This window comes from Panthera uncia, chromosome A2, assembly GCF_023721935.1.
Source record: "Panthera uncia isolate 11264 chromosome A2, Puncia_PCG_1.0, whole genome shotgun sequence".
In the NCBI taxonomy this organism is placed as follows: domain Eukaryota; kingdom Metazoa; phylum Chordata; class Mammalia; order Carnivora; family Felidae; genus Panthera; species Panthera uncia.
The window spans coordinates 151,028,200-151,078,810 of NC_064816.1; the positions used below are offsets into that span (position 1 = coordinate 151,028,200).

Sequence of the window (50,611 nt, forward strand, 5' to 3'; positions counted from 1 at the left end):
AAAGAAGAAAGAAAGAGAAAGAAAGAAAGAAAGAAAGAAAGAAAGAAAGAAAGAAGGAAGGAAGGAAAGAGAAAGAAAAAGGGTGTTTGGAAGGAGAATTGCTTCGTAAATATGCTGACAGAACAACATTTTGTCAACATTCTTCTGGGTGTTCAGAATCTAAGGCATTCACCGAGGAAGCTATCCTAAAATCTTAAACTTTCTAGTCAAACAAGAAATGAAAAAAAAGTAAAATAGGAGAAAGACTTACTCTTTTTTTGTTGTTCATCCCTTGAACTATCAGCAATTGTGTCAAAAGCTATTGTAGATCATTAGATATAAAAGTCTGTAATACTTCCTACTCTGCTAGTGTATTTGAAATCCATCCCAAGACACATCGACTCTCAGAGGAAACTTCCTTGGCCATGGTTATTCGTCTGCAGAATGAATTACCGAAAATCAGAATGTGTTGCTATGCCTTTTGCTGGACAGCTACCTCCCTCAATTCCTACCAGATTCAAATGAAAGAAAATGATGGCTCTTGGAAGCCATTAGGAATAATTATCCCTTCTACAATCTATAATTTAATCATGGGTAATTATGTGATGTAACAATAGAATAATTAGACTGTTTCTCTATCTGTGTTTGAGTGTGGCCTCATCATGCCATGTTTGCTAAATTATATTTTTATATGACCTATTAAACTTAGTCAATTTCACAAATGTCATGGCTAAAAAAGATTTAAATATTTGCAATGTATGTAAAATACAAAAGATTGTATTTTAATGCCCTTCTTTAATACTAGAAAAATTGATCCAATAGCAGCTTTTATACCGAATTATTCCAATGGGCTAGACATTGTCGGGAGAAAAGCAACAGAGTCTGATGTGGAAATCATTATGGAGCACACAGTCCTGGGGGAGAGAAAGAGCTTCTCAAAAACTGCACAAGTAAATACATATTTACAAACCAGAGTAAATGTGATGAGAGTAAAGCATAGACTCCATGAGTGACTTTAGTAGGATTTCAGGTTTTCCTGAAACAGCAATCTGTGAGCTGAGGTGGGTTTTTTTATTGTAGTAAAATATATACAACTTAATATTTATCATTTGAAGCACAGTTTGGTGTCATTAAATACATTCCCAATGCTGTGTGATTATCACCACTATCTATATCCAAATTTTTTTCATCTCTCCCAACACAAACTCTGTACCTATTAAATAATAACCGTTCCTTGCTTTCTCCCAGCCCCTGGTAGTCTCTATTCTATTTTTCTGCATCCATGAATTTGTCTGTTCTAGATACCTTATAAAACTAGAATTATACATGGGGCACCTGGGTGGTTCAGTGGGTTAAGCGTCCGACTTCAGCTCACAGGTCATGATCTCACAGCTTGTGGGCTTGAGCCCTGTGTCGAGCTCTGTGCTGACAACTCAGAGCCTGGAGCCTGCTTCAGATTCTGTGTCTCCCTCTCTCTCTGCCCCTCCCCCAATTGCGCTCACGCTCTCTCTCTCTCTCTCTCTCTCTCTCTCTCAAAAATGAATAAAAATTTTTAAAAAGCTAGAATCATAAGCTGTTTGTCTTTTTGTATCTGGCTTATTTCAACAAGTCATATCTTAAAACTTTCAAGGTCAGCCTTGTAGCATATATCGAAATGTGGCTCCTTTTTCTGGTTGAATAATGTTCCATTATGTGTATATACCAATTTTTGGTATCTATCATCTATCTATCTATCTATCTATCATCGATAGATGCTTGGATTGCTCCCATCTTCTGACTATTGTGAATAGTGCTGCTATGAACATGATGTACAAATATCTGTTCTAGTCCCTGCTTTCAATTATTTTGGGTATATACGTAGGAATGAACTTGCTGGGTTAGGTGGTAGTTCTTTGTTTAACTTTTTAGAAAACCATCAAAATGTTTTCCATCGTTGCTGCACTATTTGACATTTTCATCAGTGATCCACGAGTTCCAATTTTTCCACATCCTCACCAACACTTGTTGTTGTCCATTTTGTTAATTATAGCCATCCTAGCACGTGTGAAATGGTATCTCATTGCGGTTTTGATTCGCATTTCCCTAATTGACAAATGATGTTGAGTGTCTTTTCATGTGCTTATTCGTCATCTGTATTGGCCATATCTCTTCTTTGGGGAACAAATGTTCTTACTTTTGATGAAGTTCAATGTATCTGTTTTTTCTTTTGATTCCTATGGTTTTGGTGTCATGTCTATGAAATCATTGCCAAATCCAATGTCATGGATTTTCCCTTTTGTTTTCTTGAGATTTTTATGGTTTTAGCTCCTACGTTTAGGTCTTTGACCCATTTTGAATTAATTTTTGTATCTAATGTAAGGTAAGGGTCCAACTTCAGTCTTTGGCAAGTAGATATCCAGTTTTTCCAGTACTGTATTTATTGAAAAGATTGTCCTTTCCTCATCCAATGGTCTTGACACACTTGTTGAAAATCAGTTGACCATATTTGTGAGGATTTATTTCTGGGCTCTGAGATGAGATTTTAAGAATCAACAGGAGAGAACTAGATGACAAAGAGAGAAAATCCCTCTAGGTAGAAAGATTAGTTTGAGCAAAAGTATGATTTTCTTCTCAAGAAATGTAAACATTAATATCTCATTTTTCCATTCCTCTTACACATATTACATTAAGTTAATCTGGTGTTTAAAATTTCTTTTGGGGGAAATCCTGAGTTATTTACTCTCGGGTCCCTGAGAGAATAATACAGGGTGGCACTAAATCCGTTCTCCTTCCTCATCTTACAACCAACATGAGTCATTAACATGCCATTTTTTTCTTCTAGTATCCAACAGGTTGGAGTGATTCAGAAAAGCACAGCTCACAAGGCCAAACATTAATTCCCATAGATAGTACAGAACAAAATTACAAAGAGGAAAAATCTAATTACCTAACAATTAGGGAAGCCCACCTTGCCCGTAATAAAATTAGTAATTACTCTGTTATGGAGGACAGTGTTAGCAAAGCTGCTTTGAGGCAATAAAAAGATTTGTGGGAGGGAAGAAGGGGGCAGTTAGTATTGTCAGTAGAGATTTAATAAGAGTTAATATGGGAAATTTCTGTAATTTACACTAGTTTTTTTTTAAGGATGATTTTTTTAATGTTTGTTTAAAAAATTTTTTTTGATGTTTACTTATTTTTGAGAGAGCAAGAAACAGAATGCAAGCAGGGGAGGGGCACAGAGAGAGAAAGAGACACAGAATCCCAAGCAGGCTCCAGGCCCTGAGCTGTCAAGGACAGAGCCTGACACAGGGCTTGAACCCACAGACCACAAGATCATGACCTGAGCTGAAGTCGGACGCTTAACCAACTGAGCCACCCAGGCGCCCCTACACTAGTTTTGTTTAACATTTTATGTATCAAATATCTCTGTGTCATTAATCTACTTTGAATGGAATGAATGAATATAATCCGGTTAAGAAATTTACTCTATCTTCCAATATGGAAATAAACAATTTCATATTTTAATTTCAAGTGATTAAAGTCTTTAAACTATATTTTGTTTGAATCTGAATGTTAATATACCATGATTTAAAAAAAAATCATCTCCCATCTCACACTGTATCCTCTTGGGTTTATAATAAATAAAAAGAGATCTCATCTCTAAGTTTTATCTCCTTACGTGATTGCTACTTTAGCTACACAAAGACTCAGATGAAGCCTGTAAGTTACTGCTTATAAGAGCCTAATCAATTTTATAGACAAGTCAACATCATCTTCCTATCATTCCTTGGGTTAGGAGGGTGCGGGATAAGAGAGGAGAAAGGCAGAAGGGAGGTGGGGAACAGGGAAAGGATGGCAATTTTCTTCTTCCAATTGTGTGTATGTGTATGTGTATTTTAATTCCATGGTTTAAATATTTCAAAATTATATATTCAATGCTAACACTATTATTTTGTACCACCACTGATAATTCCATTTTCATTTGAGAAATTAAAGGGTCAAGTTCCCCCAAATACTGTCTCACTTATATAAATATTTCCAGACATGGAAAAGACAATAGCTCATTTAATTATATTATAAAATTGGAAGAGATTTTCTGTTGCTTACTACATGAAGAAAATTCATAATGTACTTATTCCACTGACTTACCATAGAAATAGTTCTAGAATATTATGCTTATTAGGCTATTGTACTAGGTTTGACATCTGTCACTTTAATTATCCTTTCTGTATTTCAATGCTTCCTTGTTATCTTTTATCTATATTTTCTTAGATGAATGAAATATGTCCATTTGCTTTTAGCTTTTATCTACGGTGTGCAGCCTTAACACTCTATTTTAAAGATAATCTTACATGATTATCTTAAAACATTAAAGTTATTTTTGCCTAATTATGCCAACAATAGCTCTTGACTTCCTTTGATGGGCATGAATGAAATTAACACCAATGACATCTCTACCTTTGTCATTTCTCTTTCATATTTTGCGTGCTGCTAATCGGGAGTTTAAAATCTCCTTAAAAAAAAAGAAAGACTTTCTTTTTATGTTTACATTGAGCATTTTACTTTTGTTGCCATAATTACCCTCAATTACTTAATTTTCCTGTTATTAGTGTTTTGCAGGTTTATATTTTGTTTTGTATTTTACTTATCCTACAATTTTAGATAGTTTCACTGATTACAACCACTTTTTCTCAATCACAACCTCCCTAATAAAGAATGCAATTCCTTATTCATTTCTTGATTATTCAGAGTACATTTGTTGTGTGCCTTACTAGAAAACAGTCTTGAGTGGTAAGTGTTCCAAGAATTTGCAGATCTGAGAATGACCCCAGCTTGATGTTTAAAAAGAATAAACCTTTGGCTGGGGATATAATGTGTGAGTCCTTACCCAGTAGAGAGGTATGAAGCTACAGGTAACAAAAACCACAATTGCAGATTTTTTTTTTTCTTCTCATGTAACAACCAAAAAAAAGAGTACATAGTTTCTGGCTTTGGCCCCGTTGCTAATAGGGATGTTGAAGCTCCAGCCATCATGTCTGTGGTAGGCAGAATAATGGGAGGTCCCCTAAAAATCCACATCCGAATCCTTGGAATTAGGACGTTATGTTAGTTTACAAAGCAAAGGGGAATTAAGTTTGCAGATAGAATTAAGGTTGCTTATCGCCTGACTTTGAGATACAGAGATGATCCTGGATTATCTGGGTGGACCCACTATAATCATAAGTGGAAGAGGGAGAGGGAAGAGAGTCAGCAAAAGAATTCAGCCGATATTACTGGCTTTGAGGATAAAGACCATGAGTTAAGGAATGCAGTGGCCCCAGAAGTTGCTCTATAAAAGGCAAGGAAAGATTCTCCCTAGAGCCTAGACCAGGAACACAGCCCTCCTATACTTTGAGGGGTTTTTTTGTTTTGTTTTGTTTTGTTTGTTTGTTTGTTTTCCTTAACCCAGTTCAGACCCATTTTGGACTTCTGACCCAAATTTAGAACTGTAAGATAATACATTTGTGTGGTTTTCAGCCACTAAGTTTTTTTTTATGGCATTGATAGGAGACCAATACAACGTCCAACAGAAGATTTCAAGACGCGACAAAGGAGAAAGCCACATCAGCCAAATCTGTGTCTTTTCATAGAAAGCCAAAAGCGTTCTCACAAGTGCTGCCAGCAGAAGTCTGTTTTCTTCTCGAGAACCAGAGTCAGGCCTGGAATCTACCCCTAATTGAAAGAAAGACCAGGAGGGCAGTTATTTAGGCCCTCACCTCAACATTGAGGGGAGCTAAGGAGAAGGGCTGAGAACGGCTTTTGAGAAACTCATCAAGTGTTTTACACTTTTCTTCTGAAAGCTCTGAAGGTGTTATTCTACTACCTTCTCATTAATCAATGCCCCAGAGAAAAAATATGAAAGGATCTTGATTTTAACTATTGTTAAATACAAACTCTGTGTGTGTGTGTGTGTGTGTGTGTGTGTGTGTGTAAACTTAAAAGGCATTAACTGGAAAACTTTCTCCAGAATGTATATTGGCATTGATTTTGCTTATCAGCTGTGCTTAGAAAATAGCAAAATCTCCGAATTTTCAGTCTCATGATTTTTTTAATTCAACTATGTTTAATTTTTTAACGTTTATTTATTTTTGAGAGAGAGAGAGAGACAAAGACAGAGACAGAGTGTGAGCAGGAGAGCGGCAGAGAGAAAGGGAGACACAGAATCTGAAGCAGGCTCCAGAGTCTGAGTTGTCAGCACAGAGCCCAATGTGGGGCTCGAACCCACAAACCATGAGAACATGACCTGAGTCGAAGTCGGATGCTTAATGGACTGAGCCACCCAGGAGCCCCTTAATTCAACTATTTGATAAATATTTGTTAAGTACTTAATATGTGCCAGATGTTAAAATAAATTGTGTTAATTTTGTACTTTCTTTCTGTCTTGTGTATTTGATCTTTCCCATTCCAGAATTATTGTTATTTTTAAAGTTTATTTATTTATTTTTGAGGGGGGAGGAGAGAGAGAGAATGAGCAAGGCAGGGGAAGAGAGAGGGAGAGAGAATCCCAAGCAGGCTCCATGCTGTCAGCATGGAGCCCAACATGCGGCTTGATCCCACAAACTGCGAGATCATGACCTGACCCAAAATCAAGAGTCAGACACTTAATTGACTGAGTCACCCAGGCGCGCCCAGAACTATCACTTTAAGGTTAGGGTTTCTTACTGTATTTTCCAAACCTTTTACCTTCTCTGTTATTTAAAAACTAATTGATTTAGGTCTCATATCTTGAGCCTTCCAGCTTCATAGGTTATATTTCACCGGTTTGTTTTCCCCAGAGTTTTGTCATTTCTTTCTTTCTGCATGACTAAGATTTTATTTTGGCTATTGTGCTTTCCTTTTTTTTTTTTTTTTTTTTTCCTCACTCCCTTTTTATTCCAACCTTTTAAAATAGTTTTCGGATCTGTTCTCAACTCGGTATGAATATAAGGGGAAGACTTGTTCTTTAAAACCTGACACTGCTCTTCCTTTTCAACTTTGCCTCATATGTTTGAAAGGGCTCAAGTCTTGTGGATGGTGCTGTTGACTCATTCTTGGTAGCGACTTGTTCCCTTTGTTGGTGCTTCAAGGTCTGATGTGAGAGATTCCAGAATCCCGGATAAACGTAGAGATAGAGAGCTGTCAGCTAAGCCCAGGAAACACCCAGCAGCCTGGGAAACAGAAGATGCTGTTTCTAGATGTCCGTCTAGAGCTGGAGGCAGATCTTGCAGGAACACAGGCCACTTTTCCTGTGTGGGGTCGTGAGGGTGTTTTCAGAGAATGCTATCTGGGACCGGAGCGAGAGGACAAGACTGCATTTGACTGGAAGAGCAGAGTAGGCATCATTTGCTCCATCTGGGGCATCATGTCTGCCTCACATCCTGTCTGGATCTGAAGAACGAAGACCAAGCTGACAAAGGGAAGACGCAGTGTGGTGAGAGGAGCCCGCATCAACCCTGTCCTGCCGGTGGGGGCTGCCCGAATTCTTATTAAAATGCGTAATGCTTGCAACTCTGATTGTTTCTATGAGTAACTGCGGAGGGTTTGTTATTTTTCTTTTGAGATGAGGTCATAATTATTTTAGTGATAGGAAGCTCTTAGCATTTCCATTCACTACAGTAACTTTCCTAGGAATCACCTTTGAGCACTTAAAATACGTATTGAGGATGAGGGACTGGAGGGAAAATACCAGCAAGGATGTCCTACAGAAAGCTTCTGTCTTTACAGATTGCAGGAAATCGTATGAAACTGTGATCATCTTTGCTCATTCGTAGCAGAGGCTGCTGGTCGCCTAAACTTCTCTCTCTTCTCCTCTCTCACAAACAGAACTTGAGTTTTATTTGGTGAAGCACACACTTCCCTGTCCCTTTCAGGTAGGGGTGGTCATGCAACACAACCCTGGCCAATAACATACAAGGGCAGGTCAGCGGGTGGGCCTTCCGGAAAGGTTCTTTAAAGGTGCTAACGCAGCCAAAGCTCTGCTCTTGGTTCTGGGTCCATCCTCTTCTTGACCAGAGCTAACAGGCATTATAGCTGGAGCAGTGCTGACATGCTGAGAACCCGGAGAACGAGGCATCACCTGAAAGATGGAAGGCAGGAGCCTAAGTCTTGCTGACCAGGAGCTGCCCCCGTATTCCTGAATCACTCCATTTGTTTAAACCACCGCCCTGCGACTTTGCACTTGTTCGGTGCAACACTGCTGCCGTGTCATGCAGCTGAAGTCAGTCTCTAAGTGAGAAAACATTCTGTTGTGAGACAAGAGCCCTCCTTTTTCTCTCTGCGCACTGATACTTCTGAATGTCTTTTGATTATTGCTTGGTTAAAGTAATGTCATAGTGTAAGGCTCTCATGGGGAAACTTTGAAGATCACTCACTTTCAGTGAGCATCCAGGATATCAATCACCATTGGTCTAAAAGTCAGTTGCAAACTGGGTTTGTCCTTCAAACAAACCTGTACTGTAGGAAAACCCTAGAACACTCTAGAAGTTTCTGAACGGGGAGAAAAAGTATGAGTTGTATAAATGGGCACTTGGCATTTTTATGGGGCACAATATTTAGAGACCAGACACCAGCTTTTGGCAAATAAGACTGTATTTAGAAGCCACAGGACCTTGGGGCACCTGCCTGGGTGGCTCAGTCAGTTAAGCATCTGACTTCAGCTCAGGTCATGATCTAACAGTTCGTGGGTTCGAGCCCACATCGGGCTCTGTGCTGACAGCTCAGAGCCTAGAGTCTGCTTCAGATTCTGTGTCTTCCTCTCTCTCTGTCCCTCCCCTGCTCGCACTCTGTCTCTCTCTCTCTCTCTCTCTCTCTCTCCCCCAAAAATAAATGAACATTAAAAAATTTTTTTTTAAAAAGCCACAGGACCTCAGGACAGGTCAGGGAAGTGACTGGGCCCCTGTAGGGTTTTGTATCTGGAACCGTAACTAAATAACTAATGTCTTGGTATGAGAGATCTGGGGGCTCTGCAAATTCCTTTATTGATTTTTACTAGAATGCTTATCCCAGAAGTTACTTATAAAGCTGTCTGTAATAACATAGGCTGCATCCATCATCCTAAAGGGAAATAAGGAAGAAGGAAGAAATTGAGCATCCTTGGGTACTGAAAGCCTGAGAAGGAGGCAAAAACAGAAAAAGAAAAGAGGCAGAATCAAAGATCCATCCCAAGCCACCTGGAGTTTTGTAATCTGGCTCCAGATTTACATGATAGAGGGCTGTGTCCCAAGATAATGAATTCTGTGAGCCACAAACGTTATTAAGTCCTGCCCCCAGTGCAGAACAAGTTTAAATACTATTATGTTTGATTCACTTATTCTAAAACACTTCGGAGCACCCAATGTGTGCCAGGCACTGAACAAATTATGGCAAAGATTTATGTTCAACTTTAAAAAGAGATTCATTACGTTGCTTTTTAATAGCTGCAGATGGCAGCATAACTTAACAATGCATTCTGTGCTCTCCACCTACCTTTAAAACGTGGTTTAACACACAGATGATGATACAGGGCCAATCGGAATCACCTCTTTGCTTGCAGAGTACAAGGGTGCTTTCTCTGAAGATTGGACCCCTCGCAAATGTTATCAACAAGAGAAAAAATACTCATTACATAAGCCTCACACAACAAAAACTTAATTTCAGATCATAGGCACCTAATGGGCAGTGTTAACAATGGGATATATCAGGCAATAGAAAAGAACAGATATTTTTACTATGCTGTCAGCATATACCATGCATTGCAAATTACTACTGGAATTTCTGGGTTTTATAAAGTAACTTCTGTTTTTGTTTTGTTGCTGCTTTTAACATAATTTAATCCTGCGCTTTAAAGAAAAAAACAAAAGTTTCCACTGCACCCAGAGCTTTCTGGCAGTCATGTTGTTACTGTAACTAGGATAATGAGTTATATAATATCACATACAATGTAAATTCAGGTTTCTTCACAAAAGTGTTTCCAGGCCTCGGAGATGCCTGGTTTGGAAAGGAAATGAAAGCAGCTCTCTACCAACTGGATTTCAGAGCAAGGGGAAGAAACAAGATCTGGTGAGGCTCACCGGTGCAAGAGGACTTATCCAAGCTGCCCAAATGCAGAATCATTCAACATCATTAGGCTTATTAATTGACTGCAGATATCGAGAGGGAACAACCCCCTTGCCAAGTGGGGACTAGTTCAGTCGCCTTTCAGTTTCCATCACTCATTCAGCCAATTCATTAAAGCCGGTTTGTTTCTCCCAGGTGCCTTCTAATGAGTTGCATTGTTTCCTTTATTGTGCTTGTTGGCTCACAGATCTCTTTCACAATTTTCCTCAGTTTCTGAATGCTCCTTAAGTACCACTTTTGTGATCAGCCCGTTTGCAGCTAGCTAGCGCTTTCCCTCGTCTTGGATAAACGAAGTAAGTAAGTGGGAGAACTGAGATGCCACCCGGTGATACGGGAAGGAGGGGGGAAAGGCCAGAGGGACTTCCACCAGTCGCCTGTGTTCCTTGAAAGAACCAGCAGGTGGTAGCAGCACTTCGTGGGAAAGCCCCGGCTCAGCGCTGCAGGACCGGAACAATAGACCCCCCAAATCCTGTCCCCGGTCGGAGGAGAGGCTCGGGGTGGGCGGAAACATTTTTCCTCGCGGCGCCCCCTCGGTTCCTCCAACCTTCCAGGCACCTCCCAACGCCTCAGATCCCTGTGGGTAGGTTCTCCCTGGGGAGCGGGCAGAGGTGGAGCCACCCAGGGGTGCACGACTTGCCCGGGCAATGCAAAGCCAGGCACCTACATCTGGACTTCCCCTTTCAGACCCAGGCTTCCCAGCCCTTTGGGGAGGGTGGAGTCAGCAGCCCCAACGTTGACCAAGATCCAGGGTCACGAAGAGGCGGAAGAGTTTAAGGCTAGATCACAGACACTTTCATAACCCAGATGCGCCCCCCCCCCCGCCACCGCTCCACTGCTGCCTACCCATCCCCACCCCACCCCCGTACCCTCCGAGATTTCTCAGTTTGTCTTTCCCTCCACCCCCTTCTTTTCCTTCTTTCTCTTCTTCGCAGCTCACGCCCACCTTAGTTTAAACCTGAGTAGGAACTAAAACAGCGGGTTTAGTTCCTAGAGTTGAAGCCGAAAAGCAGGGGTGGGGAGAGGGCGCGGGCGTTCGGGCCGGCTGCCGCGCTGCCCTGCCCTGCCCCGCCGTGCCCCGCGGTGCCCCGGGCGTCGGCCGGCCGCCCGTGCGCTTCGCTCCCGGGGACCCGAGCCCGCGCCCGGCCCGAGGGTCTAAACACCTCGGCCCGCCGCCCGCGCCCTCCGGGCCCCTCGCGCGCGCCTCCCCCGGCGCCCCGGTCCCCCCGCCGCGCGCGGCCGGGAGGAGGAGGCGCCCCCGCCCCGGCGCACAGGCGGGCCCAGGGCGAGCCCCGCGCCTCCACCCCGCTCTCCCCCGCGCATCGCCGCCCAGGCCGGGAGGGCGGGCTCGGCTCCCCGGAAGAGGGGAGAAGGAGGGCGGCCGCAGGGGCCGGAGAGGGGCGGGCCGGGCTGGGAGGGACGCGGAGGGGGCGGGCCGGGCTGCGCTCGCCCCTGCCGCCGCTCCAGAGCCGAGCAGCGGGCGGCGGGACCCGCGACCGAGCGCGGCGACGGCCAGCGCGACGCGGGCCCCGCGCGATCCCCGGGCGCCCCGCCTCCAGAGCAGCCCCCGCCGCCGGCCACCGCCCCCCGGCCGCCCCGGAACCCCGGAGACGCGCGGCGGCGAGCGGACCCGGGCCGCGGGCAGCGGGGTCCCCGCACCCGAGCGGAGACGCGGGCGCCGCGGCTCCACCGCGGGGCCTCGGAGGGTGGGGGGCGCAGACCTGCGGAGCCTGCGGCCGGCAGAAGGTGAGCCCCGGGGTGCCAGGCGGCGTTGAGGGGGTGGGGGGGGGGCGGTGTGCCTGGGGACAGAGGCGTCCAGGTTTGCAAAAGTAGAGGGGCCCTCCAGACCGGGCCTCTGCAGATCCTGGGGGGCCCCCTGGGGGAGTGCTGAGTGTCCTTCCCCAAGGCGAAGGTGGGTTCGTGAGGGGTGCGAAACTGTCCACGCTGGCTGCCCGACCTCTGACCAGCCATCATTGACACCACTGTCACCCTCGCTGCTGCGATCCCCCACTGTGTCTCCCGAGGCGCTGCTCTGGCTCTGGCTTGGGGGTCCTGAAGTAGGGGTCCTCGCCAAGCCGGGCCCCCAGCGTTCCGAAGAGGATCGCCCACCCTTCTGACTCCCGTGGCATCTCTCCAATCCCCACGGAGCTGGGAGGGGCGAGGACGTTGATCCCACGCCTGCCCTCGGCTCCCCCACCCCCATTCCCACCCGTAAGCCGTGGAGCGGAGAGAAGGCTCCGTTCGTGCTCCCCGTAACCCCCAAGTTGCAACCAAAGTCTGCTGCTTGCTTCTGCCCCAGCTCCACCCCCTCGCTTTGCATCTGGGTGCTTGGCCCTACCTGCCCCCCACCCCCACCCTCCAATCTTGGCTGTCTGGCACCCTCGCTCCTCCCATCCCTGGGGGAGCTGGCCTGGGCCCAGCATAGCTGATGTTGTAATGTCCCTGGCGGTGCCGGTGGAGAGAAGCGGCTGGGCCTGTTCCCAATAAGTTAAACCGGGGCCAGGCCCTCCACCCGCCAGGAGAACTTGACTCAGGTTCTAGAAGGGGAGATGCTGGCTGGGTGGGAAGGTGCTGTGGAACTGTTGGCAGTGCGGGGAGATGTCCAGGTAATGGGCATTGCCTGATTGCGACTTGTCGTTTGTTGAGGGTGCTGTTCTGAGGGGCTGCTTGGTTCTTTCAGAGCAGTGGCCCTTTTTCCTTGCAGGAAGGCGAGGGTGGGGGCTTCTGTGTACCTACCTAGTGGCCTAGAGAGGGGACTCCTTGGGAGTCTGTTGGTTCATTCAGGGCTCAAGAAGATGGCTGGCAGTGACGATTATGTCACCAGAGTGCCTAGGAGCAACAGGCACCAGCGGTCTGAGCATGTGAAGGGCTGGAACATTCCTCTTCTCTGCCGGCCGCTTTTCCAGCTCCTCACCTTCTCCTGAGCTAGGCCCCAGGTCCCATGTCCCGCACTCCCTCCCACTAGGTGGAGGCAGGTTGGCGGGGTTGGGGAGTTGAGGCAGCCTTGGTTTCCCTTTCTCTTCTTTCCTGTTCAGCTGGCACTCTCCCAGCCCAGATGTTTTGGCAACAGCGACTCCTGGGGTAGAGAGCAGTTGACAGGCCCACTGGGGGTAGAGTGGGGACAGACCCAGGGTGAGGAGAAGGGCTCGTGGGCATCAGTATGAGGAGCACTCTGGATCTGCTCTGATGTGCATGCTCACACACACACATGCACACGCACTCCTCCCAGCACGCGTGCTGCCCTGCACCCATCTCGCCTCACACACATTGCCTCACACGCTCTCGCACTTGCTCCCACGGGCACTAGTCCTGGCTCTTGGGGACTTCTACACTCTTCCATGTACTCATCTCCCGCGGACACGTACTGACAGCACCAACATCCTCCCTTCCGCCCTTTTCCAAAGCCATGCGTGTGTCCATGGTCCCTGCACAGCCAGAGTGGCTCAGTCTAAGTGGCTGTCTGCCACTCCCAGACACTGCCTGCATCTTAAAAGCCTCCCCCAGCTCCACAGCCTGGGAGTGGGAGGCACATTCGTCTGCATCTGCGTGCTCTGGGGGACATTCTTGGAGGCTGGAGGCCTCAAGGGACACAGGACTCTCCTCTGCTAGGTAATCCACAAATTGGCTTCTCTCAGCAGGGCAGCAGGGGCCAGAAGCGCCAGAGGAGAGCCACGTCCTCACTGTGTGCTCTGGATGCCGCTGTAAGGGCTGAGGGGATCCTTTTCAAGGCCGGCAGCCAGAGCTCCAAGAGACAACGACTGAGACCATGTCCAAGGTGGAGATTAAAGGGTAGAGGCAGCAGCATTAAGCTGAGCAAGGATTATCCTGGAATTTCCTGGGCGTTTAACAGCTGCAGAACAGGACGAGGACAGGGACTGTGCTTCTGACCCCTCCCACGCTGACCCTGTGGCTAACAGGTGTGAGGACCTGTCACACCACACATTAACCATTGGCCCCTTTGCCCTTGGGACCTCCCTCGCCCTGCTGGGCCCCGCAGCCTGCTTTGCCTCTCCGAATGTTCCCGTCTGGGCTCACTTAGTGACGATGATGCCCTTGTCTTGTGCTTGAGTGTCCAGCCGCCTTGGTCCCCCCTTGAAAGTTGCAGTCCTTTGCCTAGGACCGAGTAAGAGAAGCATGGTACTATCAGTGGGGCAATTTGAACTTCTTCGGAGAGAAGCTTAAAGGAAATTCAGGGATAAAGTTATTTTGCTCATTTATTCCCAACTCCTACTGCCTCTTTCTCTCTGCTTTCTTCTTATAGATGAAAATCTCTAGATTATTTTGAAACCCAGAGAGAAAAAGGGGGTGGGGGGAGGATCAAATGTAAACATACGCTAGGTTAGTCTGGGTTTTGAAAATCTTTTCCTTTTTTTTTTTTGTTTCGATGGTCATGATGAGATTTTGTTTTAATTGTAAAAATGAGATATGCTCGTTGTAACAAGGAAACCCATTGGAATATACGTAAGACAAAGTTAATAACCCCCCACCTACCATCGTTCATTTCTCCCTCCTACAGGAACCAGTCTTAACGGCTCAGTGTATTTTCTGCCATACCTTCCTTCAAGCTTATTCATAAGGTTTATATCACTTAATGTTTTTAAGACTCATTTTGTGGATTGAGGTGCACAAACTATATTAAGCCATCTCAGTTTGTTCATAAAATTACCGTATTTAACATTTCAATTTGAGGACAGTTAATTTGTTAAATTCTTACAGATGTACTCATTTAATGTATTTTTAAGTCTCTCATTTTTAAAGATAACAGAACTCAGAAGCTATGATTTATAAGCTAAGAGTCTACACATCTTTCGTCTTTGCCAGTTTCTGGAAACAAAACACAATTCTGATGCCTACGAACTGTCCTATTTTTATAAACCAAAGAAATGTAGCAGGCTTGTGGATGCAGTGTGTCTGCTATAGCAAAACGATGTAAAGTGATATATGTAGAAAAGAAGCTGAGAAAAAAAATGTGAAGTCATAGAATGCAATTTTTGTCATATGAAATTTTGTCTAATCAGTCTTCTTTTCTGAGCTACCATTGTCCATCCACATTTCTGCTGCTTCTGGGGTTCTGTTTTTCAAACCATACACACATCTGAAATGTGAATGTTTCCCTGATTGAGAGAAGTTTTCTGCTCTTTCATGGCTTAAAGGGTTGCTCAACATGGACCAGTTCCCTTCACAAGCTCAAGAAGTTAGAGGGATCCAAAGCAGGCCCACCCTCACACCACCCCGCCCCCCTCCCGCCCACCCCCCTGACCCTCACACCACCCCACCCCCCTACCCCCCCCACCCCCCCACCCCCGCCTGTGTTGCGACAGGGATGCCCTTGACTGCTTCTAGGACACACTCCTAGACTAAATGCGGAAAGATGTCCTAGTCCTCAGCCACTGAAGGCACCTTTGAAAATCAAGTTCTAAGTCCTGCTTGTTTAGTATTCCAGGCAGGTGGATGGAGCGCGTGTTCTTGTCACTTACATTTCTGCCTTTGAAACTTCTTTCAAAAGAATCTGCGGTGGTAGGAATTAGCTGACAGCAGTTTCTTCCATATCTTAAAGTTTCCTCTTTCCTAATTTTTATTCTTGCCATAGAGATACACCCAAGTTCTTTTTATATATTAAAAAGGAAAAGACTTGAATTTATCTGTCTTTTTTTTTGATAAGCAAGAATTGACCTAACCTCCTAGTCTCACTCAACCAGTTTTTGTTTTCTGAAGGAACTCATTTATAACCTTCAGCCTTCTGGATCCACATCGAAAAGAGGTCCCTTCGGACAGCAAGGGACACTTCTGGGTACTTGAAGATCCTCAACCATTTTTTAATGAATATCTTTGTTCTTGGCAAAAAATCTGTACAAAATTTGGAAAGTGGCAATCCACACGCAATGTCTCCATTTAATTCTTTTCTTCCTGATGCCTCTTGAGGACAGAAGCTGAGTGGCTTTAACGTGTTCTCTAATTGCTTTTGCTTTTGCTCTTTTCTGGATCCTCTGGAGACAGGCCAGCTTCATGTTGTCATTAAGATGCACGCTGAGGCTGTGCATACACGCCCTATTGTAGCCACAAGCGACTGTGTTGCTTGTATTGTGGGTCATCAAAGCAAATACTTTGCCATCCCTCATCTTCTAGAATGTTCCATATTGCGCAGCTGATATGATCTGCAGTATATCTCTTCCCTCTTGTTGTCTCCCCCACCCCCCCCAAAAAATTCATTGAGATGCATCCAAAGTGTTTATTATTCCTTCTCCATGATTATTTGTCTAGTTATAAGTTGAAGAAGACACAGTGCTTACAGTTTTTTCTTTGTTACATATTCCAAAATCCATCCATCTTCTGCCTGAAAGAGGCTATTTTGGAGAATATCTGCTGGGCAAATGATATAATAGCTTTCCTTGTTTAAAGACATTTTGCTGGCATTTTCGGTTCTTGATAACAGCATTCCTAAAGACCCTATAGCGCTGGACAGAGTCTGGTCTGCCTTGGTGTGACAAGCATGTCTCCAAATTAAGCCCAGAGAGTTTGGGGGATGCAGCCACAACATGAGTTCCTTCAGGATATTTATTGAGCAGCCATTGGTGGTAGAGCCCTGCTTTTTTACTTCACGGTCTCCCTGTTCTTTGAAACATTTAGTCTGTGAATGATTCTAGCAGCATTGAGGACAGTATTTGCCAAGAACCTCTGTTTCTCAGGAATCATTTGCCGTATGGCAATGCTTCCCTTTTTTTCTGGGTTTACTGAGAGACCATTGACGTATACCGTCGTGTAAGTTTAAGGTGTACAACCAGGTGATTTGGAAATGCTTCTTACTTGCTATATGCTCTAAGTTAAACTCTATCTCACAAGTAGGGTTCTAGTGTCATGAAAGGGAAATTTCAGTGGCTGATGGGCAGATACCCATTATGCACCAGCCCACACAGCTGCAAAAGCTGTGCCCTTTCATGACAACCACATGGGGGTGACACTGAAGGCTTCATCTTGCAAGACAGCCAGCGTTGCCAGGAGAAATTAGATTAGCAGGAATCAAATTATGACTTTCTTATTTATCGAAGTTAAATAGTGCAGTAGTTTGATTTTGACCTCATTATGAAATGTACAGTTTTCAATGATGGTGTGGATCACCTGGCCACGACTGTCCTGGAGGAAATAGGTTCCAGTTTCCAATGGCTTTCTTTTTGCTCTCTCAGTTTGATGGCTTTGAACAACCTGCCTCTTATTTTCTTCTTCACAGAAATAAATGGAATGTACCGCTCTGGTCCATGCAACTTGCAGACTTTTGAGACTCAGTCACAAGGAGAGAAATGGGTCCCCACTAATCTCTAGACCAATGAGCAAAGGCAGGTCTGAGCCCACTGGTCTTCATCGTGACCCTGGAGGCAGCCATGCCCCCTCGTCATGTGTTTGTGAGCCATGGGGGTGTGCTTGTACAGAGATGGCCTTTTTAGGTTCCCAATTGGGAACACACTTTATACCATTCTGCATGGACTACTTACCCTTAGAAATTATTTTTGTAATCAGTGCATAAACTGTTTTCCTTATTCTTTTTTAAGGTTGCGCCATAATTTATTAACCATCTTTCTCTTGATGAACAGTTACTTTACAGGTTTTTCCCTTCCAAACAATTCTGCAATAAATATCCATGTTTGAACTTCTGTGCAACCAGATCCAAAGATAGAGTACCGGGGCGCCTGGGGGGCTCAGTCACTTGAGCATCCCACTTCAGCTCAGGTCACTATCTCACGGTTCACAAGTTTGAGCCCCACATCGGGCTCTGTGCTGACAGCTCAGAGCCTGGAGCCTGCTTCAGATTCTGTGTCTCCCTCTCTCTCTGTTCCTTCCCTGCTTGTACTCTGTCTCTCTCTCTCTCTCTCAAAAATAAATAAAGGTTGGAAAAAAAAAAAAAAAGGATACAGTACCTGAAGGACAAACTCTCAGAAGTGAAGCTGCTAGCTAGACATTGCCAAGTGTCCTTCCAAGAGAAAACACCAGTTTGAACTTACAAGCGCCGTGAATCTAGAGAGCCTGTTTCTCACATTTCCTTCAACCCAGGGCACTTTTCATCTCCTAGGACAAGATGGCATGCTACTGTTGTTTCCCCATTCTGTCCTCTCATTGTGAGCATGCTAGAAGCATTTTTTCCTATATGTGGCATACATTTATTTTTCCGCAAGCCATAGAAGCGTACCCCTTGTGGACAGGAGACCTCTGTTCACAAATGTAGGCATGCCAGTCCCCCAGAGCTCAACCCCTTCTCCACTCCTCAGACGGCATCTTTATGCCTATGTTCTTCTCATGTCTGTTCCCCCACCCTCCCTCCCATCATACCCCACAGCTCTTTCCTGTGTTCCCTCTTGCTTCACTGCCTCTTTGCAATGTCTAGAGTGTCCAGGTCTTATGTGGGTCAGGAGGTGCTGGCGAGGGGGAGTCGTGTGTCCTTAGGGAAGGAGCAGCTTTCTACTCTGCTTGTTTTAATGAGAAGAATCTTCTGACTTCCAACGCAGGGTGGCCGTAGGAGGAGGAGAGGAGAGGAAATGAAGAGAAAGAACTGAAATAGCTCCTTCCAGAAGAAAAGGGTAAGACTGGCCCAGAATTACCCTGTGCTCTAAGGGAGGGCCATAAGAGATGCTCAGAGACGGGTCACCTGTGGGAAGTAGGGAGGGAGTGACCCATCACAGGGCCCTCTAAGATGGCAGACTTAGCGCAAGTCAGGAGAAAGTCGGCTTCCTACAGGCCTTTACCCCTCGGTTGGTGCTGGGGTGGTTTGAGAGCTATCGGACAAGACACAGAGTCAGGTTTTGGGGTCTGGGCCATCTGTGTAGCAGTGGAGTTCCCTGCCACCTGCCTCTTCTGGTCCCATGTGTCTCCCTAGGAAACAAGTTCGGCAGCAGACCCCCAGTCTTACAAAGCAGCAGCCCCGCCTGGGAGCAGGGTGGTGGCCAGGGCAATGGTGGGAGCCCTGAAGATGCCCCATGGCTGCTGAGGGGGCCGCCCGGTCAGGGAGCGGAGTGGCGGGCATGGTGTGCAGTCTCTGGGTCCTGGGGCTGGCGTCCTCAGTTCTGGCTCTGGAAGGTAAGAGGGAGGGGAGACTGGAGAATTCCCTACCTGCCACCGTGGGTGGGAAATGGGAAAGATTCAGAAAAGGCAGAAAAGAGTGAAGACGTCAAGAAGGGGAAAAGGATGGGGAAGCTTTCTGAGAAAGGCTCCTGGCAGACAGCTGTGACCCTGCTGGTGGATTCAAAGGACTAGGGAGGGGAATTCTTGTTTTCCTCATGGGAATGTGGTGAGGGTTAGCAGCACCGGCTGGAGGCTTGGCCGTTGAGTGTCCCTTCTTATCTCTGGGCAGAGGTACTTCTGGACACCACTGGAGAGACATCCGAGATTGGCTGGCTCACCTACCCACCAGGCGGGGTGAGTGGCATTCCTGACCCCAGTGCACCTCCCCCACCCTGCTCCTAGAGTGTGGAACTTGGGAGGGAGGCCCTGGGTAGAGACTAATGGGGTAAGACTCATTCTCCCGAGAGGAACAGGACTTCCGCGTGTTCTTACCCTGCTCTGCATGCAGCTAACAGTGTCTCCCCGGCCGCCCTCCCTACAGTGGGATGAAGTGAGCGTTCTGGACGACCAGCGACGCCTGACTCGGACCTTCGAGGCATGCCATGTGGCAGGGGCCCCTCCGGGCACCGGGCAAGACAACTGGCTGCAGACACACTTTGTGGAGCGACGAGGAGCGCAGAGGGCACACATCAGACTCCACTTCTCCGTGCGGGCGTGTGCCAGCCTGGGCGTGGCCGGAGGCACCTGCCGGGAGACCTTCACGCTTTACTACCGCCAGGCGGAGGAGCCCGATGGCCCCGACAGCATTTCCTCCTGGCACCTCAAACGCTGGACCAAGGTGGACACGATCGCAGCGGACGAGAGCTTCCCTGCCTCCTCCGCCTGGGCCGTGGGCCCGCGCGGCGCTGGGCAGCGGGCCGGGCTGCAGCTGAATGTCAAAGAGAGGAGCTTCGGCCCCCTCACCCAGCGCGGCTTCTACGTGGCCTTCCAGGACACGGGGGCCTGCCTGGCCCTAGTGGCAGTCAAGCTCTTCTCCTACACCTGCCCCTCCGTTCTCCGCGCCTTCGCCTCCTTCCCTGAGACGCAGGCCAGTGGTGCCGGAGGCGCCTCCCTGGTGGCCGCTGTGGGCACCTGTGTGGCTCACGCAGAGCCAGAGGAGGATGGAGGTGGGGGACAGGCCGGGGGGAGCCCCCCCAGGCTGCACTGCAATGGGGAGGGCAAGTGGATGGTAGCTGTTGGGGGCTGCCGCTGCCAGCCAGGGCACCAGCCCGCCCGCGGAGACAAGGCCTGCCAAGGTGAGATTCTGCCGCTGTGCACGTGCCCAAGATCTCCCCATCCGTCTCCCGACCTTTGGGCGCCTCTGCTGAATACCCCAAACTTTACTTTGTCCTCCAAAAGTTCAGGAATAAGCTATTTTAGGAAAGGACTCTTGTTTTCTCCAGACTTATTTTCTAAAGCACACAAATGTGGTGTCATAGGCTCATCTCAAATTTCTAGAACCTTCTGGAGACTTCCACATTGCTGAGCCTCCTGGGGCTGCAGGCCTGGGAAGTGATGGAGATCACACTCCTAGGTTATCTTGGGGTGGGTCCTTTGTCCCTATATGCCATGTAATTCGGAAGTGATCCTCACAGGGCCAGGTGACCAGGATGCAGGTAGGAGAAGGCAGTGGATACCAGCCAAGGGGGATGCTTCTGTTGCAGGGTAGAGGCTGCGGAAGGCCTCTGCAGAGGGAGGTTACACGGTCGAGCCAGACACCTATATCAGGGGCTTGTCCTGCCCATAGTCCCCCACTGCACCTCACTTTTTCCACCCAAGGAAATGCAGTTCCCACCCCAGTCACCTGGTGGAAGTAATCTGCCTGAGTGAGGGAAAGAGGGAACAGGGGGTGGGGGGTAGGTCTCAGGAGGAAAGGAGAGACCTCCCTGGGGAGTAGAAGGCTGGGAGGATGCCTGTGTGACGCACGTGGGGCTCCGGAGGCGGTGAGTGGAGTGAGCCTGAAGTCCTCACCCGGTTCTGCCCCTCAGCCTGCCCCGAGGGCTCCTACAAGGCTATGGCTGGGAACGCCCCCTGCTTGCCCTGCCCAGCCCGCAGCCACGCCCCCGACCCTGCGTCGCCTGTTTGCCCCTGCCTTGAGGGCTTCTACAGGGCCGGTTCCGACCCCCCAGAGGCCCCCTGCACTGGTGAGTCTCCCACCAGCCCAGGGGGTGGAAATGGACTGGGGGCGGCAGAGAAGGGGAGCCTGAGGGCTACACATGGGGCTGGTGTGCATTTGCAGTGACTTTTCTCCTGTTCCCTCATTTTCTCCCTCCCTGCTACACACCTCCTTCTCACCTTGACTCCATCTGCACTGGCCCACCTCCTACCCCTCCTCCCACCCACCTCCGCTTTCTGGTCCCCACCCCATGCTCTTGGTCTCCTCCCCTCTGGGCCACCTGCTGTCCCCTGCTTCCTAACTTCCTCCATCATGCCCACCCCTCCTCCCCCACCTCTACCCCAACCCCAACAACTCCTTTCCCTGGCCCTCCTCGCTGCCCCCACCCCCGCCGGCCTCCCCAGGCCCGCCTTCGGCTCCCCGGGAGCTTTGGTTCGAGGTGCAAGGCTCAGTGCTCATGCTGCACTGGCGCCTGCCTCAGGAGCTGGGGGGACGCGGGGACCTGCTCTTCAATGTCGTGTGCAAGGAATGCGGAGGCCACCAGGAGCCTGGCACGGGCACCCCGGGCGCCTGTCGCCGCTGCAGGGATGAGGTGCACTTCGACCCCCGCCAGAGGGGCCTGACTGAGAGCCGAGTGTTAGTTGGGGGGCTCCGGGCACATGTGCCCTACATCCTGGAGGTGCAGGCTGTGAACGGGGTGTCAGAGCTTAGCCCTGACCCTCCCCAGGCTGCCGCCATCAATGTCAGCACCAGCCACGCAGGTGAGCCTTTTACTCTGCCTGACACCTGGCCTGGCCTCCTTACAGCCCCCTCCCCCACTCCTGCTGCGGGGGGGGGGGGGCCTGGAGACCCTTCTACTAACCCCCCACACCCCAGTTCCCTCTGCAGTCCCTGCATTGCACCAGGTGAGCCGGGCATCCAACAGCATCACGGTGTCCTGGCCACAGCCAGACCAAACTAACGGGAATATCTTGGACTATCAGCTCCGCTACTATGACCAGGTGGGGGGGAGAGGGGGTGCCCCACAGTGGGGCCAGGGGTGGGGGAGAGGTGCCAGGAAGCCTGGGGGTGGGAGCAGGGCTGAGGGGCCAGACTGGGCAGCAGGGAGTGAACGGCTATCACCCCCAGGCAGAAGATGAATCCCACTCCTTCACCCTGACCAGCGAGACCAACACGGCCACCGTGACCCAGCTGAGCCCTGGCCACATCTATGGCTTCCAGGTGCGGGCGCGGACTGCCGCAGGCCACGGCCCCTACGGGGGCAAGGTCTATTTCCAGACGCTGCCTCAAGGTGAGAGGAAGCCTGGATGGGGAGGGGGCAGCACCAGGGAATGGTGAGGAGAGGCCCGGGGGCCCTCCAGGCCTTGACCCCTCACCCAGCACCCTCCAGACTAGAGATCGTGTGGGCCAGGAGGCTGAGGATAGTCTCATGGCTGAGCGCCTGGCCTTTGGATCTGTGGGTGGGTCTGAGCAGGTGCACGGTGGGGGGCAGGGGGTATGTAGGTGTGCATGCAGGGAAGGCCTTACCCACGAGTGATCCTGGGTGGCTGCTTCCTCAGGTGAGCTGTCCACCCAGCTGCCAGAGAGACTCTCCTTGGTAATTGGGTCCATCCTGGGGGCCTTGGCCTTCCTCCTGCTGGCGGCCATCACCGTGCTGGCTGTAGTGTTCCGGAGGTGAGCCCCTTCCGGCCGTGTCCGAGCACCGCTCACCCCGCAGCACAGCCCCACGTCCTGCAGCCCCGCAGCCCGCCGCAGAAACCCCCACCGGCGCCCACCTCCCGCCACCCGGCCCCTTCCCTTGGGGTCCGTGCCCAGGTGGGAAGGAGGGATCACAGACCCCCGGCCGGAGGGGGGCCGGCGTGGGGGCCGAAACGGGGACAGAACGGGAGGGAGTCATTCCAGGACTCTGGTTTGTCCTCAGGAAGCGGCGTGGGACGGGCTACACAGAGCAGCTGCAGCAGTACAGCAGTCCAGGTGTGGGGTGGGGAGGGGCCGGGCCAGGAAGGGGGGGGGGCTCCCAGACCAAGAGCTGGGGGCTGAGCACAGCAGGCAAGGCTAGCTTCCCCCGAGGCTGAGGGGAAGCCCTTGACCCTGCCTTTGTAGGTAAGAGGGCACGCCCCCCCCCCACCGTGTGCGGGCAGCCTGGCCTTGCACCGCGCCCTCATGACGCGCCCCATTTGCCCACAGGACTTGGGGTGAAGTATTACATCGACCCCTCCACGTACGAGGACCCCTGCCAGGCCATCCGGGAGTTTACCAGGGAGGTGGATCCCGCGTATATCAAGATCGAGGAGGTCATTGGGGCAGGTGTGCAGGGGCAGAGGAAGGGGATGGGAGGGACGGGATCCCTTCAAACTGGGGCAGGACACCGTGAGCCTGCAGTCCTTCCTCCATACTCCCCGACCTGCCCCTGTCCTCCCAGGCTCCTTTGGTGAAGTACGCAGGGGCCGCCTGCAGCCCCGGGGACGGCGGGAACAGGCTGTGGCCATCCAGGCCCTGTGGGCTGGAGGCACGGAGAGCCTCCAGATGACCTTTCTGGGCCAGGCTGCAGTCCTGGGCCAGTTCCAGCACCCCAACATCCTGCGGCTGGAGGGCGTGGTCACCAAGAGCCGGCCCCTCATGGTGCTGACAGAACTCATGGAGCTGGGTCCCCTGGACAGCTTCCTCAGGGTCAGTCCAGCCTGGGGGCCGGGAGGCGCGGCTGGGGAAGCCTGGGGTCCGGGGAGGTTTACAATTCTCAGCTGTCCCGGAGACAGGAGACAGAGCCCTATATCTTTGCTCCCCCACCCCCGCTGGTCTTCATCCTTCGTTCCCAGGCCATTTTCTGATTCCTTAATCCCCGCTCCCTCTCATGCTGATACCTGCTGGGCTGTGCAGCGGGTCAAGGCTTCCCACCCCGCTGCTGGAGGCTGAACTCTGCCCCCTGCCCCTCAGCAGCGGGAGGGCCAGTTCAGCAGCCTGCAGCTGGTGGCCATGCAGCGAGGAGTGGCCGCAGCCATGCAGTACCTGTCCAGCTTCGCCTTCGTGCACCGTGCCCTCTCTGCCCACAGCGTGCTGGTGAATAGCCACCTGGTGTGCAAAGTGGCTCGTCTTGGCCACAGTCCTCAGGTGAGAGCACTGCCTGGGGGGCTCAGGCTTTTCCAGAGGGCGCTGGAGGCCCAGCTGGGACCCAGGGTTGAACCACCCGTGGCATATCACAGTGTCTGAAGGGATGGGGCTCACCAGGGCTCCATCCAGGAGAGAACGCTGGGCAGACATGTGAGCACATAGCAGTCGCTCAATAAATGCGGCCACTGAGATCATTATTGCTGCTGTGATTTCTAACCCCACCCCTCAGGGCCCAAGTTGTATGCTTCGGTGGGCAGCCCCAGAGGTCATCGCTCACGGAAAACATACGACGTCCAGTGACATCTGGAGCTTTGGGATAGTGATGTGGGAAGTGATGAGTTATGGAGAGCGACCCTACTGGGATATGAGTGACCAGGAGGTGAGCTCTTGACCTAGACACTGCTGATCCCCCACCCCCATCCTTCCAATCCACCAGCCTCACAGACTCATAGGTTCTATGAGAAGCCTCTAGTCTCTAATCCGCTCACACCGGAAGTTCTTTTGGCTTCCATATTGTTAAGTCCCTTCCCCGCTCCAGCTTCATGCTCCGCCTGATCCCAGCCCACCCGCTGACCTAACCAACAAGATACTCCTTTCCACTAGCAGTAGCTTCTCATCACCACGGTCTTCCTCCAACCCCCAGGTGCTAAATGCAATAGAACAGGAGTTCCGGCTTCCCCCACCTCCAGGCTGTCCTCCTGGACTACATCTGCTCATGCTAGACACTTGGCAGAAGGACCGTACCCAGCGGCCCCATTTTGACCAGCTGGTGGCTGCGTTTGACAAGATGATCCGAAAGCCAGACACTCTACAGGCTGACGGTGGCCCTGGGGACAGGTCTGCAGATTGGGGCTGGAGCCTGGGACAACCAGGGAGGGTAGATACAAACTGAAAACAAACTGAGGCGAGGGGGCTAAGATGAAGGGGAGACTTTGACACCCACCTCCCCTCACTTAGACCTTCCCAGGCCCTTCTGAACCCTGTGGCCCTGGACTTTCCTTCTCTGGACTCACCCCAGGCCTGGCTTTTGGCCATTGGACTGGAGTGCTACCAAGAAAACTTCTCCAAGTTTGGCCTCTGCACCTTCAGTGATGTGGTCCAGCTCGGCCTGGAGTAAGCAGGGAGAGAGGTGGGGTGGGGATTCCTCTGGGCCCAGGCCAGGGGTCATGCCTGGGATCTTAGAGAAGCGGGCCCAGACTTGATCCACTCCTTCCCCACCAGAGACCTGCCTGCCCTGGGCATCACCCTGGCTGGCCACCAGAAGAAACTGCTGCACAACATCCAACTCCTTCAGCAGCACCTGACGCAGCCGGGCTCAGTGGAGGTCTGAGGCCTGGGCTCCAGCTGTGCGTGGGCGATGCCCTGGACAGCCCCGGCCGTAGGTCCCAGGAGCGATATGCGAGACCAGAGCCAGTCTCCGTCCTGGCCTCCTCGAGAGGCGCCTGCCTCACTACACCCAACCCCCTGGACGCTTCGCTCCCTAGTCCTCCTCTGCCCTCCTCCGCCCTCCCCCGCATTAAAGGGAAAGAAGGAACTTTGCAAGTTGGAAGTGTGGTGAGAGCTGAGTCTGCGAGGAAGGGCTGGGAAGGCCTCGGAGAAGGAGCGCAGGGCCATTGCCGGAAGGGGACACGGCAGAGCCAAATGCACAAGGAAGCAGAGCAGGGAACGGCTTTATTGGAAGGTAGAAGGTGGCAAGACTCAAGCAGCTTTACCCCACCCCCAAAGCGGTTCCTGTCCCCCTCACTCCTGTTCTCCACGCGCCTCCCCCCCACCCAGCTGTCTGGAGCACCCTGGGAAGGACTGTCCCCTTCCCACCATGACCCTGGGACAGAGGCGGCAAGCCTGTCCTTAAAGTGCTTTGCTCTGACAGTGCAGAGTACTTCAGTAAGGCCGAAGAGCCCACAGCCTCGTCCTCACTGGCACCAGCCCTGTGCTGGGGGTGAGGCGAGGGCCACCTCCCCCCTTGCTTTCTATTGGCCCCCTGAGCCTAACGAGTAGTGGGGACCTGGGGCAGCGATTCCCCAGCTGCATTCCTCAAGGGGGCGGGGGGGGGGGGGGCCTTCTTCCTTCCTCCCCCCCCCGGGGGGGGGGGTGGGTTTTTTTTGGTTGTTGCCCCCCCCCCCCCCCCCCCCGGGGAAAATGAGAGCAGCTGCTGGGGCCAGACGGCAGAGTGGGCTCAGATCTGGTACTCCCAGCCTTCCCCGTCTTCCAGACCCCTGTTGACCAACCCCCTCAGTTCCCTCCTCAGGGTGCCTTGCCGAAGCCTCTCCCAGTTGGCGCTGCTGCGGGAGGTACTTCGGGACACCGAGGGGGTGGACGGACACAGGTGGGGGCCCGAGGGGTGGTCCAGCCGCAGTTTCTCCGAGGCTTTGTCCGAGTCCTCGGAGCCCGGGATGTGGAAGGCATGTGCATAGCGCCGCATCCGCTGCCGGTTGAGATCCTGTCTGTCTTCCACCCTGTGGAGCGCAAGGCCGTGAGAGGCAGCCGACGACGGACGGGCTGGCCCGGACCCACGCCCGCGTCGTGTCCTCCGCTCACCCCATCCCACCGTGACCGGCCTTTTCCCACCACTGCGGCTAGTGCGCACACGGGGGCTGCCGGCATCTCAGCGGCGGCTTTCGGGGGGCCCGAGCATCTAGCGGGGCCCCTCCCTTAACAGCAGGGATCCCTTAAGGGACCCCCGGGCAACGCGGGTCAACGGGCGCAGGGCCCCGGGAGCACGAGGCCGTCCAGCCCGGCAGGAACTCACCGCAGGAACCAGCGGTCCCCCAGCCCATACTCGCGCCCGCAGATCCCTGAGCGAGGCCACAGGCAGCGAGGCAGCTTCCGTTCCAGCATCACCGTGGTGGCCACCACCTGCGTGTGGGGGCCGAAGGGGCCATCAGAGGTGGGGTGCTGACCGAGAAATCGACTGAGGAGGGCGGGAAGAGGAGAGGGCGTCGGGCGGAGGAAGGACAGTGTAGCAGTAGCTAGGAAACGCAGGAGCTCATGGCCTCCAACAGGGGACAACACCCTCAAGCTGGGGGGTGCGGGGTGTCAGCTTGGCTGACCCTCTTCTGTGGGACAGAGTCCATGGCACATGAGCCCACAGCTCTTTACCCTGGGACCCGACATCCGCGCAGATCCTGCAGGAGGTTGAGGGACCCCGCCCCAAGGAGACAGGAAGGAGGGCAAAGCAGACAGAAAGGGATCCTCAGGGCCACAGGATATTTTGACCCTACAGACATAAAGGCCACTTATAAATGCTACCACCCTACTGAGAAATCGAATATCAGGACATGTGCATGGGAACCTATTTTCCTGAGCAAACCCCATTTAGCCAACCTAGGGCCTTTTAACTCTGTTTTCTACACAGCACAGCAAAGTGCCATTCAATTTGGGGGGTTTGCATTTTTATTTTTGTGGAGAGAAATTATTTTCTAAGTATATTTTTAAGCGGTGCTTTGACTCATTTAATGGTCTTCTGTCTCCATCGTGATGATCTGACCGAAGATGACTTCCGCTCCTCTGGGAAGTTTTTGTAGCATTTTTTTAAACCTGTCCAAGTTTTCGGCGTCAGGTTTTACAGACTGATTTCCTAAATGCACTTTCAGCCACCATTAGTTGTATTTCTTGTTGATTCTTCTAGAAAAGCCTGAGGTTTGACTTTTTGGGAAAATGATGAGGAATTCTTTTCAGCTGTTCGGGTATTAGTTCGTTGTATTGCGAATACTCTGCGTTATTTTGTGTCCTGCGCAGTAAAACCGTCTAAACCTACGTGGGGTCAAAATATCCTGCTTCTGTCTGAGTTCAGCTTGCTCCTTGGCTTGGGGGGAATGGCCTGCACTAGCCCTCCCGGCCACCAGGGGGCTCACCTGCGCCCTCCAGAGCTCATCCCGCTCGTGGGCCACCCGCCAGTGAGTGTCACCCATCATGGCGATAAGGAGGTTGAGCATGAGCAGCGTGGCGATGATGGCGAAGGCAGCGTAGGTGATGCTGTACATGAAGGGCAAATCCACGTCATAGTTGGCAGGCCCGTCGATGACGGTGAGGAACAGCTCGAAGGTGCTGAACAGCGCCATGGGGTAGTCGTAGAAATGGCCCAGCTCGTCGGGGTCCTCTGTCTGGAAGATGATATAGAAGGCTGCTCCACCCAAGGGGGTGAGAGTTACCATGGCAACCACATACCAGACTGGACCACGGCCAGCTCTTTGCTGCCCATTCCAGCCCTGTTTCCCTCTTCTCCATCCAGTGTCCCCATCCAGCCCTCCATGCTCCATGCTTTGGGTTCTTATATTCCCTTATTTTCAGTATGGCTTATCCTGATCCCAAGAGGCACGTCTGAAAGCACTCCCAGTTTTGTCTCACCTCCAGGCATGTTCCATCCTCAGACCTGACAGCCTCCTATCCCTGTCTTCCCTCCCAGCTTCCCCCACATTTATCCGCAGGCATTCTGGGCTCTCCAGCCTCCTCCAATCTCCCCTTCCCACGGCCCCTTCCCGGCCAGATGATTTACCTGAGGCAAAGCCCAGGATGACCACAGCCATCAGCCAGCAGAATCGCATCAGGTCGCCAAAAATCATCTAAAGGGAGGAGAGGAAGGAAAATACCTCCACATGGGTCCCCTGAGCAACTGCCCCTTGCAGCCTCTCACTGGACTCGCCCCGAGAAGTCCCACAGTTCTGCCCTCCAGGGGTTAGCAAGCTGTGGCTGCATGGCAAATCTCCTTGGACTGTTTGGGTATGGCCCTTGAACTAAGAATGCTTTTCACATTTTTCAAGGATTGAGAAAACAAAAAGAAGGAGGAGGAGGAGGAAAAGGAACGAAAATGCAATAGAGACCCACATGTGGCTGCAAAATCTTCCATCTATTATCTGGTCTTTCAGAAAAATGTTTGCCACAGCCCCCACTCCAGGACCTTTCTCTAGAAAGCTTGGGGGGGGGGGGTGGGGGCACGGACCTTCTGGATCATGATGGTAAAAGGGCCCAACATCTGGAATCCTCGGGCGAAGTACATGACATTGCACCAGCCCAGCACCAGGGCGAAGGACATGGGCACCACCTCCCCATTGGCGTTCGTGAGCCGCATCACCATGGTCACCAGCACCATGCAGGCGTAGGTGATGCTGGGGGTGGGGAGCAGAGGGGGAATGAGAAGAGACCAGGATTGTCCTGGGGACTGCACCCACACACTCACATTTGGCCTCCCCAAGTTCAGTACACAAGGGCACACAATCACTGGAGAAGGATCTCCGGAGTTAATTTTCTCCAGTGATTGTCCAGGGGTCGGGAAACCAGGGAGTGAGTGGGGGCATTGGTGGAGAGCAAGGAGACTCACATGAGGACGTGGAATGGCCCCCCGAGGATGGTCTGTCCAAAGAAGCGAGTGACCCCCACCCTGAAGATGTCTGGAATCTGGAGAGAGGCCAGGAAGACACAAAGGCACTTGTAGACTGGGGCTCGGGCTGGATCCCTGGGGCCAACAGCCTCACCCTAGATCCTGACCATCCTCACCTCTGCAAGCAGAATGAGCACAGCTCCGATGACGGTCACCAGCTCCCCCACCAGGCGGAGGTCATCCTGGGGGCTCACATAGGCCTCCTGAAGGGGAAACAGGGTCAGAACACTCAGGGACCCCATGCATCCTGCCTGTCTGTCCCTGGGCACGAGTCCGTGTCTCCTGTATAAAGTCACCAGCCCTGTAGGATTGTTTTTAACCTGGTAGGCTGGGATCTCTCAAACTGCTCTTTGAGCATATGTGTGTTTTTGTGTGCCTGTACTTTGAGTTTGTGCCTACGTAATTGAGAGCTGGGTGAGGGGAGAAATGGGGGCTGGAGAGCAGGTAAGCGATGTGGGGCTGAGGAAGGACAGAGAGCTGAATCCTGCCCTGAGCTCAGCCGCCCCTAGGGCGTCACCTGAAGTAGCTTCTGCTGTAGGAGCGTGTTGTCCCGGGGACCAGTGTGGTTATTGGTCCTGGGCTTGAGGGGGCGGTAGACGCAGCACATGGTGAAACAGATGATGTACAGCAGGTATATGGTGCCCAGCACGCAGAAGTACGGCCGCCCGTATTTCTTCCACTTGAGGCTCACCAGCTCTTTCACCGGGGTCTGGTCCAGGATCTGGCGAGCCTGCGGCAGAAAGAATATAGAGCGGGCACCTCGGAGACCCTGACTTCCCTCGCCAGCTGCTTTCTGACCCTACGACCCGTACCTCCCGCTTCTTGGTGGTAACAATAAGTTCCAGGAGAGACTGCTCATCCCCTGAGGAGTCAATCTCGGTGAGGTCATAGAGAGTGGAGGTCAGCGGCCCGTAGGTCCACTGGATGTGCTTCCGCTTCTGCATCAGGTGCTGGAACATCTGAGAAGACACGGTGGTGAGTCGGAGGGTCAGCGTGAGAAGCTGGGCCGGGGGGTCTCCACCGCTGACGAGGGCTACGGCCCGCTCCTTGCGACTGATGGACAGTTAGTTGTGTGAGCCTCCTTTTTTCTGGTTGTCTTTCTTTCCCACACACCCTATAAGGATCTGAAAGAGGAGGACGGGCAAAGGGAACAGAACGCCGGGCTCCCAGAGCAGATGTCCTAAAGCGACATTCTCAAAGCCTCCCGCCCAGGGGTCCCTGAGGCTGAGCATTTAGCGACGGAGTATGGAGGAAGGGGCCCCACCCTCCAGGCAGTTGGGCACCAAGGGTCTTTGAAAGGCCGCCATGGGGCCAGGGGAGTGTCCCTCACCACGGTGTTGCCCTCCACTCCGGCCAGCTTGAAGGGGGTGAGACCCTGGTGATTGGGCACGAGGTCCAGGGACTGCAGGTGGTCCCTGCGCCCATCATAGGACAGCAGCAGGTTGTACATCTGGCAGGCAAAGGTCTTGTTGGGCTGCAGGACGAGGATGTGCAACACGGTGTTTCCTGGGGGAGGACGCGGGCGTCACGTGGCCGTTGCGCTGAAGTCCCCGCTGATGCCCTGCCCGACCTGGGGTGGCCCCTGCCCTCCCGGCCCCCAGCTCTTACCCAGGGAGTCCTGGGCCCGGATGTCAGCTCCATGCTCAATGAGCAGCCTCACCATCTCCTCACTGCCCACGCAGGCAGCAAAGGACAAGGGGTGCTCCCCTGTGGACACAGAAGGCTCGCTGCCGTGAGGGCCCGATGGGCTGGGGGATGGGCAGCGTCCCCGAGTGACTGCCTCCTTGCCCTCGTGTGGCAGCTCTGGGCTCGGGGACGCTCGTCAGCAGAAGCAGAGGCAGGGATGGAGCACGCGGCGCGGGGAGGCTTGGCTCTGGCCTGAAACCCTGGAAGGCCCGGCCGCTCCCGGCTTTTCCGGGGGCCGGAGCCCTCCTCGGCCCGCCCTCCCTTTGCTCTTGCCCACCTCCCCATGTCCCTTCCTCCCAGCCCCGGCCCCGCTCTCACCAAAGTAGATGAGGTTGCGGGGGCTGCGGCGGAACGCCGTGCCTGTGGCTCTCGCAGACACGCTGGCCCCGTGGGCAAGCAGGGCTCTCACCAAGTTCACGTTCTGGTTCACGATGGCTATGTGCAGGGCGGTCTGACCTGGCCCAGAGAGAGCCTCAGTCATGGGGTCTGTCCCCAGGATCCTGCAAGGGTCCCTCCCATATCTACACCCAGTCCTCCTCACTCCCGCAGCCTGAGGTGGCAGGGGGGTGTGACGGAGCCCCCGGTCTGGCAGGGTACCCAGGGAAACCAGCTGCTGCCTCTTCTCCCCTTGCATTTTGGGGGGTTGGTGTTCTAACGGTGCGCGGTGAGGATGACAAGAACAAAGGGAGATGGGGGGAGGAACGAAGCCCTCTTTGGTCGTCCCGAGTTAATCCACTGCAGAGACTGTCTGAAAACACCCAGCACCCTCACCCTCGTACAGCTCCGATGTCATGGGCTCAAAGACCAGCTCCGGGGCAGCCTCCATCAGCACCACGGCGGCCTCCAGGTTGTCATAGAGGGCCGCTATGTGCAGTGCTGTCTCCCCCATGGCTCCTGGTGTTGACAGAAAGAAGAGTCATATGGCTTCCATGGGGCAGGGGCATGGTGACCATAGGCATTTAGGGGCCCACCACAGAAGGTCCTGGGCTATACTGGGAGCCACATGTGTAGCTCTGACGGGTGCTGAGGGCTCTGCCCCTTACCTCTCTGGTGCACCTCACAGGCCTCATACTTGAGTAGCTTGTTGAGAACCTGGACGTTGTTCTCCTTGGCAGCTAGAAGGAGAGGAGACTCCCAGATCCTAGAAGGGAATGGGATCAGAAAGGTGGCAATGGTGAGCGTGCCCAGTGGTGCAGTGAGGGCTGATGGCTTGGCTCCTTCATATACAGACACGTGCACCTCATGACCCTGAACTTGATCCAGGGAATTGAGGTCAGCAGTGTCCGGAGGGTTGCCGGATTTTTTCTTGACCGGTTAGCTACCCCAAACCAACTGTTCCCCCTTTCAGCTTGTGTGGGAGAAGCATCAGTGACTGGTTTCCCATCCCCTGAGTGCTGGGACCAGAATACGTGTGTGTGTGTGTGTGTGTGTGTGTTATCTGTGCATATCGGGTATGGAGGGGAGGAGTTAAAGTACTCATTCACCTCCTGACCTACTGACCTCTGGGGCAACCCTGTTTAGCTTCACTAAGTGCCCTGTGATTACCCCCGAGATAAGCCTTGTTTTCATGGACTAAGGGTACAAGGAATTCCTCCCTCATATTTGTGAAGAAAGTCAACATGCAGAGGCTAGATTTCCCCAGCGGCATGATGCTTGCCTTTCCAGACCTTCTCAGCAAAGCCCGTTGATCCTGGCACTTCCTTTCCAACAACAGCATCCTCAGAGCTCAGTCAGAGAGCAACAGTGGATCCTTTTTGTTCTGACCCCTAAGCAGAGTATAGTTTCTTTCTACTTCTGTCTGCTTCTCACTTGTTTTAGGCACACACACACACACACACAAATCATCTTCTCTGAATCACCAAACCCTTTTGACTTTTATTCCTACAATGAACTAAAAACCTGTATTACTATAAAAACTTAGCCCAACTAAGACCCATGGGCCCCCCTTTGTTCAATTTCTCTCTTGGCCCAGAGCCATTTGGTCTTTCTATGGGATCTAAATGAAATAACGCCACTTACCCATAGATGGCCAACTATGTGAATGGAAGATCACACACTGGTGCTGGCAGGAAATCAACTCCAAGAGCTGGGACAGGAGGGTGATCGGGAGAGGAGAAAGGAGCACAAGACTCACATCCCCCAGAGTGTTGGCCCCAGCTTCCCCGCCCCCGTTTCCATGCCACCTGGATGGCCATCAGGCTTTGTCAATTCAACATTCAATCCCTACATCCTCGTGCCTACCTACCCTCATTGTTCATGTCTTCATTCTCTATTCTGCCCCTCGTTTGCAAAATATTCTAGCTAGTTTCCCGTGCCCTATTTACCCCCAATCCGTCCTTCTCCATGCTGCCAAGGTACACCCTCTAAATGGCATTGCCATCACCGTTTAGAAAAGTCTGATGGGAGGGGCGCCTGGGTGGCTCAGTCGGTTGAGCGTCCGACTTCGGCTCGGGTCATGATCTCACGGTCTGTGAGTTCGAGCCCTGCGTCGGGCTCTGTGCCAACAGCTCAGAGCCTGGAGCCTGCTTCGGATTCTGTGTCTCCTTCTCTCTCTGCCCCTCCCCTACTTGTGCCCCGTCTCTCAAAAATAAATAAATGTAAAAAGAAAAGAAAAGTCTGATGGGTCCTTAAATGCCCACGGAGAAGGAATACAGAGATCCTTTCTAGCTTCGGTGACCTTATTTTCCCCTCTTTCCTCCTCCCATTCACTCCTTATCCCAGCTATTCTGGCCCCACCACTGCCACCCCCCGCCCCCGAACACTCCATTCTCCCAAGGCTTGTGCCATATGTAACTTCCACCTGGAATCCAGAGCGTCTGCCTCACCCTGTTCGTTTCTGTTCTATAGCCCCAATGCCTAGGGATGTGCTCTGCATATGGTAGACACTCCACCACCATCTGCAGAATGAATGAATTTGTAGCAGTACCAGAAGGTAGTGTGGCCTCACTGCCCCTGCTTATTATCTCCATTGGCCACCCTTTAAGCCAACCTTAGGCGAACATATAATCTAAGTAAAAAACAGTATGCTTAATATACAAACACAGCTGCAAAGCAAATTTTCCACACCCCCTTCACCACCACCACTGCCTTTCCAACAATTTGCCCAAACCCCTCCTCTGTAAATATTCTAGAGCCAGCCTTATTCCCCAACACACATATACACCCTCCCAGGAAGTTTTCCACACTGTATAGTCTGGCCCTTTATTTTTGCATCTTTCACTGTGTGTTGTGATTAGTACTGTCTTTCCTCTACACAAGGGACACTTAAGGGCGGAGGTCAGCTGCTTTCTCCTGTCTGTTTCCTTTCCCTGCTCTCTTTCAATTAGCTTCTGGCTCTATGGCCTATTTTGACTAAAGTTAATGGCAAAGTTACAAATGGACCCAAGGGAGCTTCTTACCCAAGTGCAGGGTTCTGCTCCCTACTTCCTAAAATATGAGTGGGGAGGCTAGTTGGTGAAAGGCCTACAGACACCCCTTTGGGTCCCTACATGTCTCTGAAGGCCACAAATGTTCCCCACAAGCCTCCATTCCTATGTGCTCTTTTTCTTGCCTTGCCGACTACCCTAGTGGGCTGGAAAACAACAAGGAGTTACTGTCCATTGGGGTTTGCCAGATTTACCAAATAAAAATGCAGGATGCTCCTTTAGATTTTAATTTTAGATTTCCAACCAATACTTTTTTAATATAACTATGTCCCATGTGACATTTGGGACATACTAACAACTTGTTAATCATTTATATGAAATTCGAATTTAACTCCATGTCCCATATCTTATCCGGCAAAGTTTGTAGAGAACTGGTCTCTTTTGGGTGGCAAACTCCAGAATTCAGCGAAAAAGGGGGCAGTGTATGAATGGTTCGGAGGGGATCAGATAAAGCAATTACTTGCAGTGGCACCATAGGGCCACAAGGGGACAGCAGAGAAAGCCCTCAGTCAGGATCTTGGCAGTCAGCCGGAACCCCAAAACCTGACTACCCTTGGGACCCAGAAAAAAGGCACAAGAGCAGACCCATCCAACAATTTTTGTGCCTGAGACACGAGTGTTTTCTACCAGAGCAACCCAGCACAGACGTTTAGATCTGGAGCAAAATCTACATGTCTTTACTAGGTCTCTACCAGGCACCTCCCCAAGACAGGAAGAGGAGATACTGATAACATACCTTCTGGTTTGAATGGTTACATTATACTTGGTCCCTTCCAGGAGGAAATTTTACTTTAGTAGATTAGTTAACATCGCTACCAGAATCTCTTATTTACAAATGGTGGTTGAGAGCTGTAGCTCTCAACCAGGGGTGAACCCCCACCCCCGCCCCCCCCCCCACCAAGGAATTTGGCAACACCTGGAGACATTTTTGGTTGTCACAACTGGTGTAGGGTGGAGAGGTGCCACTGGCATCTAGCGGGTAGAAGGCAGGGATACTGTTCAGGAGGATCTTATGCAGGCCAGTCTCCTACAATGAAGAATTATTCTGTCCAAAATGTCCATCTGCAAGGTAGGGAATTCCTGACCTATAGCTTGAATTGTTCATAAACGATTTTTTTTTTAAAGAGGACTCTTCGCATTAAAAAGAATGAGAAACTCCCTGTACGTGTTTTCTTACAGATTGTTAAATATTTAAGAGAGAAACAAAAAGGTAAAGCCTTTGGAGCACTTGCTGATTAAGTAGCAAAAAGAAATTACAGACAAAATCTGAACTTATAGCAGTATGAAACCTGTTTTCAGAATTTAGCATGCTTTATTTTGCTGAACAATAATTATAAAATTGAATGGTTTTGCTCAATATTAGACTGCTGAAAACCATATTACAAAACCTAGCCCATTTTTTACATAGTAAACAAATCACTGATCTCCTCCTTAAGATTCCCTCCGGGCCAGCAGAAAGGATCTCTCACTCCCTTTCTCCCTGTTTCCTGCACTCTGTCCTCCCCTCCTCCTCCTTCTTTGTTTTTGTTTTTGTTTTTGTTTTACTTATTTTTGAGAGAGAGACAGAGTGAAAGTGGGGGAAGGGCAGAGAAAGAGGGAGGCACAGAATCTGAAGCAGGCTCTGAGCTCTCAGCACAGAGCCCCATGTGGGGACATGGGGCTTGAACCCATGAAATGTGAGATCATGACCTGAGCTGAAGTCCCACACTCAACCTCTTCCTTCTTGAGAATGTGTCCATGCCTACGTGCACATGAGCAAAGTTCTGCATTTGGTTGCTGGAAACGAGACAAGATCCAGAGCGCCTTTGGAGGAGAATTCAAACCAAAATTTTAGAGCTAGAAAGTTGCTAGAAATCTAACCTATCTGTCCATGTCACAGATGGAGAAAGAAGCCTGGAGTCCCGAGGTGACTTGTCCAAACAAGTCAGAGGCAGAGCTGGGACTGGGACCCCACTGGCCATTTCCCCATCCCTCTTCTCTGTGGATCAGGCTTTGGAGAGGGCTTAGAGGCACAGGAGTCATGTCCACAGACATGGGTCCCACTGGTCTCTCTCCCAGCACCCTGTCAGACGAGCACGCCATTTGGGAAAGGGAGGGCACACGCGACATGGAGCTCAGCGTACAGGTTCCCAGGAGGATACAGCCTTGATAGAAAGGAGGTGCCCAGACCCTCGAACTCCTGCCAATGTTGGGTGTTGCCTTTGACTGTTGTATTTTTGGTTTTTTTCATCACAGTAATCCCATTTGTTAAATGTGCTTTTCAGCTTCCAAAAGGGTATAGAGGTCGTAAGGATATGATCACGTTTGCTCCTTACAACCCTGTGGCATGAGCTGAATGAGTCTTTCATTTGTCAGAAAAGGAAACTGAGGCAGCACAACCAGATTGTGGCTAGATCACACAGAGTTAAAAGCAGAACGGTTGACCAAGAACCTAGCCCCAGGCTCTCACCGCTAAATTATGTGGTTCTTCTAGTTTTATGGCTCTTCCTGATTTCTCTCAGGGGGAGGGGGTCAGCCCAGAGCAGTGACCACAGATGAAGGCAGTGTGTGGGGAGGAAGCATGCGTGCATACGCTGGCCACTTGTGGGCTGTCTCCCTCCCGCTCAGGTTCTTGGCGAGTGGATGAGGAAGCCAAAGCTGGGAGAAAAGTGGTTATTTGCAGACTTGGAATCGGTCCGCCCTTCCAAGTCCTGCAGCTTTAGCACAAGTGCCTGCAACATGCATGTCTGCTGTGCTTCCTGAGGCAGGGAGTCCCAACACACTGGAGAGGCCCAGTTTACTTTTCACAGACCCATGGCTTCACGTGTTTATACAGCTATCTATTTAAGCAGAGGAGAACCTTCCGTGTTCACTGCCTTGCCACCATCTAGTGGGAGGGAGAAAGTGCCAGCAACGGGGTCATGTGAGAGCCTCTGGGAGCTGCCCAGCATACCGACACCAGGCAGAATCAGATACCGCAGTGTCGTCCTCTCTGCTCCCATGACACGTGCTTATGCCCTTCTTAGGACACTCACCAAGCTCACTTGTCACCCAAGTAGAGGCATCCTGAGGCATTTTGACCATGAGAACGTGAGCTCCTCGAGGGCAGGGAGGTCATGTTCATTTTCTACAAGTCTGGCAGAGTGCTTTATGCTCCATAAGTGTTTAGTATGTTGAATCTCAGGAAACAAGACAGGTCAAGGTCCAGGGAGAGATGACGAAGAAGAAACGGGAAAAAGGTAATGGTTCAGCTTGGGTCCAGCATTGTGGATTTAAGCAGAGGGGGCAGTGGGACCAAGACCCAAGACACATCTGCTGGAGAGAGAGGAATGCTGGGTTCCTGGTCATCCTGGGGAGACCACGGAGCCTTTCCCTCTCACTGAACTACGCTCCACTCCCTGGAATCCGCCAGCCCCGCCCAGAGGCCCCTCTGAGCTATTGGCACCAAGCTGACTTCACCACTTGCTCGCTTTGGGCCAGCCTCACTCCCAAGGGGATACCGGCACTGCCCCCCACAGGTTTGGGGTTATAGAAGACAAGATAGGTACTCATTACATCGTCTACTGCTTTCTGCCATCAGCCCACCTCCTCACCTGTCATATTGTCCCCACTTACATGGTCATCTCCTAATTGCCCAGTTATGGGCAGGTCTCCCCTAAGGCCGGTTGACTGCAAAACCTAGGACACTTCCCTTTCCGGCAATTTCAGTGTCCTTCCTGGAAGTGCCCACCCAGAGGGGAATCAATACTCCAGGCTCTGGGTGGGAAGGAGAGGGCTGAGAAACTATGGAACCAGGCAGGGAGATCAGGAGAGGAGGGGCTCCCTCAAAGTGACATCAGGCCCTCCTGGCCCAAGGCTGCAAGAGGAGGCCCACCGATGGTCTTCAGAAGAAATAGAGGCCAAAAAGATGAGTGGAAGCAGCCAGACTGTGGTCCCTGCCTCTGCTTTGCCCTGTTGGCACACAGAACGACTCTGCCACCCCTTCCAAGCCCCAGGCCTTTCTGTGCTCTGTGTCTGGCTCCCCCAGCCCCGGGGTCCTGAGTGGGTAGGGAAGAGTGGAACCAGTGACGGCCTATTCTCCAACAACAATGCCATTCTGTGCCTCAAGATGTCATCAGTCAAACATGCGCTCAGCCCCTACTCTCCCAGGCCCGGGGGGGGAGAAGTGGGCGGCTGGTGTGAGAGAGGGGAAGCCAAAGCTCAAAAAGGAACACACCCCCAGCCCAGAATCCTGGGGCAAAGGAAGAAAAACCACAGGCGCTCCCTGGCAGGCTCAGGCAGGCCTCTGCTCTTGGAGATGGAGAAAGACCCTCAGATGCAAAACCTTTGGGCTTTCCTCTGTGAAGAGACATGTGCTAACTGCCTTCTCAGGGACCCTGAGAAGGTGCTCCTTCTGGTGGGGTGCTCCACCCCACCAGAAGGACTCACTTCTAGGGCATCAGCACCTGGGTAGGGAGACCCACGGACACTTTGGAGAGGACATCTCACGCAGGGATGTCTCCTCTCCTCTCCCTCCTAGGGGGTGGGGACATCAGAGTTTAGGGAAGTTTTCAGGGGCTCAAACTTTAGAGCCTCTCAGGTGAGCATGGGTCCTACGCACATCTGGTATGTGGCCAAGCATCCACACCCCTCTCCCCCGTAGAGGGTAAGGAAGTCCAGGGCTGGGTCCCAGCTCTGGTTATAAATCATCCCCGTGTCTGGCATTCAGCCTTGGTCAATGCCTGCTGGTGGCGATAATGCATAGGAACGGCAGCCGTGACCACCTCTTGTCTTCTGTGGTCACTGATGCCTGCAGTTCCTTGTCTGCCTCATTCATTCAATCATTCATTCATCCACTCCCCGCATGTGTATGTGCCTGCATTACGTGTTTCTGCAGGACAGGCTGCTCTGGGGCCAGGGAATACAGCCATCCGGCATTGTCCCGACCTACCAGCACCTCTGTGCTGGCGGTTCCATGATGCCACATCTTCCCAGGGCCCAGCAAGGTGGCCCAGGCCTTTAGGGAAGTGCGAAGGGCTTGCATAATTAGATTGGATCTTAAAGCCGGTGGTACCTGTGCCCATGCCAGCTCCCTCCCCTTCCACCTGGCGTCCAGGGGAGCTAGCCCCACCGGCTAAGACCTTTGAGACAAAATGCTCCCCAGGAGCCAGGCCTGGAAGCACAGTTTGTACAAATAGAGGTGCCAAACAAAGACTGAGAGGGGAAGGGGGAGAGGGGGAGGAAGGCAGGGGTGGGGGGGGCAGGGAGGGCTGGGAGGGGCGAGGGAGCAGACTGAGGCTTACCTCTTCTGTTGCTGCAGGTTCTGCTCATCTCGGCTCTGGGCCCATGACTCCCGTCTCTGGAACCAACTACAGAATTTTCTCCACAGGCAGAGAATGAACCCCTTGTCCTTGGGTAGCGGCAACCCCATGGAGTGTAGGGCCGGCTCCTTGGGGGGCCGAGGCCGAGGCCAGACCCCCAGAGGACTCAGCCTTGGGGCCACATCAGCACCCCCAAGGGCCGGCCTGCCCTCGCCCTGTAGAGGTCCCGTCTCCTACCTCCCTGGTCCCTACCTCCCTGAGGAGTCTCCCCGAGGCTCCAGAGCCCGACTCCAGAGGGCTCTGAGGTTCTTACACCTGGCAGAGCTGGGACTCCCTTGGCTGGGTTCCTCCCGGGAGCTCCTCCTGGGAGCCAGCGAGCCTGCAGACACTCCCACCCTCCTCCCAAATTACCTGAGATTTAAAGAGACAGGCCAGCCAACCTGCCTTCCATCTGCGGCCTTGGCCTTGCGTAAACTCCCTCCCTGCCCGCCTGGGTCTCTCTCCCTGCCCCCAGGCCAGTCCAGGAAGGGGAGGCCTTCAAAGAATGGAGAGGCCTCCCTTGGACTTTGGGACACCTGGTGACCTTTTATAGAAAGGCCTGGACAGGTCAGACTAGCCTGAGAGACTAGGCCTGAGGGAGGAGGGGAGGAGTCGCAGGCCTTGGGGACTGATGGGCCCCACAGGGAATGAGTAGCGCCCACCTCTCTCCCAGGGTCTTTTCTGTGTCTTTCCCTCCTGGAGACTCAGCTTTTTCTCGCTCTTCCACTTTAATCTCTAGCCTGGCCCCAAATAGGTATGTAAACATGAAAACCAAGTGTGGGCCGGCAAACTTTTCCCGTAAAGGGCCGGATAGTACATGTAAGCATTTTAAGGGTGGCAAAACCACATACAAACATGTAGCCTCTGACACCCATGTTTTGTTTTGTTCCGATAGCCCCTCAGAGATGGATAATCCATTCTGAGCTCCCAGGCCAGGGCAAAAAAGTGGGCAGCCGTGGGCAGGATTTGGCCCCCCTGGACTGCATAGACTCCTACTCTGGAGTCCTAGAACCCATCCCCAACATATGTATTGGGTTACGGAATAAATACAGGACGCCCCCATTAAATTGGAATTTCAGGTAAACAATGAAGGTTTTTTTTTGTTTTGTTTTGTTTTGTTTTGTTTAGCCCCCAGTATTGCAAGCCTGTTCTCTGGCCACCTCTGGTAGAGGCAGCCTCTATCCACTGTGACTGCCTTCTGGGCCCACAGAAACTCACATCAAACCTGTGGGGCAGGTATTCTTGTCCACATCTTACAGATTAAAAAACAAAAACAAAGATAAACCTCAAGGTGGCAAAGTAAATCACCCAAGATCCCATAGCCAATTGGTGGCAGCGGCCAGATTGAGACCCACTCCCACACCCCCATGGGCGGATGGAGGCCCAGGGCAGTGAGGTGGTTTGCAGCAGGGAAGATAGATGACAGAGAGCGCAGCCCATCCCTGTCGCACTGCCCAGGAGCAAGCCGGGAGCCACCGCGGGCATTTAGTTCAACCCTCTGCTGGAAAGAGACCAGAGTCCCAGCTTATGCAAAGTCCAGGGGCAAAGCAGGGACCTGATGGCCTGGGGCATGGGTGTCTGGGCACTTAGAGCCACTGGTATGTGTGGGTCACTCCCTAGCTTCAGAATCTGTTTTTTCCTACGTGTCTCTGATTCAGCGAGGAGTGTGTGTGTGTGTGTGTGTGTGTGGTATGCGCCTGTGTGCGCATGTGTGCATGGGTTTGTATGTGTGGGGGCGGGGTGGGGGGAAGCGTAGGCGCAGGGGTGGGGTGTCTCTGTGGGCAGGGGGTAGGAGGGCCACCCTCAAATCTGAAGGGAAAGCTGCACTCCTGTCCCTACTGTCGGGCGCAAGGCCAGGACATAGAGCCCTGAGCAAACAGCACAGTCTGATTAGCCGCCTTCCCCACCCACCCAGGGGTCAGTGGGTTCGGGTTGGGTCGGGGGGAGGCGCTAGGACCCAAACCTTCAACCAGGACCTTTGTGCCCATTAAGCCAGTGCGTCTGCCGGCGGACCCACCCACCTTCTCTTTACTGCTGGGCTCCAGGCAAAGACCCCAGTCCAGCCGCTGGTGGGAAACAGAGGGGTGTTTGTCCTGTGGAGGCTGCAGGAGGACACCGTCATTCCCGACTTTCTTTGCCTTCCGCCGCTTTCTCCACCTGCTACTGCCTTTTTGCATTGGGTCACCACGACTCCTCAGGGAGAACAGACTCACAAGGGCACGCAGGGCAGGGAGACGAGGGGGCAGATGGCCGAGTGCAAGCTTCTGCCAACAGTGTTCTCTCGGTTCTTGGACGCAGCACCGTGGGCTTGGACCGTGGGGACGGTGGGCCGAGGGTTGAGTGCCACTGCCCACGCTGGCCCACTCACATCTTGAAGCCACGCTGCCTGTTCCTCCCAGGGATTGCGGCTCTGAGGGGGCAGTGAGGTCGCCCTGGAACTCCTCCATGAGGACGCGGTTGGTTCCACAGCCCAGAATCCCTGACTCAAGTGTCCGAATACCGGAGGCTATAGATGCAGGGGCTGAGGGGGTGAGAGGGAGACTAGAGCTCACGGGAGAGTGGTCACAGCCGCTGGCCTCGTTTGGTGAGATTTGCCATCACATCTTCTCAAATCCTTTTGCCTACACTCCAAATTTAGGAAGACTTTTATGACCCCAGCAAGTCATTGTCCCTTTCAATGGTCCCATGTGAGGATGAGCATATGGACCTCCAGTCTGCCTTCGGCCTCACGGCAGTTGGTCTGCAACCTCGTCAGGGCGTTGGGGGTGGTGGCGTGGGGGGGGGGTACTGAAGAGGCCAAGGCCCATGGCGGGGGGATGGGGTGGGAGAGACGAGGACAGACAGGAAGGAGGCTCCACTTGGCCTGTGACAACATGCCAAGGGTTTCCAGCCAGTTCTCCTGCCTCAGGCCGAGCTTGAACTCGAAGCCGTGTTAGGTCCTCAGGATTCAACAGAGGGACAGTGGTGAAGCAGGGGATGACCAGCCCCCTCCGAGGGCCACACTGGCAGGGCTGGAGGTGGCCAGGGAGATGACGTGTGCTTCAGTACGTGCAGGACTGGAGCAGAGCCCTGTCTGGGACCGTAGCCACCGCATGCCGCCGCCGATGTGTGCATTTCAGGAATGCTTTCCCAACCTGCAAATACTGATGTGTTGGAACAAATAATTCTGTAGTGTGGGTCTGTCCCACACGTTGCAGGATGTTTAGCTGCCACTTATTGGGTGACCGTAGCATCCCCTTCCCTCAGCTGTGACAGCCAAAGTCTCTGGACACTGCTGGAATTTCCTTGGGGGAGGCAAGATCACTCTCCATCAAGAACCACTAATTGAGGGCCAAAAATATACATTTAATTTTTTCCGGTTTTGTCCCTCTTTTTGTTTGTTCTGCCTTCCTGTGTTTCCCTCTGTTTTTCCTCTCCTGTTGGCTCTCTTTGCAGTTGTATCTGCTCCCTTGGTCTTAGACTGTGTGCTAATGTGTGGCATTTGTGTGCATGTGTGTGTAAGGTGTCCGTGTGTGTGTGCATGTGTGTGTGGTGTATGGTGTGGGGTGTGTGTGTGTGTGTGTGTGACCATGACTCTGAGTGGTCTCTCTGTGGAACCCTGGGTTTCTTTTCCTTCTGTCTCTTGATCTCTGCTCTTTGTTTCCTGGCCCAGCTGACTGCATCACCCCATCCCTGCTCCCGGTGCCCTTTGGGAGGGTGTCTCCCGGGCTCTGCTGCCGTGTGCAGGGCTGGCCACAAGGGACAAACAGGTGAGAGGCTGGGGATAGAGCCAGCACAGGGCAGCGAGGTCAAAGCCGCTGCTCACTCAGCTTGGAGTTTGTTCCAGTCACTGGGTTCACAAGCCCTGTGTGCCAGCTCATAAAGCCTGCACAGAGCGAGGGCAGGTCAGCAGGTGCACACGCGCGCGCACACACACACACACACACACACACACAAACACACACGCACACACACACGCACACACAGAGCCATGCACCACAAAGCACCACCCAGGGACTTGGCGGGTGTGGAGGACGGGCTGTCGAGCCGCCTGCCCCTCTAGGAGCACTGGGTTCTGGTTCTGGATGGGGGGCTGCCTGGGCAGCGATTTGGGCTTGAAACCCTCCAAAGTCCTTTTCAACTCAAAAGTCCTGTGATTCTGCACGAAGTGGAGTCACATGTGGTTCTGTGGGTGCACAGTCCCTTCAGCTTTCATAGGTCAGGAGGTCATACTTTCGCCCAAAGTGTGGCCTTCGTCCCCAGCCCCCTTCCCCCACCCCCATTGCTAAGTGGGGCCCCAACCCTTTGCCTTTGTTTCCTACACCCTCCAGCCTCGGCTGGCCTAAACGCTCACACCACGGGGGACCCTGCACAGGACCCCCAGCCTCTGTCTGCTGCTCCAAGACATCTGGTTGGAGCCCAGAGGAACACGGTCGAGGACGACAGAGCTGGTGGTAGAAAGGGGGCCCCGGGAGAGGGCAGAGGCCAGGACCAACGGGATGGCGCCACCAGCCCCACCCCCTCAGACAGGCATTTGCACGGTATTGCACATGTAGTTCTGCACGGAATATTTATGTCACATGAACCAATATGTCATAGCAAGATTCTAGAGCAGTCATGGTGTGTGCATATATGTTCTGACCATCTCCTACAAGTCTGCAGGTTTTCAAATTCAAAGGCATTGGTTCTCCTGGATGCTAACCCCTTTGCAGAAAGTGCCCAAAGGGCAAAGGTGGGCATATGGGCTGTGGGCTGTGGGGAAGCAGCCTCCTCGACCCCTGAGCATGTGCCTCCATGGCCAGCCATTCTCCCCTCCCCTCCCACCCTGCCTCGAATGGAAGATTTTCTGAGCCAGCCCCGAGAGGTCTCCCTGGTTGACAGCCCCTCCCCCACCCATCAGAGCATCTGGTTTCCTAACCCCCCATCTGGAAGGTGAAGCTTTAAAAGGAGACCCACCAAGCTCTGACCTGCCTCTAACTTTTTCTTGAGGCCTCTACAGACTGGAGTCCTGTGGCCCATGGCCTGGGCCAGATGCTCCGGAGATAGGGCTCTGTGAAGGAGGGTGTCAAAGTCCACAGCCCTCCCGCTGACCACACTGCCCCAGCCTCCTGCTCCTTCTTCCCCAGATCCCGAGGCCTCTCCCTCCCAAAGCCGGACCCCTCTGCTCAGCCACCTGCCCCGCCCTCTGTCACCCCACCTTACCTGGCCCCGGACTCCTCTCTAGCAGGTACTAAAGACAACCATGAAAGAGGCTGAAGGGTATACAGCCCTCAAAGACCTTTCCAAATATGATGAATGTGCCATGAGGCTGGTTTCTGGAAAAGGTGAAAGAGAGCAAGACGGGTAACCAGGATGGCTGCGTTCCAACCCCACTTGGACCAGAAATCACTGTGAGACCTTGGCCAAGTCACTTACCTTTGCATTTCCCGATGTGCAAAAAGGACTCTTAAGTTCTCAGGTTTTCCTGTTGCCTTCAACACTCTGCTCCCCCAGACAGCTCCCCGTCAGCTTCCAGGTGCAGAAAGCGTGGCGCTCAGAGCAACCTCCTATCTCTCAGGAGGAACGTGTCCGTCTTTGTCTCTGAATCACTAGGGCAGAAGCTCCACCAGGCAGAGAAGAGAGAGGAGGTCAGCAGGCAGAACGTGGGGCCACTTGGCTTCCGATCACCCTCTAGCCTTACAAATGGCAGGATCCTGGGATCCCCAACGTTCTAGGTGGGGAGAGGGCCAAGCTCCCCCACCACGACAACTTCCTGAGCGCCGACAGCCAGAGAGGAGGCTGAGGTCCTCTGCCAAGGTGGGGCGGGGCTGGCTCTCTCCACCACTTTGTTGCATTCTGGGTGATGTTCCCCATACTGGGCTCGGGGCGTGCTGGGGGTGGGAGAGCTGTGGGGCCACTAGGCCCAGAGTAAACAGCATCGGTTTAGGGCTCAGGAGAAAGGGTCTAGCCATTATCCCAAATTGGATCACTGTTACGAAAAGCCCAAACCCAAAGCCTGGGTTCAACCTGGAAGCCATAGCAGGTTTCTCCAGCAGCAGCCCTCAGGGGTAGCCCTTTATCAGCAATCTTCTCCTGATTTGTCCCCACCTGCACCTCTTATTCTTCTGTCCCCACCCCAACACACTCAGTGAAAGGGCAACAGGCCGTGATAAGAGCTCTTTCAAATTCTATTTATTTAGCTCCAGCGCTCACGCAGACGCCCCAGCGCCTCCGTCATAAAAACCAAGCAAAATGCCAGACTTGTTCGAAAAGTCGGGACGATTGTTGAATGCATACAGGCACGCGCACACCGGGAGGGGAGCAAGCTGGCTGCTTCCTGCCTCCCGAGGGCCGGTCTGAGAGCCCAGGACAGAGGACTCAAGGAGCAGCTGGGAAGGAGCAGAAATGTGCTGACGTTCGGGGACAGGACACTGGGAAGCACACCTGGGCAGGAACTGGGGCTTCTCTTCCCAAAGCTGGGCTTGGATGGATGGCGATGGGGACGGGCGCGGGGGGAGGCCTCCCTTCATGGCAAGGCAGATTCTGGGGCAGATACCTGGACAGGGTGCGGTGGGAGGCTGGGAGCAAGGTGGGGACGTGGGGGCCAGGGACCAGCAGGTACAAGGGAGGGACTGAAGCCAAACAGAACATTCTCCAGAAGGCTTTTGGGCAATACTGGACCTGCCTAGGCACCAAGAGCCTGAGGTCACTGGTCAGCCAGCCACTACAATAAGAGAGACTGGCAAATAAAATGATCTTAGCTGTTGTGTACCCCCCAGCCCCCACCGGGGCCCACAAGGCACAGGCTTCCCCCCACATGGTGCCCTCTGTGTGTAGGACCCTGTGCACGTGGGAGTGTGGGAGTTATTTACATGCGAGTGCACTGGTAACTGGCACGTGTATGGGGGCACTTGGTGGAATCTCCTGATAGGGAGCTGCTCACTGGCCCAGGGGAATCAGCAAGGGATCCAGCCTCACACTGTGCCCTGGGGGCCCTTCTCAGATCACTGGCTCCCCTCCCTCACCCGTCCCTCTTCTCAGGCTTGGCTGAGGTTCCCAACTCCTAAGAGCTGACTCTGATGTGTCCCCAAGCTACAGGGAAGTCCAGGAACTATCACCCAGACAGGGCTGGGCCCCAAATCCTTACACACAGACCAGAGTGCAGGAGACGGCAGAGCACAGGGCTGCCTGTCGAGTCTATGACGAAGGTGCTAGAGTGTTCTTCAAGGTTGTGCGCACATTGTCAAGGGGGGCTAATGGAGGTACTAAAACGTTTACTGTCATAGGTATGCAAGTGCCATGAGCTAGCATCACACCCGGGTAACTCTGAGTTCTACCCTCTGAGTCAGCCCTTGCTGCAGACCGGGTGTAGAGGGTGGTGCCCCGCCCCCCCCCGCCCCTCCTGCCCCCCCCCCCACCCCAGGTCTGGATTTGCCCATCTCTCCATACAGGTGAGCCAGGGAGCTATCGTGAGGACAGCTCTCTCCAAAAGCCCAGAAGCCCAAGTTATTGTCCTGTTCTGCATTGGTGAGATCTGTGACCTCAATCATACAATCTCTCTGAGAATCGGCTTCCTTATCTGTAAAATGAGGATAGTAATTCTGCCGTATTTACTCTACAGGGGTTGTTATTTGGGTTAGAGAAGATAATGGGCGCAAAGGACTTTATGTGCCCTACGGTGTCGCATGAATGCAAGTCATTTGCTTTATCATCTTGGCTTGGGTGGGAGCATTTGATATCAAAACTTCCAGGAAATAACTTTCCAGTAGAAAACGGTCGACTCTCTCGTTTCAGGGGCTCTGGATCTCCTAGCGGAAGGAGCATAGGACTTGAGATCAGATACGTCTGGACTCGAAGTCAGACTGCTAATTACCAGTCGGTCTTGGGTAAATTAGTCCACCCCTCTGAGCTTCGGTCTCCCGTCCACAAAGTGAGCACAGTCATACTCATGTGATCTTAGGTGAGGAGCTCACCCTCTCTGGGCCCCAGCTGCCTGTCTGTAACAAGCTGACAAGAGCTGGCATGCAGGCTCCCTGTGAGCACAGGGTGAGCCCGGTGGGGCTCCCGGCCACGGCGAATGCATGGTGATAGCCTCCGTTCCTGATCCTTCGTCCCTCTCTTCTGCTGTTTTTGTGTCAGGGAGCCCTTTCAGTCGCCAGCCTATCCTCTCGTGGGCAAATCCCCCCCCTCCACCTGGGGCACCGGAGCAGATCCAACCTCAGGCTGTTGCCATCTGCACAGGGTGGGTTTCTGTGCTGTTCATCCCATGGGCCTCACCCCACACCCCCCGGCCCTCCCAAAGAGACGGTTCCATGGAACTCCTTTGCTCACCGTTGAACTGAGTAGGGAGGAAACAGGGTCTGTGGCATCTCCCTTATACCAGGCCTTGTCACCGCATCAGTCCTGCCCCAGCTGGGGAGGACGCTTCCCGTTAATTATCCGGCTCATGGGTTCCCGCTCATCCCTTGAAGCTCAACTCAAAATCACATTCTCTTGTCCTCGCTCTGCGCCCGTCCCCACTCTCCCAGGGCCGGTCCCACCTCCACTCCATCTCTGGTCTTCATCCCCTTGTGTAAAGCATGGTGCTGCATCCACGCGGCCCCTCACCTGCCCGTCTCCCCTGTGGGCAGAGCCCACAGGATGAGGTTAAAGCACAACGTGTCTTCTTTCTCCCCATCGGAGTACCTGGGGTACAATATATGCTGAATTGTGTCTTATGGAGAATGATCTGTGCCAAGGAAATTGCAAGCTATTTAGTGGGTACACTTCCTATCTCTAGGTCCCCAAGGCAGAGGTGGGTCCGTCCGTGTGCAGAAAGGGGCCGGGGAGGTGACCAGGGAACAAGGAGATGTGGCAGGGAACCCTGTGTGTGTATGTGTGTGTCCCGGGAGGAGGGAGGGTGTTTGTTAAACCCCAGCCCCCCCCCCCACACACACAAAGAGAAAATGACTTCCGCCCTTGGAAGATTCATTAGCCTGAAAAAGGTGGGGAGTCAGCAGCTGGGGTGAAGGGGAGGGTGTGGTGTGTATTGGGAAGCCCTTCCCTCCGACCCTGAGTGCCCCCTCCCAGCTGGCCTGGGACTCAGGGGGAGCCGGTGACCCCTGACCTAAGGTCTAGAGGGTGCTGGGACAGAGGCCACTGGGACCCCGGGGGGCTGTCTTCTTGCCCACCAGGCTCACGCTTGGAGGGAGAGAGAAGGTGAGGAGGCAGACACTTCCTCGTCCTGCCAGCAAAGGAAGAACAATTTGCCACTGTCCTCTCTGCACCTGGTTGATGGGGAAAGAGCAGGTGTTGGAGTCTGGGAGTCCCTGGGAGGAGAGGCCCAGCCACCCATCTGGGGGTGATGCCCTCTGACCCAGGGTGGAGAGAACCTCTAAGGACCCCATCATGGGTCACCTCATGGAGCCACAGTCACTGATTTATCTGCCTCTTTCCCTGACCTTGTTATCTCTTAATCGGAAGGAGGTGCTCAGTTAGGGTGGAGGAACAGCAGAGGGAGCGAGAGCCTAGGAGAAGCGAACTAGGGGAAGGCAGGGATACTGCCGTGACAACCCGTGACAGCAGTAAGATCTTAGTGAGCCACACGCTCTCCTATGTGTGCTGATATTACTGTCAGGGACATGGCAGGTGGACATGGCACAAGTCATCAGCTAATACTCCAGCAGCGGGGCGGGGGGCGGGGAGGGGGAACTGAAATCAGGTTTCACCTGCCCATGTCATCCCTAAAGGGCTCCACAGCCTGGTCGTGAAGCAGTTAGGGGAGCATGTCCAGCAGAAGGGCTGGAAGGGACGAAAAACTCCTGGTAGAGAGTGGTGCTTTGAGAGCCATCCCCGCGCATGTGCATGCCCACAGACGCACGGATCCCCCCTCCAAGGAGCCCAGCAGGGCACTGACCCCAGCAGGGACCCACAGTCACTCCCTCCAGCTGCAGCCTGGCCTTGCACAAGCCTCGTTCCCTGGGGCCTCATGGCCATAACTGCCGCCTCCCCAGTGCCAGGGTTAACAAAGAGGTGGCACAGACAAAGGCGGGTGTGTCCAGTCCTGCCCCAGGTGGCTCCTGTCTGGCTGCACCCCCCTGCCCCCAGCAGAGAGGGGCCACGTTACCCAGACTCTCCTGTCGGTGTGACAGCACTCAGTGTACTGGTCAAAGTATTCCTTTCCTTGCACATTTCTCATTTTTCCTTCATTAGCCTCTGACAATGACCGTTGACACCCCGTCCACTGAGAGGTCTCGGATGTGCCAGGGCCCATAGTGTGCCCTTCGTCCAGCTCCGTCTCTCTGCACGTCTCTGCCCAGACACCTACAGAGCCAGCGCTAACTACCCTCATCTCTCCGTTCTGCTGCCCCCTCTCCTGGGTCTCTGTCCCAGACCTTATCTTGCATTTCCCCAGCGCGGCGCAAGGGAGGGACACCGACCTCTGCCCTTCCTTCCCAAGGCTGCAGGCAGGCCAACCCTCAGGGGCTAC

General features: G+C 52.7%; 2 protein-coding genes across 2 annotated transcripts; one reads left to right on the forward strand and one right to left on the reverse strand.

Annotated features, from left to right (window-relative positions):
• The first annotated feature begins 11,231 nt into the window (after window positions 1-11,231).
• Window positions 11,232-25,944, forward strand: EPHB6 (EPH receptor B6). Its single transcript, XM_049641989.1, has 18 exons — window positions 11,232-11,814; window positions 18,564-18,635; window positions 18,932-19,131; window positions 19,406-19,470; window positions 19,658-20,411; window positions 21,144-21,299; window positions 21,676-22,032; window positions 22,148-22,272; window positions 22,400-22,562; window positions 22,831-22,945; window positions 23,193-23,245; window positions 23,459-23,578; window positions 23,694-23,941; window positions 24,206-24,379; window positions 24,609-24,758; window positions 25,023-25,216; window positions 25,337-25,492; window positions 25,601-25,944. Exons 3-18 carry the CDS (start codon window positions 19,032-19,034, stop codon window positions 25,707-25,709), a joined length of 3,039 nt encoding a protein of 1,012 aa, XP_049497946.1. The 5' UTR covers window positions 11,232-11,814; window positions 18,564-18,635; window positions 18,932-19,031; the 3' UTR covers window positions 25,710-25,944.
• Window positions 25,945-26,499: 555 nt separating this feature from the next.
• Window positions 26,500-40,377, reverse strand: TRPV6 (transient receptor potential cation channel subfamily V member 6). Its single transcript, XM_049642031.1, has 15 exons — window positions 40,129-40,377; window positions 32,486-32,583; window positions 32,214-32,336; window positions 31,761-31,898; window positions 31,365-31,463; window positions 31,087-31,262; window positions 30,569-30,715; window positions 30,274-30,486; window positions 29,873-29,959; window positions 29,697-29,773; window positions 29,319-29,484; window positions 28,875-28,941; window positions 28,234-28,502; window positions 27,129-27,235; window positions 26,500-26,835 (listed from the first exon to the last, which is right to left on the reverse strand). The coding sequence occupies exons 1-15, from the start codon at window positions 40,254-40,256 to the stop codon at window positions 26,556-26,558; spliced, it is 2,175 nt and encodes a 724-aa protein (XP_049497988.1). The 5' UTR covers window positions 40,257-40,377; the 3' UTR covers window positions 26,500-26,555.
• Between the last annotated feature and the right edge of the window lie 10,234 nt (window positions 40,378-50,611).

What these genes read in the sequence shown, in the direction of transcription:
- EPHB6 (XM_049641989.1), top strand. Translation starts at nt 19,032, where the DNA reads ATGGCTGCTGAGGGGGCCGCCCGGTCAGGGAGCGGAGTGGCGGGCATG. An exon ending in CTGGCTGTAGTGTTCCGGAG is followed by an intron (nt 22,946 to 23,192) that starts GTGAGCCCCTTC and finishes GTTTGTCCTCAG; the next exon opens with GAAGCGGCGTGGGACGGGCT. An exon ending in GCAGCAGTACAGCAGTCCAG is followed by an intron (nt 23,246 to 23,458) that starts GTGTGGGGTGGG and finishes ATTTGCCCACAG; the next exon opens with GACTTGGGGTGAAGTATTAC.
- TRPV6 (XM_049642031.1), bottom strand. Translation starts at nt 40,256, where the DNA reads ATGGGGTTGCCGCTACCCAAGGACAAGGGGTTCATTCTCTGCCTGTGG. An exon ending in CCGCAACCTCATCTACTTTG is followed by an intron (nt 31,464 to 31,760) that starts GTGAGAGCGGGG and finishes CTGTGTCCACAG; the next exon opens with GGGAGCACCCCTTGTCCTTT. An exon ending in TGCTCATTCTGCTTGCAGAG is followed by an intron (nt 29,774 to 29,872) that starts GTGAGGATGGTC and finishes GCCTCTCTCCAG; the next exon opens with ATTCCAGACATCTTCAGGGT.